This window comes from Equus przewalskii, chromosome 28 (assembly GCF_037783145.1).
Source record: "Equus przewalskii isolate Varuska chromosome 28, EquPr2, whole genome shotgun sequence".
In the NCBI taxonomy this organism is placed as follows: Eukaryota; Metazoa; Chordata; class Mammalia; order Perissodactyla; family Equidae; genus Equus; species Equus przewalskii.
Genome location: NC_091858.1, coordinates 22,218,431 through 22,290,519, shown reverse-complemented (window position 1 = coordinate 22,290,519; position 72,089 = coordinate 22,218,431). Strand labels below are relative to the sequence as shown.

General features: G+C 38.3%; 1 long non-coding RNA gene across 1 annotated transcript; it reads right to left on the bottom strand.

The window, feature by feature from the left end:
- Nucleotides 1-43,691: 43,691 nt before the first annotated feature.
- On the bottom strand, nucleotides 43,692-45,652 carry LOC139080066 (uncharacterized). Its single transcript, XR_011534214.1, has 2 exons — nucleotides 45,523-45,652; nucleotides 43,692-44,848 (listed from the first exon to the last, which is right to left on the bottom strand). It is a non-coding gene; the product is annotated as an uncharacterized lncRNA (long non-coding RNA).
- Nucleotides 45,653-72,089: the final 26,437 nt, after the last annotated feature.

Below are 72,089 nucleotides of genomic sequence, written 5' to 3'. Positions count from 1 at the left end.
TTATTGCTATCCATTCTTTCCTTAGATCTCTATAGTTTCCTTTGTGGTATCTTAAGACTTACCTGGGTACACAGTTTCTGTGCCCATACAAAAGGCATATGAGTGCCAAGCCCAACATCCAGTGACCAGATGCCTGTCAACTCTTGGCACCTTCCATCTAGCACACTGGGCAGATTTCACAGCCCCTGGGATTCCAGATGAGCAAGGGGCAGCCCTGTTTTCTCTTTGCTCTTGGGTGTGAGTCGGTTGTGGCCATAGTCATCCTCACTGGGGTCACTTTTCCCCATCAGAACCAGATCCCTAGTTTTCCCCTTTCCCTCTTAGAAGTAGATTCCTCTGGGTTACTTCCTGATTTAGAGTGTTTTGAAACAGAAGACATCGGCCTTGACTCAAAGCACTGTGCATGCTGGCCTCTTCTTGAAACCAGCTCAACACAAGGTTGACATAAGGGAAGCCATATTGTAGAAAAGAGATCATGTTGCAACTTTGAATGACCTCTGACTAACTAACCTAGCTAGGTTTGCACCCTCCAGGAGATCCACCTGTTCTGTAGATCTTATGACCCCTGCCAGTGCATATACCTCCTAGCAGTGGTAAGACGATAACTTCATTCTTTTGAGTTCCTTAGGAATGTGATGAACCCCCAAACAGAGAGTCTATGCTGATAGCCATCATCAATGTAAACTGAAAGATCTTGTGTGGCAACTCTCGGTCTGTAACATCAGACATTCCTAACCCCTTCCCCTAAAACCCACTGGCCTGTATAACTGCTTCAAGATTCTGTGCCCCCCTTAAGATGGTTCTTTCAGACATTAGTTGGCCATCTTCCCTCTTGCTACCAAACAGTAATAAAATGCCCTTTCTCTGCCACCATTTTGCCTCTTGAGATTGGCTTTTGTCTCGTGGTGAGCAGATCGTGCCCTTCGTGCTGCAACATTCTTTTCCATCCACCTCTGTACTGTCCACTGGCTGATGTCTCCCATTCCCAGCATGCTGCTTTTCCTCTTTAGAGACACCAAATAGATGACTTATAAATAAGTAAAATGACTAACAAGTATGCTAATGTCTTTCAGGTGCGATGGCAAATACAGGGGAGATAAGGGTTAAATATTTACCTTATACAGAACTTGACTTTGGAGTTTTCGTACATTTATTTATATATCAGCTCCTGTCCGTGTGGGCGAAGGTGAGGGAGAGGAAGAGAGGGAGAGGAGGCAAAGAGAACAAAGTGAGCAATTCCTGCAGAGCCGCTTTCTGCTGGCGCTCAGAGGCCCCATCTGGGCTGAGCTGGGCAACAAGCTTGCTCTTCACTCAAGCAGACAAGCTTCCTCTTGGTTGTTCTTCACTCTGGTCCTTACACACCCGATATTCATGCAGTAAGCTTTTTCTCTCACTGCCAGAGAGCATTTAGCAATCTGGCTCATTCTGCACACTCCCTTACCCTCCTATTTGTTTGTTTGTTTTTTTAATCACAAACTGAAGTGAGAGGAAATATTCATTTTTTACAAGTTTGTTCTTTTCACAAGGTCAGTTTGTGTCCATTGCCCACTGAGAGGAAGACGGTTTGAGAAAATGATCACATTTAATTAGAAAAAGAAAGAATGAGGCTTAGCTCATCATGACAATGGGCAATTTGAGTAATTAAAATTATTTTAGAAAAGCATTGATTTCTTTTAACTTAAAATATGCCTGGAAGCTTACTTATATTTTATATATATTCAGATAGCTTTTCTGTTATTCTGAATGTCTCTCTCATTTTAAACCACTTGTGAGCTGACTTTTCCATTTATGCTGGAGGATGTTCTATATCTCAGAATAGTAATTGAGAATGTCCTATAAATACTTTAAATTTATGAGACTATCTCTCACTAGCTAAACCACAATTCCTCTAGTGTAATAACTGGGAAAAAGCGTAGTAGAGTTCTAGAGACAACAGTTCTTGGCTTTAACTTCTTTATGTTCCTCAGCTTTATTATTGTTGAAATGTCCCAAATTAAAATGCAAAACTCAGCTTCCTGGCTGGGCTCGCTTGCTTAACCTTAATAAAATATAAGCGTCTGTTTCATTAATCAGAAACACATCAGACACAGTGTATGAATTTTATCTTCCACTTTGTCCTTTGTATTTCAGAATGATAATAATAACAATGAAAAAGCAATCTTTAGATTTGGCAGCCAGACAATCATGTTCTCTTTGTTTCTATCATGTTCCTATGTAAAATGAATTTCTCAGACAGACTAAATGCCTTAAGGGGCAAAAATTCCTCTGATCCTCTCTCTTGGAAATCTTTAAAAATAGAATAAACTTTCATTTGTCTGGGTGTGGTTTAAACACAGTCTGTCTTTGGTCGAAGGATGGTTTAGTTGACCAATTGATGCTGCATTAAGCTGCGTGATTATTTCAGGCAAGAGCTCTCCCTTAATCCTTGCCAGATTTAACTTATTACAACAGTACATGTTCTTATGGATGTAGTAAAACAAAAACGGGGTGCCACCTTCTTTTCCATTGTCAAGTCATGAAACAGTTTATTTCTCAAATTTGAGACAGTAAGATCAAATCAGGAAAATGTCTGGTGATTTTCCCCTCTTCAAACTTCTACTGAAAGGTAGTGAAAGATGAGAAACAGCACACTATTTAAGACAATACGTTTTCAAACAACTGGACCAAATCAGCCAAATGGAACCACGTGCTCCATCAGGACCACCGTCACCTTCCTCACGTGAATCGGAAGCTGGGACTCTGGACAGAGCTGGGGACTGACCATGCCAAGGTGTGCTGGTGGCACTGACAGAATTGGTAGCGAGAAAGGGCTGGGGAAAGTGATTTCACAGATATGGTTACAACCTGTGTTGACCTGGCTCCCCTTATGCATACATCATCAGTCCTCCTGCTGACCTCTCAGAGGCTGTAGGTAGCCACAAGTTTTCCCGTGACCAATCCCCCTTGCCTGGAGTGAGTATGTTAAGAAAGTTTTCACTTCCCTAAGAAAGCCAAAAAAAAAGAACAGTGTTGTCATTTCAATACCTTGACCATCAATACACACAGAAAAGCATACGTCTCGGTCATTTTTTAAAAACTGATATTTTATCTATAGTCAAATTCCAAATCATATTTATTTAGATATTTACCAATTCCTTTTTTTCTCTCTCTCTTTCAAGAGGGAATCCAAAGTTTGTTTTTAACAGTCAAGCTTTATTGAGGCATTATTTACTTACCTGAAAATGCAGGCATGCATGCAAATCAATGTTTTTTAGTAAATTTATATAACTGTGTAATCATCACCACGGCCCAGTTTTAGAATGTTTCCGTCACCCATCACCCATCGGTTTCCTGTGCCCATTTGCAGTCAATCCTCTCTCCCATCCCAACCCCAGACGAGTATTGTCTGCTTTCTAGTCTATAGATTTGCTTTTTCTAAAAATTTTATGTAAATCAAATAACACAATACGGGTCATTTTTGAATGTTTCTTTCACTTAGCATAATGTTTTTGATATTCATTTATGTTATAGCATGTACCACTAGTGTGTCTTTTTATTGCTGAATAGTATTCCAATGTATGGTATAACACATTGTTTTTTAATGAATTTACTAGTTCACAGACATTGAGATTATTTCCAATTTTTGGCTGTCATGAATACGCTGCTGTAATATTCTTTGTGCAAGTGTCAGTTTTCATTTCTCTTGGGTAGATAGCCAAGAATGGAATTTCTATATTGTATGCTAAGTTTATGTTTAACTTGTTTTAAGAAACACGAGTAGTTTTCTAAAGTGACTATATCATTTTCCATTCCCTTCAGCAATGTATGAGAGTTCCAATTTCTTCTTGCAAGTATTTGTTTTTGTCTGGAGTTTGGATTACAGCCATCCTAGAGGACATGAAATTGTATCTCATTGTGGTTTTGACTTGTATTTACCTAATGACTTATGATATTGAGCATCTTTTCATGTGCTTATTGGATACTGGTATATCTTCTTTGGACAAATGTCTATTCAAATCCTTTATCCATTTTTAAATTGGATTGTTCATTTTTTTTATTATTGAGTTGTAGAAGATTTTTATATATTCCGGATACTAGTCCTTTATGATATATATGATTTGAAAATATTTCCTATCAGTCTGTGGCTTGTCTTTTCATTTTAATTGTGTCTTTTGTAAAACAAAAGTTTTAAAATTTTTAAGAATTTGATTTATCAATTTTTCTTTTATAGCTTATGATTTTAGTATCACATTTAAGAAATCTTTTCTTAACCGGATTTCAAAAATATTTTTCTCATGTTTCCACTGGGATCTTTATAGTTTTATCTTTTACATTTAGGTCTATGATCCACTTTGAGTTGATTTTTGTGTATGATGTTGTATAAAGATCTAAGATTATTATTATTATTACTACTTTTTGCATATAGATATCCAATTATTCCAGCACCATTTGTTGAGAAAATTAGCTTTTCCTCACTGAATTTCTTTAGCTCTTTGTCAAAAATCAATTGACCATAAATATAAAGATTTATTTTTGAACTTTCTATTCTGTTCCATTGATCTATATGTCGATCTTTATGCTAATCAGACTGGCTTGATTACTGTAGCTTTACAGTAAGTTTTGAAATTGGGTAGCGAAAATTCTCCTACTTTGTTCTTTTTTGTAGGTGAAGCCAAATCATTTTCCTAGTACTACTTTGACTACAGACAATGGTTTAATTTCCATTCCAGAAAAAAAAAAAATGGAAAAGGGGATCCTCTTTGTCTTTATACCTCTCTAAATGTGTTAGGATCTTTTTATTGGCTCTTGCATAAGTTAGCTTTTGCAATATAACAGACCACCCCAAAACTAGTGGCTTAAAAGAACAACCATTTATTCTATGAGTCAGTAATTCTGGATGTGCTTAGCTGAGCATTTTCTTTCTGCTGTTCTCAGTTTTTCTCCTGCTCTACCATGTGTCTGTGATAGCTGCCAGTCACCTTGGCAGTCTGCTGCTGGGTATTGACTGGATGTCAGCTGGAGCAATGGGAGTAACTGGGCCATGTGTTTCTCGTCATCCATTAGACCAGCCTAAGCTTGTTCCCATGGCAACAGGGTACCAACAACAGCAAAAGGGAAGGCTTTTCAAGTCTCTGCTTGTGTGTCCTTGCTAATGTCCCACTGGTCAACGCAAGCGACAAAGCCAAGACCAGACTCAACTTGGGAGGGCTCTACCAATGGTGAATACAGGGATGTACAAATTAATTGAAGGCATTCCTGGGGTCAGTCCACCACAGTTTTTAGTAAACTGGAGGAATTAACTGTTTTGAATGTGAGGAGAACCAAGTTCCTGGGTATGAGTCAAACCAAAGTTTAACAAACCAGTTACTTCAAAGCAACAGGTTTCGGTCATTGCGACTTACTCTTCCACAGATTCCCAAGTCGTGGAACCCTACATCTCATCCAGTAGCTAACCCTAGAGACTAAGGATATAGAGAAATACAATGGTTCCTTATAATTTTCTTTAGGATCAGGAAACTTTGGGGGAACAAAAAGAACCAAAAATATTTATTCAATAAGAACAAGTAGGGATTGCCCATTCTATCCCTTCCTAACTTAACATGTCTACTTTTAGAACACAGTAATCTTAGCGAGCTTAGTACTTCATATAGACCAAATCTTAAGGTTGTACCTTACATTGGACGCATTGTACACATTGAAGGGGATGGTGCTTTTTACATGACTGAGTCCAAGCATCGGAAGATCCTGATGTTAGGATGCACTACTCCTGTATAAAGAACCAAATCGCACAAGTGTTTTCTTGTATTTTTCTGGGGAAAAAAGAAAGCAGCTACCAGGTTGTGGGGGGGGGGGGGGGAGAGAAAGCTTTATTTTCAAATTCATAATGATCAAAATTAATTCATTATTGTCTTTTTCTCCATGTGATGTGGGTCACCATCTGTATCAGAGTCCCTGCTGTCACTGCTCTTATGAAAGGACTTGGAATATTTTAGCAAATGGGTGGGCTTGGAAGTAGATGAGAGGAAAAAAGCTGAGTCGTCTGGAGACAACGTCATAAATAGAGTTGATCTGTTCCCAAGCTATAGGGCTTTGGGGAGTAGTTTTAGTATGTTAGTTATAGATTAACAATACTCTTTGGGCCAACCAGGGAGACCAACCACTGATGAAGTTATATTGGAAAAAAATAATTTAACAAATAGTTTTACGAATACAATCCATTCGTAAATTGGGGTTAATCTGAGTTGTGTTTATTTCAGAATGTATTGATAAAAGTTAGATTTATACGAGAACTTGGATAGACTTCTTAGGTAACCTAACCCATTAATTCAATTCCATGCAGGCAATGCAAACAAACTCCTTGATTTTCTCCTTATTTGACAAGTTTGTTGGTTAAAATGATTATTTTAGTATACTATGTTGGGATCATGGATGTCGAATTTGACCTGACAAATTTAAGTTATTGCAAGTCAGATCACTTCAGGTGCTAAGTAAGAGTCTAGTTTCTTAGTGTTGATTGTCATGGCTGTCATTCTATAAAGAATCTTCGGAGGAAATGAAGGCTTGTCCTTGGCCAGAGACAGGCGTAGTTGCTGCCTTCTTGAATGGCGATTTAGCTGAATCACCCGCAGGCTTCAGGCTCTGTTTAAATATGCAGATGAAGCAAGAAAGATGATGACTGACAAAGATGAGTGGCTTTGTTAATTAAATTAGCAGTGGAAATTTTCCTAGCTTTAATTAGTGTAAAATAAGCCAGAGAAATAAAGATAGTGATTAAAGCATGCTAATCTGATTAGAATCACAATATGTGTTGTTATGGGCTCCTTGATAATAGAGAATCACCAGACTCAGGCTGGAAAGATGTAGGGCTCTGTTTGAATGAGTAAGGTAGCTGCACATGGAACCCAAACCAGGAGATGCCGTTGGATTGCCAAATCGTTTGCAGGCATTCTGCCTGATGAACACTGAAAATCACAGGGCATCGTTGAATTGATGGAAGCCTTCTTTCTAGGAGGAAGGCTTTGAAAATGCATGACCATCTGCCGTAAAGGGAGGTAAAACTAACTTCAGTGCTTTCACTAGATGAGTAAGATTTTAGCCAGTAGACGCCCAGCCTCTCCATGTTTCAACTTATGGAAAGTCTGGAGAGTTGAAAGATGGTAAGATGTCTGTCCTTTCTTTCTCCAGATCCACGCAATGAAAGCTGTGTCCGTTTGAGGTATTTAGACAAAGGCTATCCAAGTATCTTGTGTACTGAGAGAAATGCTGTTTTGTTAAATTCAATGGAATAAAAATCATGCCATGAAATTATCATGTAAATCGTCTCTGATGTTCAGTTCCTTGGTCTAACTGAGCATAGAGCTGATTTTAGTTTATGAGTATAGATAGATGGAAACTCTCTATTTTCTTTTCACCAATTCCTGGTCCTCCCTTCATTTTCTGGTTCGTAAAGGTTCCAATTGCCTCCAAGGCTGAATGCTAAAACAGGTCCTCTGTCTCCATTACTTTCTATCTGCATTGAACATTGTTTATGAAGCTTTCATAATATTTACATAGTCATAAGCCAACAGAGACCATAACAAAACTTCATTATTAAAACAAATCATAACCAAAGTTTTTAAAAGATATTCACTTATAAATTAAATAAAAATGGTACGGTTTATATTGACTTAGGCTTCTAATGTTTGGCATTGACTATTTTAAAATTTTATTCCTTCAGTATGGGCTTATTATAAGAATAGATTTTCCTTCCGTTTTGCAAATGTTGAGACATAGGAAGAAATTCATTTTAAATGGCCGGTATTACGACAGAAGGTTATGGCCGTTTCAAATCAAATCATTGAAAAAAAAATAGACATTTTTATTGTCAATTGGATGGCATAGATTTTGGCCACAATTGTGTCACCCTGCCTATTGAAATGATTCAGTTCAAAATAAAGCAACATTATTCACTATAGATTTTTCATTAAAAGCATCTTCTAAGAGAAAAGAATTTTCTTTGGAGCTTATGGCTAGAATACAAAAAGGTGGCGTGAACAATTGCTGAAATATATTTGGATTAAGTTTATTAACTCAATTCCTTATATGTATCTAATTCATTAATTATAATTCACAATACATAATTTATGGCTCTCACAAAATATGATGTGAAGTTCAATTTCAATTGAACTGCTAAGCATTTGGTAACAAAAATATTTTTTCTCAGCCAATGAATATTCGCTGAGGACCCCAGAAGATGCATTATTCTGTCCTGTATGTTTGGTATCTTTTTCGAGGAATATATGTGATCCAGTGAGTAGATAGGCTGCTTGTCTGTCTTGGATTTTTAATAGAGACATCCTAATAATGTGTGTTCAAAACAGACACTTAAAGATACGAGCGATAACTAGGTAGAACCTTGACTCTTCCTTTAAGCTCAGAGTCTGTTCTTCTCCCTCGTTCCCTTCCTTCTTGGTCTGAAAGGCTTTAGGTGGGGCTGAGCAAGGTGGGCACCTGTAAGTGGGGAGGGCAGTGACATAGCATTGGTGTTACTTCAGCAGGTTGAGGAGGGCATCTGCACTGACTGGTGGTGTGTCAAAGCCCATTCAGACCAGCAGGGTTTCCGCACAGTGGGGGGCGGGGGGTGCTTATGGAAGCCGCAGTGGGAGTTATACTGGGTAAAGAGAGCTTCTTTGAAAGAAGACAGAGGCGTTGGCGGCCCCTTGATGGGCATAGAGGGCTGACTGGAGGAGGAAGAGAAAGTCCATGTTTGGGCCTGGGGAATGCCTGTGGTCTGGTCTGAGGCGTTGGAGCTCCATTGGGTGCAGAAGGTATGTGCATGGGCTGGCAAAGAGTATCAGAGCCCAAGAGGGAGGAGGAGGCTGCCTGTGTGCGGGCACCAGTGATGTGACCCACCATGGGTTCTGAAGCCTGAGAACAGGGTGAGGAGAGCATCTTGGTGGGAGACAAAGTCCATGGCAGTAGAATTTCTGCATGGGTATTGGAGCCCAAGCTGTGTGTGGAGGGCACCCGTGGGGGGAGTGTGGCAGCAGTGGCTGGAAGTGGCGAAGAGAGAGATTGGTGGGGGGATGGTTTAGTGGGGAATTGGTTACCCTCTGGGGGACTCAATGAATAAATAAGTATAAGGAGGATAAAGAAGGCCTGGTTTACAGGGAACAGCGAAAGGGAGAAAACTGGAATAAACCCTGTGGTGCTAGGTTGGAATTGAAGGTATTGGTTTGAACTCATGGCTTTCAATATATAGACATAGATATATACATTTGTAAATAAATATTGATAGGGATGCATGTGTGTGTACACATATATGTATAGCATGTGCATGCATATACATGCATATATTTACTAGCTCTGTCCAATGAGAGGGAGTGATAGCAATGACACCGTGGTGTCATCTCAATGTTGGTATCTAAAATCCATGCTCCCATTAAAGAACCAGTACTCCTAGGGGAATGGCTGTTTCTTGGGATGGATGAGGGAAGTTACAAAATAAATGTGAGGATCTTGTTATGCTCGAAAATAAGAAAGTACTAAAAGAATGATGAAGACATTTCAAAAGGACATAGAAACCAGGTGGCCCAATAAGGGACAATTTTAGCACCAAAACAAATGATGGAAAAGAGTAGACCTGATTAATGTAAAAGGAAGAAGAGATCATTTGGCAGCCATCATATTAATAATTCAGGCGAGAAACATCAATGGATGATAAAATTAGTGGTGGAATATTTGATGAGGAATCAGATGTTGTCTTAAAATACTTTCACACAGGGAAAAAGAGTAACTTGACATGAAGACTGCTGGAGACAACAACTTAATCAAGTGATCAAGGTGAATATTACCAAATGGGACAAATCAAAATTGTATGGTACCCGATAGGGAGCAATGTGAATGCAGCATCACTTTTGTGGTACTCCTGCCAAAAATATGTAAGCTGAATGTAGTCATAAGAAAACATCAGAGAACCAGCATGAAGGACGTCCTTCTAAATACCTGGCCTTTAAATTTCACAAGTATCAATGTCCGTAAAGCCAAGGAAACCCTGAGGCACTGTTTGAGATTGAGGGAGATTCAAGAGACATTGTCGCCAAATTGGGTCCTAGATTGGATCCTTTTGCTAAAACTCATATTCTTGGCCAACTGGGGAAATTTGCATGTGGATTAAGTGGTAGTAATATATTAATACTAAGTTCTTTACGTTGATTATTATCTTGGGGCTTTGTGGGAAAAGATATTATTTATAAATGCATTCCAAAATAATTAAGGGTAATAGGGCATCAAGGCAGCAAAACTGTTTTGAAAGTTTGAAATCATCTCAGAAGAAAAAAGGAAAAATATCAGAAATCTAAAACAATCTATTTTCCAGAGCTGGCTGTGCTGTGACCTGGTTGTGTGAGGGAGGATAAATTACTTCATCCCTTTAGGTCTCTATTTCTCATCTCTTAAGTGAGGGAGTTGGACTCAATTATCTTAAATCCCTTTATAGAGCTAATGCTGTAAGGTTCTCAGGTGTCAGTCAGGAACTTTGTACGCTGGGGTTAGGTGAGAAAGGGATAAGTGGTAAAAAGCTCTGAAGAGGAAACATTGTGGTTGTTTTGTGAGAGTTGAGATTTCCTGTAGTGCCAAGCAGAGGATGAGAGAGGGCGAGGAAGGAAAATGCTACAAGCAAACAACTTGAGGGGAGTTATACAACACGAAGAGACAAGATTTTCTTTTTTATTAGGAGGATTCTTGATTCTACTCCCTCCTTCCTTCTTTCTTTCCTTCCTTCCTTCCTCCCTTCTTCCTTCCTTTCTTCCTGCCTTCCTATCGAGCAGTTTATCGAGCATTCCCATATTCAAGGCCCTGGGAGAAACACTGTGGGGAGCAAAGGTGAAAAAGACAGTGTCTGCCCTTGAATTGCTTGCAGTCCAGTAGAAGGAAAGACACATAGACGAAAAGATAAACTCTGCCTAAACTACAGTGTACTTCAACACTTTAGCGTTCCATCTCTGCCAGTCTGATGTCGGAATTGAATTATCCTCTTGATAACCTTCTTCCTCCCTCTCCTCCCACAGCGCATTCCTTGGCCCTCATTTGCTTCTTTTCTAGACTAGGCCACACGTGCCGCTGTGTTCACTCATGGCTGTCCGTTTGATCAGGGAAGGGACAGGCCTTGGCAAGTGAGAAGCACTCTAGAGACTTCATCTGCCTAATGACTGGAATAAAATGGAATTTATCTCTTTGATTTTTAAATCTGAAAGAAACTCTGCTTTCCCTTTCCTATCACAGGGAAAACTGCAATGTAACAATTTATGTATGAAATGGATAATTTTATTTGGGTAAAATTAAGAAATACAATCTGAATTGAATTCCTGTTAAGAATGTAAACCATCGTTTTAAGCTGGAAAAATGATAATATGGATTAATTTATATGATATTGTTATAACTGTATTATGACATTATATTGTAATGTCAGGGAATTTATATGTATACTAGTGAAAATCAGTAAGGGAGTTAATCCGTAAAATCCGCATTATTTTCTTTATGGGTAGTTTTGGAAGAGACGTGGAAAATTATATTGCTTGAATACAACATATATTTTTTATGAATTTCCAAATAAATTTTTCCCTAATGTTCATTCTTGTTCATTTAAGCCTACATAAAAGGGACTAAAGCAACCATTAAGTAGTGGTTCAATGGCTCTCTGTTGAAAGTGTATGCTACTGTTCCAACCAATAATGTGTCTATTGTCTCCGAAAATGCTAATTGTTAAATTGATTGTGATATTCACGTTCCGACACTCCAGTTGAACACTGCACAATGTCCCATGTGATGATGGAAAATAGCTTGTTGTTTGATGTGCCACGATAGCAGAGCCACATCTCTTTCAATTACGAAAGATTGTTTCAGTGCCATGATTGTTTTTCTAAACAGGAATAGCCCAGACTAGAGAAGGGAAGTGCAAGATATTCAATTATGCTTATTCTTTTCATTAGTGAAGTTGCCCAGATTAATAGACGCTGAGTAAGGAAATTACATTATACTTATTTGTAATAGGTTCTGAGGGCAGCAGAGAAAGCCAGCGCGGCATGACAGAGGTCTGATGCCCTAGGAGTTGGGTATGTGGTTTTGGTCTTGTTCTGGCTCTCTCTGGCTTTGTGATATTGGCAAGCTACTCTTGGGATCTCATCTAAGAAATAAGAATTTGGACAAAATAATTTCTGTGCCCCTTCCAGCTTTTTAATATGAAATATCACTATGTCAAATTTCTTGCTTGGTACTTAAGTTAATATGGGAAATACTAACAAACAACTGCCAGCCAGTCTTTCATCAAAAAGTTACCAAGTCCCTTTTATGTGCAAAGAACTGTGTTTATCCCAAAAGTACAGGGATTAATAAAATACAGTACGTGTCATCAGGAGTTTATAATCTAGCTAATACTGGGAGACTGGCTAATGATAAAATTAGTAAAGAGTGTTATAATAAGTCCTGTAATATAACTAAATATAATGCAAGATCCTGGATTTGATGCTGAATAGAAAAAAATCCTACTCTAACGAATATTGTTGGAAAAATTGTATTGAATTAATGCTTACTGAGTGTGATAATTATATAGTGGTTATTAAGAGAATATCCCTGTTTTTAGGAGACATGCTGACGTATTTGGGGTTATGATATCTGCAAAGTAATCTCAAATGATTCAGCAAAACACACATATATACAAATATACATATGCATATAAATTTGCATATGAGAGAGAAAGAAGGCACACACAGCAAAATGTTTACAATTGGTGAAAGTAGTATATGGGTGTTCCTTTATGATTTTTACATCTTTTCTGAAGGTTTGGAATTTTTCAGATTAAAATAGTTAGAAAAAATAATGTGCGTTACAATGCCACATGAATGCAAGATAATTGCATTGAAGATAATCACAACAGCTAGTCCAATGAAACGGGATGTTAAATTATTTCATTTTATAAGTCGGAGGCCCCAAAGACGAGGCGCATTGGTGACAAGTGTCCAACAATTCTGAAGAGTAGCACTAGTCCTGCAGCCCCACAGAACCAGGTAAGGGTGGCCCAGACCATGTCTAGCTCATCATCCTCTCCCAGCTCATAGGAGAGAAGAGGGCAGATTACTCTGAGGCACAGCATGGTTAAGTGACTAGCCCAAGGTCACAAAGTAGGTAGCAGAGCCAAGGAGTCAAAATCATGCTTGTGCCAACCAGTCTCCTCCTTCTCCAGCGCTCCTCCACAGGCTTTAAGAATCTTGTGTTGAACTCAGTTTGGACGTTTCACATTAGACCGTTTTTCTTATTTTTTTTCTGTCGACTTTCTAAAGTTTAGTTTGAAATAAACATGTCTGAAGGAGCCCAAATGATGGTTGCATGATGATTAGTGAATTAGTGAAATTGAAACTTTGCTGATCTGATTACTTCCAGACTCCTCATTATTGTGATGTCCTGTCATAATGATTATAAATGATTATAAATGGTTTGTGTGGGCATTGATTTTGAAGACTTTCAGAGCAACCAGATCTACTATGCTGCAACTTGGATTGTTAAAAATATTGTATATTTTAATTCATATATTTTAAAGGAGACAATATCCATCTAATTAATCTTTAGGAGGACTGAGATTAAAATATGAAGAGTGATACGGAGCAAACTTCTCCAGGCCTTCATCCCAGCTGCCCTTCTCACGGGCACAATGTCATAAGAAGATACTAGATCAGCTCAAGGTGTGCCAAGACTGTTTATTTTGAGTGTAGGAGAATATAAGTATTTTAGAAGATATTCAGGAACAAAATCTTGAAGATTTTAAGGTTCGTAAAAAAGAAAAGGCAAGGCTGGCCCACTGGCGTAGTGGTTAAGTTCACATGCTCCGCTTTGACCACCTGGGGTTTGTGGGTTCGGATCCCAGGTGCTGATGTACACACTGCTCATCAAACAACGCTGTGGCAGCATCCTGCATATAAAATAGAGGAAGATTGGCACGGATGCTGGCTCAGGGATAATCTTCCTCAAGCAAAAAGAGGAAGATTGGCAACAGAGGTTAGCTCAGGGACAATCTTCCTCACCAAAAAAAAAAGATAAGGCACAGTCACCCAGTTAGACAAAGATACTTTGGGGAGAAAATTGTGAACAATGAAGTACCTTTAGGAAAATTCTCTAAATGAGTGCTTTCCTATTAGAAGAAAGAAGATGTACAAGAGGAAAGACCAGGCTTTAGACTTAAAGTAATGGTAATCTTTGGATTCTGCAATTTTGGGTAAACCAGTCTCACATTTCAGTCCTCTGATGTTTGTTTCTTTTCACTGTGAAGATTCAGCCTTCAAAACAGAGCCTGACAGTTAGCGCTCTGTTAATCTAGCCTTCTGGGAACTGTCTTCAGTTCAATAATAGCAACAAATCAGTAAGCTCGCTCCAGCCCTCGATGCTCGTTCATCTCAACCCAGTGGCAGCAGAGAAGGTAAACGAGCCGTACAAAGCACACCTCACAGATAACTTTGACTTCGAGTTTTGAATCACGTTACTTTCAGATTTTCTTTTTCAAGTTTTATTATGTTCATCATCAAGTCTAATCGAAGGTATTTGCACTTTGAGAGGAGGAATTATAATGTGAAAATTTTCCAGAATCTAAATTATTTAAACAATAATCCAAGGATGTTCCTTCTCAGAAGTAGTAGTATTTTATGCATACCGTAGAGGAGGAGCCTTTGTGCACCATCCCAATCAGAAATCTTGAACCAGCGTATAAAATGAAGGGTTTTGTAATTAATTCTTTGTATGTCATATGTTCCTTTTGACACTCTCCTGTGACATACGTAGGCTATACCATATGAATTAGCCCCTGGTTGTATTTAATTGATCATTTATTATGTAATATTTGCTTTACTTTGTAATACTTTCATGTATACAAGTATTGTGTCTCCTCAGCTGTGAGACATGCTGGGCTCTCAACAGAGAGGAAGGGGAAAAAACCATACAGACAGAATCAGGCTAATGGGATTCTCCTTGTGGTTTCCGCATGGGGAAGGCTGGTATTTTATGTACTTACTTATTTATTTATCGTTATTTTATTGAGGTCATATTGGCTTATAACACGTGAATTTCAAGTGTACATTGTTATATTTCAGCTTCTGTATAGACTGTATCGTGTTCACTACCAATAGTCCAGTTTGTATCCGTCACCATATAAATGTGCCCCTTTACCCTTTCCACCCTTCCCCCACCCCCACCCCTCTGGTAACCACTAATCTGTTCTCTTTGTCCACGTGTGTGTTTGTCTTCCACATGTGAGTGAAATCGTACTGTTACCGCACAAAGGGCACTATCTGCTTTCTGCGAGACAAAAGCCAATCGTCAAGAGGCAAGATGGTGGCAGAGAAAGGGCATTTTATTACAGCTTGCTAGCAAAAGGGAAGATGGGGGACTAATGTCCAAAAGAACCGTCTTCAGGGGGGCACAGAATCTTGAAGCAGTTACATAGGCCAGTGGGTTACAGGGGAGGGGCTTAGGAATTTTGACACTCTGGTGTTACAGACTGGGAGTTGCCTCACCAGATCTTTCAGTTTTCACTGATGATGGCTATCAGCATAGACTCTCTGTTTGGGGGGTCATCACATTCCTAAGGAACTCAAAAGAATGAAGTTATCGACCTATCGCAGCTGGGAGGTATATGCACTAGCACGGGCTACAGAACAGGTGGATCTCCTTGAGGGTGCAAACCCAGCTGGGTTAGTTAGTCAGAGGTCATTGAAAGTTACCACATGGTCTCTTTTCTACAACATGGCTTCCCTTATGTCAACATTGTGTTGCGTCAGTTTCAATACGGTGTTTGTCTTTCTCTGTCTGACTTATTTCACTTAGCATAATACCCTCAAGGTGGAAGGCTACTGTTTTATGTAACAGTTACCGGGGAACAGCGGTGACCTGGGTGACAGCCAGGTTAGGCTTGCTGTCTCAGAGGTCTAATCTGTTGAGAAGGACCTGGAAGCATGAAGTCACCAGGCAGGGGCAAGAATGCAGTTAGAGGAATGCTATCTATCACCTCTGTTTCAGGGAGATCTAGCTTTAAGTGAGACCCCAGCTGGCATTTTAAGGGTGGAAGGAGTGTCTAGCTCCTGACATGCGTGGGTTGTTGATAAAAGCTTCATGGGGTCACGGTCCAGCCAAAAGGGCTAAATTTCAGGGCGGAACTCCAGCCCCAGTGGTAGGAATAGTAGATTCTCTTAGGAAGGCAAATGGCCAGGCTTTGGGACAAACACAGAGGGTGACCAGGCCTAGTGGACATTGGATTAGGGACACTGGGTTTGGGGCAGAAAAATAAATTCCATTCTCCTCTGCTGACTGTCCTGGGGTACATTGTGAATTAGGATTTCTTCAGGTGTCTGGTGAAGCTAATTTTTCAGATAAGAGATCATTGATATTGGGCAGCACTTCAGCAGGCGGGAGACAAACGATTATAAGATTTTAAGGATGGGACCAGCCTCGTGAGTTGTGGTTAAGTTTGTGGGCTCCTCTTCAGAGGCCCCAGGGGTTCGCTGGTTCAGATCCTGGGAGCAGACCTACACACCGCTCATCAAGCCATGCTGCAGCAGCATCCTACATACAAAATAGAGGAAGATTGGCACAGATGTTAGCTCAGTGACAATCTTCCACACCAAAAAAAAAAAAAGTTTTTAAAGATAAATGTGTCTCTTTCTATCTCCATTCACAGAGACTAGCATGGCATTAGCACTAGGCAGATGCTCAGAGCAGGCACTGAGTTGATATTTGTGAAAGGTACAATGCAGCTCCCTCAGTTTACCCAAATAAACAGTAGAAATCCACGTCTAGAATGCCCATCTCCTCAGCTTAGGATGGTTTTAGGATAGATTTAGACTAAAGACGTAGTTTTTTTTCCTAATTTTGAAAATGGTCTTTAAAAATATTTCCTTTTAGTATTCCATTTCCTGCTCTCAAATAATATTAACCTCTTTTAAAATGGAGTTAAACCCCCTACTCATTTCTCTAAACCTGTGGGTTGATGATCAAGTAAACAATTGTGGTGAGGTTTGCCACATTGAAAAATTAACATTACTGAGACTGTATTTCCGCCAAGTTCCGTGTTAAGACACTGTTGTTATTAAATTGAGATATTATTTAAATGAGCTATGTTTCATATATACAAAGGATGCTACTAAAAACTATTGGAAGAAGTGCCCCTTGACCATGAGCAGGGGTGATTTGTCCTATGTCATTCACATTCCCTCAACTCGTCAATCTTGCCAATGTCACACGGACTTACAGCTATCAGTGAATTTTGTCATTCTGAGTAGCATGTTCCTTTCCACTTGCACACATACAGAACTTCACAATTCAGTGTAACCGAGCATATGTATTTTCCATTGTATTCCTTTTTTTTTTCCTACATTGGGGTTCTGTTAGCCAGGGCTTCCTTTATAAAATTTGTGCTTTCTGAAAATTCCTTAGTATTTACTAAGTTTAACCTGCTCTTTTTACATATATGAAACCAAAACTCAGAGAGTTGAAAGAACTTTTGCCTGAGGTTCAACAGTTGCTATTTCCTGGATCCAGATATCCTGTTTTCCAAATTAGTTTTTTTCTTTTATATGACATATCTCTGATTTGCAAACCATTGAAGAAGTAAGTACTTGTTTGAAATTGATTTTACCACCATCTCTAACCAATAGATTTGTATCCCCACTGTGAGTTTCTCACTCCTTAACTGTTTATGGTTATCTAGGTCCATTGTCAATCTATATAATAACATCTAGATGTCTGAAATACTCTGCAACAAGTTATGTTTTTACGAAATTAAATACTCAAGTGAAAAATAAAAAAATATTAGCCAAATATCCAGATATCTTCTAACTTCCCATATTTATGGCATTCTTTGGAGAAATGCTTCAGATAAATGTTTAAAATTTTTAAACTACATATGAAGGTGCCTCCTTGTAGATACTTCCTAAAGTCTTTCCTTTGTTATTCTGTATAAGAACCTGAAAGACTAATGCTGTCTCTCTAGAAATAATGATTTAATTAATGTTTTTAAATCCATCTTTCTCATTGCTTCATCTCTTACAATGTAACTATATTTACCTTTACATAAGCATTGTGTTCTCAATTGTATCTTTGGATCCCTATCGTCAATTACTTAACACAACCATTAAGCCCATTATTAATTTAATACAGCAAATAGAAGATGAATAATTACCAAACATTATCAAATAGTATGTACCTAGGGCTGCAAAGCTATCAATTTGTATATCTCTGCCTATCTGTCATTTTTCTTTGTAGATGATATTGTACTAACATACACAAATATCCTGAAAACTCAAGTTAACTTTACTTAAAGTCATATTTTGTGCAGTAACACAGCCAGTACTTGGCCTTGTTTAGGCATCTCTTTGAAAGGGATAAGATTGTCATTTGAGTTGAATTCAAGTTTATATCTTTAATAACGCTTAAAGGACATATATTGCTTTCTGGGTTTTTTTTTTTTTGAGGAAGATTAGCCCTGAGCTAACATCTGCTACCAATCCTCCTTTTTTTGCTGAGGAAGACTGGCCCTGAGCTAATATCCGTGCCCATCTTCCTCTGCTTTATATGTGGGACACCTACCACAGCATGGCTTGACAAGTGGTGCCATGTCTGCACCGGGGATCCAAACCGGTGAACCCTGGGCTGCTGAAGCAGAACGTGTGAACTTAACTGCTGTGCCACTGGGCTGGCCCCACTTTCGGGTCTTATAAATTACTCTTATAAAGATAAGAAACAATTAGTTGAAAATAATTGAACTTATACTATGGCATACTAAACAATATTTAGTTTATTAAGTAGTTAACTCATATTAACTACTCATATGTATAAACTACTCATGTATGTAAGATTAATTTACGAGTATCACATATGTAATTAATTTAACTATGTATATATATAGCCATTCATTTACAGATACATACTCTTGTTCATATATTCAACACATTTATTGAACATGTACTCTATTTCAGGCACGTTGCTGAGATAGGAAACACAGCATGAACAAGACAAACATGACATTTGCCCTTATAGATGCTGACCAGCACAAGGAGTGTCCCTAATTTCTACTCCTGCTCCCTCGGCAGGCATCACTAATCAACAAAGACAGTGTTTCCCCTGAGCTTGGATCTCCTCAACTCAGTGTTCTTTGGCAGTTACTGAGATTGGATCAGAATTGGCATGGGAATTAAACATACATGGCTGTATATTACATGCATATGTAGCAGGCTACGATATTGGATTTTCAACCTAGAGACCCAGGCACAATAGATAACAAGAACCGAAGTAAAGTTTGACACAGAGCACCAAGATGAAAATTATTAAGTCAAGTTTGAAGTTTTTATTTGGGAACTGTTTACAAGATGTTGGGTCTCTTTCCAGGGGCCCTTCACCAAGATAAAAAAATTGACATCACTCTACATTTCTATGTAGAAATGACATTAAGAGCCACACTTCTCTTAAGGAGTCCTATCCCCTTCAGCCAAGGCTATTGAGGAGTGTTTTCAGGGACAACTTGGCAAGTTTGCAGGTAAAAGGCCACAGAGCACTGGTACCACAATCATGCGTGAGAAAGCTGAAATGGCTTGTATGGAAGAGAAGAAACCAGCAGCTGGGAAGAAAACGCATTCCTCACCAACTCAAGTCAAGAGGGGTGTGAATTCTGGGTCAGAGGGCATCATATTGATGATGTTTTAAAATGAATCTTGCCCAAAGCTTTTCCTTACAGGGTAAGGGGATGCAAAGTGGTAACAGGCTGAAAGGTATACCACCAGGGACAGAAACTGAAGTGGGATTGGAGACTAAAGACTCAAGGAAAGACACTCCCCATGTCACAGGAGTTGCAACTGTTGGGGCCTAGCAGAGGAAACTTCAAAGCACTCACAAAAGCACCTGCACGAGAAAGGCAGCTTTAAAACATCTGCAAGGTCTAGAAAGCCTGACATCTACCTATGACAGTGATGGTCTTGTAAGAAGTATCATCATTCTTGTCACTTTTATATCCAACCTCCCCGAACCCCAGCTGGTGGAAGAAGGAAGAAAACTTCCCTGCTGCTTGCTATAGGCTTCAGCTGAGGGAGGAAGTAAGATTTAACTTTAAGTCAAGATAGGACTTTTTAATATTATCTGGGAAAAGAAATTTACATCACTTGAGATCATATTTGTTACTTAAAGTTATCATAGGTCTTTCTATTACCTAAGAGTGACCAAAAAGGTTGTAGAAATGTCTTCATTGTCACTCAAGGGCAGAGGATGGCCTGCAAGTACTGAATGGGTTTAATGGAACACTGGAAAACAAAAATAATACTGCTTATTTAAGTTATTTATGCATTCATTCGTCTGTTCCCCCATCATGTATTTGTTGAACACCTACTATGTGCCAGAAACTCTTCTAGGTACTGTATATATGTCAGTGAAGACAATATATTAAAAAAAAATCTCTTGCTTCACAGAGATTTATAGTAGGGAGTGTATGTTCAATGTCCTGGAGATGTGTACACGTAAGCATACATAGATGGATAGATGAGGCATGATAGAGTGAGTTACCCAGACTTTCTATTTATTTTCTATCATTTCTTTAAAGTTTCAGTGAAACCCTAAGATCGTATAGCTAGGGAAAATGTTGTGATTCTGGTCCTCTATTGCGTTAATTATACGTGAAGTTGTCTTCTTATGTTCTATGCTCATCTTTCATTCAAATTGTCATATTCTTGTATCGCAGTTGCTAAATGAATTATAGAGCTTTTCTAGTCTGTCTGTCAAATTTAAGTATGGCTTTTCTTCAATTATATATATAACTCAACTTAATTTGTTTTGAATATTTTTTGTAATGCTACAAGTTTCTGCTTAAAATTACTTCTGCATAATCTGTTACATAAAAATGGGCTATTTTCTTGCTTTTTAGTACACACAAACATTGGGAAGAAATTTGGACTCTGGTGACAATTTTTTTGTTGGTTTCCCAGCAGGGAAGAATTAGCAAAATTTGTGTTATATGCAGTATAGTCAGGTTCTAGGCTGGTAATTTACTTTGACCATTCCTCTATCCTTGCCTCAGCCCCCCACCCCTCCAACACACAGCCTGTCTTTTAGGTCCTATTAGTACAGGACTGGAGAAAAGACCACTTTGACTTATGATGGGAAGAGAAAAATGTTCATGTTGAATACTCTACTACTGTGTAAAATCTCTTTATTCTATTCTGTAGCTTCTGTCTGAAAAATTTACTGTATAATTCTTTCATGTTCATTTATGTATGGTGGAACAAATGCAAAACTGATGAAGTCCAACTTTTGAGATTGCAACGTTTTGATTGTTTAGCAGAAGGAAAATGATGACACTTTTTATTAAAATATTAAAATAATTATTAATTGGTATTTAAAACAATAAATTTATAAAACATTTAAAACTTTAAATTCTGCGAGGTATTTACTTATTAAAAAACCTTTTTATGAAAATATCATCCCTATTCTCTACTCGTAACATTGTAGCTATTGCCAAGTTTCAATTCCATAAGCTCTTTTTAAACACGGTATTGATGTTGTTTATACTGTCATTTGAAATTTTTTAGAGTGTTAGTTCTTATTTGTAAAGTAAGAGTCTTTCACTGTTTTTTGCTAATGTAATTTAGCCATTATTACAAATCAATTTGGCTGAGCAATGTTTATCATATATTGGACCACTTCTACTTGAGAATATTGATAAATAACCTCTTACTATCTGTTTAAGTTGCTTCAACAAAAACATTCTTGCTTTCTTACTATGTGGACACAGAAACTAGTTCTGTGTCAGCTACAATATAGGACCTGTCTTAGAGGAACTTATCATCCAATGTGCTGTGAAGAAAGAGTTATGTAAATTTGTAATTTATACTTTTATAATGCATAGAATGTAAATTTATAATTTCAATAAAATGTGCTAAGAGCTGTGGTAAAAATACGTGTGGATTATTACCTATTTCTAATCTCTGCCTAACTCCTATTAATAACAAGGTGAGCACTTTGACATGAGACAAGAGGTTAATCAGAAAAGGTTACACATAAAACTAACAGTGGGGTATGAGAAAGATTGTAAACGCTGATGTTGTATGTGTGAATGGTGAAGTATGGATGTTAATCCTTGAGAAATATGTGTTAATAAACAACATACGTCAAATATACTGATTAAAACTGTCTGATTAATTCAACAGTAAATGCTCTAGAGGCATTAAATTGAACTTTTAAATAATTATATCTACTTGAATCTTTTTAATTTCTCAAATGCTTCTAATATATTATTTACCACTTGCTAGTTTTTGAGATCACAAGAGTGATATTATTTGGACACTTTAAAAAATACATACCTAGAGATAGACTAATAAAATAATAAACCTTTCTTCCAACAATTTAGCCTCCCTTTCTGACCTTACTTCATAGGTAGCTGTTATGCACAAATAAGTCTCTGGAGATATTGTAATAGTATAGTGTCTGGTTTCAAAGTGTGCATTCATACAAAATTCCCTTTGTTTACCATTTGGAGCTAGAATTCTGAGAATCATACACATGAGAAATGTATTTCCGGAAAAGAGAGGATGTCAGCCTGAAGGGAGTCCACACACTCAAAGTTGGAGCATTCAGGAAAATAGAAACCTATTTGTTATGGGGCCAGGAGATTTAAGAACGTAAAATACCCATAGAATTTGGCTTTATCTAAACACTAATATTTTATAAAGTACAATAATACATGTTATCAATTTCATGGGTAAAGTTAAGAGATTTTTGGATGGAATGAGCCCATAGCAATTGAAATTAACGGAATCCACAGACTTTTGAAGGCCAAGATGATTCTCTATCCACAGAGCATACGTAAAATGGAAATTTGCAGTTGCATGTGTGGGTGAGAGTTTGAATAGAAATATTATTAAATTAGATGCGGCCATTCTGCTGCATATCGCCATATGTTTGTCTCACTTCCCTAGGGAAATAAGATAGAACCAGAGAATCTGAACTGTATGTTTGTGCATGGGGTGGGGGACACGGACAGAGAAGGAAGTGAAGTGTGAGAGTCAGCATAGGAGAGAATAGGAGTCCAGTATAAATCATAAGAAGGTAGGATCATACTCTTTTTAGACATCATATTTCAAGGTTGTTGTTGAGTTCCATTTTTTAGGAACTTTTGTGGTATTTCTTTGATCTGACCATATTTTGGTCCTTTGAATAAATAGGGCAAATGTTTTGAAGGATGTTCTATGTGTCACTTTTTTGGGTGAATTTTTATTCTTATACAGAGATTTCTAAAATCACTAAGTGGTTGACTCTCTGTGGATCTCTCAGTCATTGTTGTCATTTTCCCAATGATGGAGGAAAATATGATGCCTTTTGATGCCCTGTCATCTGGACCTTCATGTATCCTTTCTATATGAGAGATTTCCTAATATAGTTTATTAATCTAAAGCTGAGCAAACATTATTAAGCAGCTTCTAAATAGTTTTTAGGCTAAGTGTATCATAAAGGTTCAATAACTCTTCTCCTCACCTGACCCTAAAACGCATTCTTTTAATCTGTTGTTGTCAACAATCCCTTATTTTATACAATTTTTAGGAAAAGGACTATAGGAAGGAAATGTGGAATCAGTTGTAGAGATAAAGACATCTTAGTGGGTTGGGAAGTTGGGTATTGTGGGCAAATTCTATAGATAGAATTCTGTTAGATGGAATCAAATATCTCACAAATAAGAACCTATCCCTAGAAATATGCCAACTTTATAGAGAAAAGTGGCTAATTTTTGTGGAGATTCTGTCTCTAATTTCAGTGCATTTAGACAGAGAATCTTTTGTAAACATCATCTGAGCACCATTCTAAAAGTAAGACTGTGGAAATACCCTTGGAATATATAAACATTGTTCTTTTTAGAGGAAGTGTTCATTTTCCATTTCTATTTAAATTATTCTTTTGAAAAGCATTTTGTAGACTTTCTGAGTATACAGGATGTTAGATAGAAATCTCAATTATATTCTAGTGTCTTTGGAATGTGCTTGCCTTTAATACACCACAATACTTCAAAAGAGGTAGTCCTTGCTGCCTTATTTGTAATTCCGCGATGTAAATTCTGAAGTTTTGCAAACTGGCTGTCATAGTTATTAAGTGTTCACATCACTATACCTCTCTTTGGTTAGTTTACCTTCTTAATTAATCATGTTTCATTTTCTTTCTGGTTTTCATGTGAGTTTCTCTTATTTTTAAATTAAATGATTTTTGAAAGAGAATGTCCTCTGAGGACTCATTAATTCTCCCCATTCGTTAAGAAATTCCAGCTCAAAAGAGGCAAATTAGCTCAACATTGAAGCCAAGACAAGGAAAAGTGGCGTTGCATGTGGAAAGTGAATGCTGACCGGGACTTCATGATCCAGACTTTTGAAGTATGTTTCCGCCACTTACTGTGTGGCCTTTGGGATTGTACTTCATCCTTCTTTGCTTCATTTCACCTGCCAGTTACAAAGGGCATAATATTTGTATCCACAGTGTATTGTGAATCATTCATTTTTTGATTTTTATAATGAACTCTTTGTTCATAATGAAGTAAGCCTGTATTATTAACAAATGACACAGTCACAGTGAAAAAACTCCCTTCCGATGCAGAGATCCCGAGGGACAGCTTCATCTCCTGTTACTCAGCTTTACACCTTTGCAAATGGATGAGCCTTACTCTACTGCCTAAAGGTCAGTACACAAAGGATTTGTGGACTCAGCCGGAAAGAATAACGTCTTGCACTTTGAATCCAGTCTACCTATTTAAAACACCTACTCTCTAGTCCTTAGTAGAAACGAAACCTGGGAACCCTCAGGAAAAAATCAAAGAGCCAAGAGTTTTATGCATAATATCTGTTTTCTAGGACACTATTGTTCAATAGACACACCAGAGAAATAAGAGTTCAGACACAATCCACCTGGTTCTCAAATATTCTTAGAACCATAGTCTTCACCACTGTGAACAACTCAAGAAACCAGTCTTTCTCCTGTGGCTGTTTGTTCAAATAGAATGAAGTGATACAAATAAATTCTTGATTAATTAGACTTATAGCATCTAATTTTTGAAAATATCTGGTCCTTTTGTTCCTCTTCTTATCTCCTATCTCGAGTTCCCGCTGTAATGGAAAATACTACAAATAAAGATCTGAAAACCAAATCAGTCAGTTCTAATTACCATTCACGGACCAAACATTTTTTAGGGAGGCAGTAACTGTAACGAACACTGAAATTAGATTTGGGGTCTATCTCACTTATAATTGTAAATTTTCTTCACATTATTACTAGCCTACTTTCTTTAGTAATAATCAGTATTACTATGACTATTGCTGTTAATTCTGTCACTTAAAATTTATTTACTGCTTCCCGTGTAGCGCCAAGCATGAAACTGAGAATTTCACACGCTGAACTCAGTATTTCACTCAACAATCCCATCTGGTGACCACTGTTGTTACACTCATTTTATAGAGGAGATATAGGGGTTAAAAAACGAGGTCTCATCACCAGTCACTGGTAGAAACAGCATTCAAACCCGGCTTTGACTAGCTTCAAAACTGCATTGTCTCTTAATTACTATGCAACATCCCGTCTGCGAAGCAACGTGATGCAGGATTTGTTAAACCTTGCATATGATTGTAGATTTAGGATTAAAATCATTCCATAAAATGGATTTTTCATACAATCAAAGTGCATTGTGTGAATTTTCTTGCCTAAAGAGTAAAAGAAACCTCTCCTCTTCTACAGGAGCATGAGTCAGAGTTGCTCTGCTCTCCACAGTCCTCCTCTTGGGCCAGCTTCCCCCAAATCTGCAGCCTCTGTGTGTAACACTCCACAGAATTCTCTAGTCTCCTGCAAGGGCAGGAGGAAGGGCTGGGAAGAAAGGCCAGCAGTGATTATGTGAGAAAGGGGATTGAAATGATAGACACAACCTGTCAAAATTTTCTCTTATTAATTAGGAATACCCAAACTTCAGTCGCATGCTCTTTTGTGTGTTTTTCAAAAGTGTGTTGACTAATTTTATTTTAAAACGAATTTTTGTTTTCATTTCAGTAATATATGCATATGGTAAAAACTTAAATAGCAAAAACAAAAGGATCTATAATAGGAAATGTCTGTCTTCCCTCTGCTCCGTCTCTCCCCACTGTCTGGTATTGGTGTCTAGAATGAAAGACAATCAATTTCTTTCGCTCATTCCACTGGTAGTAAACCTCCATATCTCTAAATATTATGCTTATTAGGCTACTACTTGACTTTTTATCTACTGACGTTATCTATTTCCATCCTATTATAAGAAGCATGATATGAACACAATTATTTCAGAATTTTGGCTAAGTCAACATAATATAACATTGGTCACTGTTGAACTAATTAGTGTCATAGAAAATTAGCAAATAGTTTCATATTCTTTTAAATACATAATTTTCTTCTCCATTTTCTCTGTTTTCTGTCTCTGGAATGCCTATTTTTCAGATTTAATCTCTAACTTTCTAAACTGTTTCTCAATTTCTTTTTATCATTTTGTCTTTTTATTATGCCTTCTTAGAACTATCCTTTTCTTTATCTTCCAAGCTTTTCTATTTATTGATTGTTATGTGTGAATTTTCAAATATTATTCCTTGATCTCTAATTATGCCCATTTAAAAGCACCTGATTTTGTAATTTAATAGAAGCAACATCTTCTCTAACCTCTCTGAGGTTGTTGATTGCAGAGTATTTTTCCCTTTGTGCTTGTACATGTGTCTCTATAATTGTATGTTTGTTATTTTTTGGCTTTTGTATCTCTCAGATTTTACATTTTCTTTCATTGTCTCCTGATTTTTGACTATAAACATTTTTTAAAAGCCAGGTATGAAAAAATTGTTGAGCATCTCTATTTATGAGGGGAACACTTGTCAGTTGGTGGAATTGCTATGGCACCATTGGGTTCAATTTAGCTTTTCCACTGGGTGCATCTGAACATCCGTATCTAGAGGTCTTTCAGAGCATGATCTTCTGAGACGTAGCTCTCCTTCTCCTGCTGAGGGCAGGGCAGGGTGTGTGGCTGCCTGAGAAGAGATGCAAGCTTGGCTTCTAGCATTCTGAAGCAGACCAAGAGAAAAGAGTTGAGAATCCCACAGATCTCTATTTGCATTTCACTTCATCCCATCTTTTATAGCCATTTATTCCCCCCAATTCTCTACTGTGTTTTTTGTCCCAAAGTCTAGAACATCTGTTTATTTGTTTAAATTATCCACAAGATAACCTCCAGCCTCTTTGGGGAGAAGGTGTTGTGGTTGAGGAGAAAATCATCAGTTTTGCAGATGGACAGCCCAGGGGTTGACCATTCTAAGCACAGACTTTCAAGCAAGCCTTGTGGATGAAGTCCTGCATCTCGCCTCCGCCGCCTGCCATTTCCAGCAGCTGCAGCTCCTGAGCATCTTGGGGGTTTTATGGGCAACATGGCTTATGTTTCATTGGGTTCCTTACTCCAGGGGATTGGGTTGCAACAAACTCTGCTCTGTTAGTCATTTCTCAATCTTTCTCTGCTCTCTGTCTTCCAAATATTTGTCTGAACTTCCCATCTGCTATTTTCTCTTTTCTCACTGTCTTTATTCTGGAAGACAATAATACTTTTATTCCATTATTTTCATTTAAAGGAGTTTGAGGATGGAGAGAAGAGAAACATGCGTGGGAGAGCAGACTTTTTTTTTTTTAACAAGAAGTGTAATTTATTTGCTTATTTATTATTTAGTTAGTTATTTGGTTAGAAGACTTTCATATACCTCTCAACTCATTACAGATCATCACATTAGATAAAAATATTTGTAACAATACAGAGGATTTTTAATGACACAATTAATGTGATAATTCAAATACATATGTGCAAGGCCCTGTAATTATATGGCTTTCTGAGAAGCCATGATATATTTACAAAATTTTGTCATATACTGGAACACAAAGAAAATTTTAATAATTTACTCCAAAAGAATAGCATAAACTACCTTTTTGATCATAGTGAAAACAAATAAAATCTATAACTGAAAGAAAAAAATAAGTAAATAAGTAAATAAGTAATAAGTAAATCTCTGAACTCATCTCTTCCCATGAACACAACCAGGTTACAAATACTTTTGGGAAAAATTACCCTGGATAGAAAACTGAAAACTGGGTAAAAAGAACCCCCACAACAAGGGACAGTCCTGACTAAGGTGGAAGAGGCAGAAATTCCTTCTGGAGAGGAAAAAAGCCACCTATAGGAGCAGCGGAGTTTCTCAGCCGGCCAGGCAGGAGCCACCCGAAGTTATGCAGCCCTCCCTGGAGAAGTGAGGTCCTGAGCAGGGGCCGATACTGATATAAGCATCCTTCAGACTCAGCACAGCTGAGACGGGGATCTTACTATCTGGCTTAACTGGCTATTAATTGCAGTGAGGATACCCCCAGAAAAGCTATTGGCCGAAAGCCAAAAAGACCCAGGTCTTAAAGGGCCCATGCACAAACTCACCCATCTCAACAACCTGAAATCACCAGAAAGAAGGCTGACAGTCCTTTGGTGAAAAGAGACCCACCTGGTAGGCTCTGAGTGCATCTCAGTGAGAGGAGAGACCTCTCTGGAGACTGAGACATTGGTGGTGGCCATTGTTGTCACCTAGTCCAGGTGTGCTGACACAGACAGGCAGACGTCATTGAAGTTCTTCCTCTGGCCTGTTAGCCAGGGGGTCTGCCACATCCACTAGAGTGCAGATTTAATCTAGTACAGCCAGGACAGGCAGCCTGCCCTAAGGACTGGCCCTGCCCAAAAATAAGCCCTCAGGTTATTTGCTGGCCTGCATTGACTGGGTGCCTTGATCCTGTGCAGGCAGGGGAATGTATCCACTTCTGTGGGACAGGGACTATGTGAGGACCAGGTGAACTTTGGGGGGCATTGGTGGACAGGTGGGGGCCATTGCAGTGGGGCATCAGGGTATGCTCCAGGCAGTTGGGAAGTGTGCACAGACCAAGACTGTGTTGATGGTGTGTGTGGTCCTGTGGAGGGTGAGGCTTATCAGTGGCAGAAGACTTGTGCTTCACAAATAGCCATAAAAAGGATCAGCCGCACCTTCCAAAGCCTGAAACAGTTGAATGTTCCTGTGCCTAGGGCCAGCCCCACTCAGCTGCACTCCTAAGACAACTGACAACCCTGTCACAGCAGAAGGACCCAAGTTGCCCACAAAAGGTTCACTCCTGGATCATTCGGACTGGTGATGAGAGGGAAGCACACTGCTGAGCCTCAAAAGGCATCTCTTACATAAGGCCACTTCTCCAAGATCAGGAGACATAGCTGACTCACCTAATACATAGAAATAAGCACAGAGAAAGAAGCATAATGAAGAGACAAAGGAATACATTCCAAGCAAGGGAACAGACAAAACCCTGAAAAAGGACTAAATGAAACAGAAATAAGTAACCTACCTGACAAAGAGTTCAAACAAAAACTCATAATGATGCTCACAGACATTGGGAGAAGACTGGATGAATATAGTGAGCTCATCAACAAAGAACTGGAAAATATAAACAGGAACCAATCAGAAATGAAGAATACAATACTGGAAATGAAAAATTCACTAGAGGGACTCAATAGCAGAGTAGATGACACAGAAGAACGGATCAGCGAGCTAGACGAAAGATTAGAGGAAATCACCCAAGCAGAACAGAAAAGAGACAAAAGAATTAGACAGAATGTGAACAGTCTAAGGGAACTCTGGGACAATATCAAGCACACTAACATTCATATCATAGGTGTCCCAGAAGGAGAAGAAAGAGACAAGGGGACAGAAAATCTATTTGAAGAAATAATAGCTGAAAAGTTTCCTCACCTAAGGAAGGAAACAGACATCCAAGTACAGGAAGCACAGAGAGCTCCAAAAAATATAAGCCCAAAGAGGCCCACACCAAGACATGTTATAATTAAAATGTCCCAAATTAAAGACAAAGAAAGAATCCTAAAAGCAGCAAGAGAAAGACAACAAGTAACATACAAAGGAAAGCCCATCAGGCTATTAGCAGACTTCTCAGGCGAGAAGAGAATGGCATGATATCTTTAAAGTGCTAAAAGGAAAAAAACCTACAGCCAAGAATACTATATGCATCAAGGCTGTCATTCAGAACAGCAGGAGAGATAAAGAACTTCCCAGACAAGCAAAAATTTAAGGAGTTTCTCACCAAGAAACCAGTTCTACAAGAAATGCTAAAGGAACTTATTTAAGTGCGAAAGCGATGACCACAAATAGGGATAAAGAAATTGTCAAAAAAACCATCCAAAAAAACCAGACAATAAAATCACTTGTAATGGTAAAAATATAATAAAAGTTGCAGATCAACCAAGTGTGAAGATAAATATTAAGGTTAAAAGACAAAAGTACTAAAATTACCTATTTCAATGATAAGAGGGTAATGGATAGACACACACAAAACAAGAGATTAGATACGATTTCAAAAACATAAAATGTGCAGGAGGGGAGTGAAAAAGTAGAGTTTTTAGAAAGAGGTCAAGCTAAAGAGTCTATCAACTCAGTACAGACTGCTATATACGTAGAATATTATATAGGATCCTCACGGTAATCACAAATCAGAAACCTATAGGGGCTGGCCTGGTGGCACAGTGGTTAAATGCACATGTTCTGCTTCAGTGGCCAGGGGTTTGCTGGTTCAGATCCCAGGTGTGGACATGGCACTTCTTGGTAGGCCATGCTGTGGTAGGCATCCACATATAAAGTGGAGGAAGATGGGCACTGGTGTTAGCTCAAGGCCAGTCTTCCTCAGCAAAAAGAGGAGGATTGGCAGCAGATGTTATCTCAGGGCTAATCTTCCTCAAAAATAAAAGAGAAACATATAATAAGTAAGCAAATAAGTAAGACAAAAGAAATCAAACATATTACTAAAGAAAGCCATCAAACCACAAGGGAGGAGAGCAAGAGAAAAAAAAAGGAACAGAGAAGAACTACTAAAACACCCAGAAAAAAAGTAACAAAATGGCAATAAATGCATATTTATCAATAACTACTTTAAATGTCAATGGACTAAATGCTCCAGTTAAAAGGCATAGGCTGGCCAATTGGATAAAAAAGCAAGACCCATATATATGCTGCATAGAAGACGCATGCTTCAGACCTAAAGACATTCACAAACTGAAAGTGAAAGGATGGAAAAAGATACTCCATGCAAATGGCAAAGAAAAGAAAGCTGGGGTAGCAATACTTATACCAGACAAAATAGACTTAAAACAAAAACTGTAACAAGAGACAAAGAAGGGCACTACATAATTATAAAGGGAACAATCCAACAAGAAGATATAACACTTGTAATTATCTATGCACCAACATAGAAGCACCTAAATATATAAAACAATTATTAGCAGACATAAAAAGAGAAACAGATAGCAACACAATAATAGTAGGGGACTTTAACGTTCCACTTACACCAATGGATAGATCACCCAAATAGAAGATCAATAAGCAAATACTGGCCTTAAGCAACACATTTGACCAGATGGACTTAGTGAATATATATAGAACATTCCATCCAAAAACCACAGAATACACATTCTTTTCAAATGCACATGGAACATTCTCCAGGACTGATCACATATTAGGCCACAAAACAAGTCTCAATAAATTCAAGAAGATTGAAATAATACCATACATCTTTTCTGACCACAAAAGTATGAAACTAGAAATCAACTACAGGAAGAAGATCAGAAAAGCCAAAAAACGGTGGAGATTAAACAAAATGTTACTGAACAACGATTGAGTCAATGAAGAAATCAAAAGAGAAATAAAAAAATTCCTGGTGACAAATGAAAATGAAAATATGACATGCCAAAATTTGTGGGATACAGCAAAAGCAGTTCTAAGAGGAAGTTTATAGCAATTCAAGCCTACCTCAACAAAGAATAAAAATCCCAAATAAAAAATGTAACAGCACATCTAAAGGCACTGGAAAAAGAAGAACAAACCAGGCCCAAAATCAGCAGAAGGAAGGAAATAATAAAAATCAGAGCAGAATTAAATGAAATAGAGGCTAACAATAGAAAAATTAATGAAACCAAGAGCTGGTTCTTTGAAAAGATAAACAAAATCAACAAACTCTTAGCTAGACTCACCAAGAAAAAAAGAGAGAAGGCTCAAATAATTAAAACCAGCAATGAAAGAAGAGAAATTACAACGGACACCTCAGAAATACAAAAGATAATAAGAGAATGCTATGAAAAGCTATATGCCAACAAATTGGACAATCTAGAAGAAATGGATAAGTTCTTAGTAACATACAACCTTCCATAACTGGACCAAGAAGAAGTAGAGAATTTGAATAGACCAATCACCTGTAAGGAGATCAAAACAGCAATCTAAGACCTCTCAAAAAATAAAAGTCCAGGACCAGCTGACTTCCCTGGTAAATTCTACCAAACATTCAAAGAAGACTTAATACCTATCCTTCTCAAACTCTTCCAAAAAATCGAATAGCAGGGGAGGCTTCCTAACTCATTCTACAAAGCCAACATTATCCTGATACCAAAACCAGACAAGGACAACACAAAAAAAGAAAATTACAGGCCAATATGACTGATGAACATCAATGCAAAAATCCTCAAAAAGGTACTAGCAAATTGAATACAGCAATACATTAAAAAGATCATACATCATGATCAAGTGGGTTTCATTCCAAGGATGCAGGGATGGTTCAACATTCACAAATCAATCAGCACAATAACCCACATTAACAAAATGAAGAAGAAAAATCACATGATCATCTCCATAGATGGAGAGAAAGCATTTGACAAGATACAGCATCCACTTATGATAAAAACTCTAAATAAAATGGGTATAGAAGGAAAATACCTCAACATAATAAAGGTCATAAATGACAAGTCCACAGCAAATATCATTGTCAACAGAGAAAAACTAAAAGCTATTCCTCTAAGAACAGGAACCAGACAAGGATGCCCACTGTCACCACTCTTATTTAACAAGTATTGGAAGTCCTAGCCAGAGCAATCAGGCAAGAAAAAGAAACAAAAGGGATCCATATTGGAAAAGAAGTGAAACTGTCACTCTTTGCAGACAACATGATTTTATATCTAGAAAACCCTAAAGAATCCACTAAAAAACTTTTAGAAATAATAAATGAATACAGTCAAGTCACAGGATATAAAATCAACATACAAAAATCAGTTGCATTTCTATATACTAACAATGAAATAACGGAAAGAGAAATTAAGAATACAATCCCATTTACAATTGCAACAAAAAGAATAAAATACCTAGGAATAAACTTAACCAAGGAGGTGAAATATCTGTACACTGAAAACTATAAAACATTGTTGAAAGAAATGGAAGAAGACACAAAGAAATGGAAAGATATTCCATGCTCTTGGATTGGAAGAATTAACAGTCAAAATGTCCATACTTCATAAAGCAATCTATAGATTCAATACAATCCCACAACATTTTTCACAGAAGTAGAACAAAGAATCCTAAAATTTATATGGAGCAACAAAAGACCCTGAACAGTCAAAGGACTCCTGAGAAAAAAGAACAAAGCTGGAGGTATCACACACCCTAATTTCAAAATATACTACAAAGCTATAGTAACCAAAACAGCATGGGACTGGCACAAAAACAGACACACAGATCAATGGAACAGAATCAAGAGCCAAGAAATAAACCCACACATTTATGGACAGCTAATATTTGAGAGGGGAGCCAAGAGCATACAACGGAGAAAGGGGAGTCTCTTCAATAAATGGTGTTGGGAAAACTGGACAGCCACATGCAAAAGAATGAAAGTAGACCATTACCTTATACCATGCACAAAAATCAACTCAAAATGGATTAAAGACTTGAATGTAAGACCCGAAACCATGAAACTTCTAGAAGAAAACATAGGCAGTGCGGTCTTTGACATCAGTCTTAGCAACATATTTTCAAGTACCATGTCTGACTGGGCAAGCAAAACAAAAGAAAAAATGAACAAATGGGGCTACATCAAACTAAAAAGCTTCTGCACGGCAAAGGAAACCATCAACAAAATGAAAAGATGACCTAACAATTGGGAGAAGATATTTGCAAACCATATATCAGATAAGGGGTTAATATCCAAAATATACAAAGAACTCATACATCTCAACAACCAAAAAACCAACAACCCAATTAAAAAATAAGCAAAAGATCTAAACAGAGGTTTCTCCAAAGAAGATATACGGATGGCCAACAGGCATATGAAAAGATGTTCAACATCATTAGCTATTAGGGAAATGCAAATCAAAACTACAACAAGGTGTCACCTCACTCCAGTCAAAATGGCTATAATTAACAAGACAGGAAACAACAAGTGTTGGAGAGGGTGTGGAGAGAAGGGAACCGTCGTACACTGCTGGTGGGAGTGCAAACTGGTGCATCCACTATGGAAAGCAGTATGGAGTATCCGCAGAAAATTAAGAATAGATCTACCATATGATCCAGCTATCCCAGTGCTGGGTATTTATTCAAAGAACTTGAAAACACAATTGCATAAAGATACCTGCACCTCTATGTTCATTGCAGCATTATACACAATAGCCAAGACTTGGAAGCAACCTAGGTGCTCATCAAGGGACGAATGGATAAAGAAGATGTGGCATACATACATAATGGAATACTACTCAGCCATAAGAAATGATGAAATCCGGCCATTTGTGACAACATAGATGGACCTTGAGGATATTACGCCAAGTGAAATAAGTCAGAGGGAGAAAGTCAAACACGGTATGATCTCACTCATAAGCAGAAGATAAGAACAATGACAAAAAAACACATAGCAACAGAGATTCGATTGGTGGTTACCATAGGGGAAGGGGGAGGGGGGGAAGGCAAAAGGGGTGATTAGGCTCACATGTGGGGTGATGGACTATAATTAGTTTTTGGGTGGTGAACGTGATGTAATCTACACAGAATTCAAAATATATTACGATATACCTCTGAAAGCTATAGAATGTTATAATCCAACATTACTGCAATTAAAAAAATGCAACTACAACTAATAATAATAAAGTATTACTAATTTAGTGTGCTCTTCAATGATTTATAGAACATATGTAACAAATTTGATTCTTAACATTTTTGTAATAACTGATGATTCGTGTTTCTTTAGTGTGGTGGTTCTCCACGTGTGGTCCCTTGATCAGCAGGCTCTGCACCACACGGGAGGAGAAATGCTCCTCTTGGACTCCACCCCATATCTACTACTGAATCAGAAACTGGGAGTGGGAATCAGCAATCTGATGCACTCTGAATTTCAAGAACCACTGACCTTGAGTGTTTACAGGGAAGGCGGTGAAAAAATAGTATGAAAATTATTATTTTATGTGTTATAAAGTACAGTACAGGGAAGGACATTAGAAGCAACAGAAGTTGTGACTAGTTGTATGCATATTAGATACCAGTAATTTATTCAGGTGCTTAATAAGTTATATTAAAAGTGGTGACTGGAATGATTATTTTTGTTTCCAAGTGGCTATGGCAAACTTTTATTCTTGACCATAATTCCAAACGGCCAGAGTGTTAGTTAGATAATGTTGACAGAATGTGATGCTTACCATCTCCTGGAAAATTAGAAAAGTGAATACCTTTCATTACAGATCAATGAATAAAGATAAATGCTGAATTGAGACCTTAGACAGTTTAATCCTGGTCTTTTTGGGGGTTCAGGGAAGAGGAAATACTTAGACTCCTCTCTGCCTCCTGCCCTCCTCTCGGGAAGTAGCAGGAGCAGGAATGGCATCACAGTGACACCATTTTTGAGTGCTTAGTACGTACTGGACAGATGCCAACATTTTTCTTCACAATCTCTTACCATTAATAGGATAAAATTACCTTTCTGGCTGCTTCTGTTCTAGTTACTCACAAAATTATATTTCCCTTTATGTGCTGGTAAAACCCTCAGGCTAAGAATTTAGAGACTCGGAAGCTTGTAGAGACTATGCTGCTTCTGAAGCAGCTGTGTGCCACTGGGAAAATTACTTATGTTCTCTGGTCCTTAATTTTCTGATCAGCAAAACAGAGATTGGATGGTATGAACCTCTGGCATTTAAGATCCTGAACATTAGTGATCAAATGTAGATGGAACTTTAAAAGAAGAAAATGCCTCCAGGAAATTGGTCCCCCGCAAGTCAGGGAAACTCCAGAGCCTGCAGCATTCTCCGTCCCATCTCACCTTGGAGGACCTCGTGACTCACGACTTGTCTTGTCTTTTCTTCCTTCTTCGACAGCCTCTGGCCAGGCCACATCTCTTGGTCTGCATGCATCTGAACAGACCTTGCGAAGGAAACACATGGCAGAGAAGCAGCTGGCTGAGTGGCCGTCACCAGTGGGGGAGTGACTGGATTACCAGAGGGGCTCTGCTCTGCCTCCTGATTAGTGAGGAGTGGTGCAGATGGGCGGTCTTGGCCGGCCAAAAGAATGTTCTTTCGCATCTAGCCAATTCTCCGCGTTCTCCACAGAATGTGCCATGCTGGCTGCAACGATGACAGTAGATAACAAAGCCTCCAGCACACCCCTATCTCCTAATTGGAAAATTCCAGGGTTGTGGAGGGGAAACATGGTGCCGGGGTATATTCTCATCAGGCGACAGGCAGCTGAACATTCACAATTTGATGGAGAAAAATGGAATTATTTTATAGTCCAGTGGCCTCAAATTGTTATTCTACTCAGATCCTTATTGCTTGGCGCTCGTTAATTTAATAAGCAATCTGTATCAGTAGGACAGAAGACAAATAGGTTTTATAAGTGAAGATCTGAAAACCGAAGTGGTAATAACATAACTGAGCGCAGAGTTTTATTTATTTTTCTCAGTGTCAGACTGTAAATCTCTAACTTCTGTGCAAACGGACCGATACAGTCTTCTTCTGAAGGCCGTAATTGGAATGACAGAACTGTGCAGTCTCCATTGACTGGACTATTACGGAAACAGATTGGGGGCCGCAGTAATTTCATTTTTCCAAGAGTTCCTATTGGAACAGGTAAGCACAAACCTCAGGAAACTTCTGCAATACATCTCCTCACACTCTCTGCCTCCAACCATTGCTTCGGCTTCGGAAAAATCACTTTCCTAAAATAGCATTTAATTAAACAACGTCCATTGAACAACTTTGTCTTGAGCAATAACTACATTAATAAGAGTAAAACCTCAAAGAAGAACTCTTTGGCATCCTTTTCTTTGCAAAGGGCTCTGGGAGCCATGCCAGGAAAGTACAGTAAAATTTACTAGCCTAAAAGTTGTGTCCTTCCTTCCCCTCTTCGTGTATCTATCATCTAAGCCATTCTTTTTTAAAAATTTTTATTATTTTATTAGAAATTTGAGAGTCTAGCTTCAGTTTATTGGAAAACCGCCCTATGTTTTCAGGGTATGGTTCTGTTTCAATGGTGTAAGATTATAATCTCTTTGTAAAACCATCATCTCTCTTTGAAGTTGATTCCACACGTTTTCAGTGATCTATGTTTTCCAGATACTGATGCAAACCATCGCTACACTTCACAGGCCTCTCATCCCTGTCTTGCTACACTTCATTTGGTTTCTTCCTCTCTCTGAATCATAAGTCACAAGGAGGCAGGGCCATTTCCAAAATCAATTCCTGGCAGAAGAGAAAGGGCCTCCATGCATCAGGAAACCGTTTCAAAGGTTAACAGTTTATCCAAGGGCATTAATTAAACTTTCTTTCATAAATAAAGGCTCAGGGCTGTCAAAAGGTGGAGCGCATGAAGAGACGATTCCAAGGGTACAGCTTCCTTCACAAAAAAGAAATGAAGCTCTTCACAGACAAAGCCTATTAAGTACATTCACTTCCAGATTGTTAGATGTAACAAATGAGAGGGAGAGACAGACAACGGGAGAGCCCTTAATTCAAGGAACAAAGACGCCTTCTAAATTCTCTGGTGTTCCAGTTTGTCTCTGAGAAATTCAAAGAGCACTGAAGATGGGCGTAATTAAGCAAATGATTGATACCAAACCAAAAATGGCTTTTTAGGTTCATTTGATATCCATTTCCTTTAGGGAGAGTATCTGTTTATTCCTTTTAGCATTGATGCCTGCATATGAGATTAAAAATGACACAGCCTTTGTTAAACAGTTTAAAAGAATTGGAGAATTTTCTCTCCTAGGCTTTGACAGATGAGATCCTTTGCCAATTTATAAAAGGAGAAAAATGGAAAAATTATAGAAGAAACTATGTCACTGTAGTTAGGGAATTTTCATATTTAGGTCTGCTATCAGCATTTGACAAAATAATGTGAAAGGCAGGGAAATCAACAACCTGACTTTTGTTGTCACATGGGTGCTAAGCCATATCAAGATGAAGTGCAGGCATTGGAAAATTGTGAGGGAATGTTGGGCACATAGAGCCCTGAGCAGCTTATTCACCCCCGAGACTGTACAGTATCACATATTTCTTAGAGATGAATGAGAAACATGTCATAGATTAGATAGAAAGTACATGATGCAGAAAGAAAAATCAGCTTAAAATATATTTAATAAAAATTCAAAAGGTTGTTTAATTCAAGAGGTCTGTTTTTTTGTATTGAAATTATTTAACCTCATTTGAAGTGGAGACATGATAGCTGCTGAATCTTCCAAAGGGGAATTGACATGAGGGATAAGGGGCAGTCAATCCCTGAACCTCAGCTCCAGACTTTTCTTTTCAGTCAGGAGAACTCTTTCTAGGCATCTATTGCCAGGAGCTATCCATTTTCCCCTTTTTCTCGGACCTCTCCTATCTGTCTCAGTGGCTCGCAGCCCCCTGAAGATACAAATAATTGGGGGCCAAACAGAGGAAGCAAAAGGAGCGGATTATTTTCAGGGCGGATAGTGGCAGGGATGGCCAGGCCTGGATACTGGCAAAGTGGATGAAGGCCAGGGAGAAGCATGGAAGGGTCTGAACACTGGCCAGGTGCAAGTAACAGCATCACCCAGAATCCAAAGCTCCAGAGGCAAGGGTAGGCCTTGAGGTGCATCGGAATTAGAAGGAAATGAGAAGCAGCTTCTGGGACCCAGAGACTTGCTTCATTCCATCCTGAGGAGACAGGATTGGCTTAAAAACCCAGAACTAAGATGGATGAAGATTCTGTTACATGTAATCACATCATTTCCGAATCTTCTCCTCAGCGTAAGAGGAGGTAAGCATTATATGTAGGGCGCAATGCTACAATAGGGAGAAGTGTCTCATCCAAAACTAACCAGGGAAATGTAAACCTAGGGAGAAAGTGGGACTGAGGGCCATGTCAGACACTGGATTTCACAAACCAGAGGAGAGACTAGAATTGCGGAATCGATTGTGGAGACACACAAGTTAGATGAGGAATCCAAGAACCCAGAATTGCAATACATGAAGATAAAATTTCGACAAAATAGATGAGTCCCTGAAAATTTTGATCAAGAGAAGAAACACAGAAACATACAACATTACGAATGAAAAGGGGCCCATACTATAAACAAAAATTAAGAAGATAATAAGAATACTACCAAAAACTATATTCCTACAATTTTGTAATCTGAGATGAAACAAATTCCCAGAAAAATATAATTTGTGGAAATGATTTAAAGAGGGTTAAAAACTTGAATAATCCTGTAAGTATTAAAGGAATTAAATTAATCTTCAAATATTTAAATAAAATGAACAAGTAAAAATAAAAAATAGAAATCTTCAAATAAAACAGCAGAATCAGATTGTTTTACAGGTTAGTTTTACCAAATGTTCACATTGCAGAGTATCTTTTTTTTTAAATTTAACAAACGCTTCCTAATGGTTAGAAAAGAGGGAATATCCAACTCATTCTACAAGAGAAACATAATGTTTATATTAAAAGCCAAAAAATACATGTAAAAAGAAAAAACAGGTCAATTTTACTCATTAATATAGATACAAAAATCCTAAAAAAATTACATATATTAAAAAACTAGAAAATCAAACCAATGTGTATTAAAAAAGAGAATATACAAAGATAAGATTGGGTTTATCCTAAGTATGCAAAAGAGGATTTATATTGAAAAATGTAGTTCACATTAATAAGCATTTAGATAGTAAGTAAAATTAACATGGGCCATTAACATATTAAGACTCAGAGAAATCTTGCTATAAAAAAACCTACGTAAACTTGTTCAAGCTGGATTTTTCCAAAATTTACTTGAACACTGAATTATTGTTAAAGCTACCATGAAGAATTACTTCAATAAATATTTACTATCAAACATTTAAAAAATCAACATGACACAGAATCTTTGAGTCTTTTTTGTTTTTTTTTTTTTTTGAGGAGGATTAGCCTGGAACTAACTGCTGCCAATCCTCCTCTTTTTGCTGAGGAAGACTGGCCCTGAGCTAACATCCATGCCCATCTTCCTCTACTTTATATGTGGGACGCCTACCAGAGCATGGCACGCCAAGCAGTGCCATGTCCACACCTGGGATCTGAACCCCGGGCCGCCGAAGTGGAACATTCACACTTAACCGCTGCACCGCTGGGCCGTCCCCTTAAGAGTCTTTTAAGGTGGATGCTACATATATAATTTCTCTTTCAGAAAAACGTGGTGTAGTATATTGGAAGTGGCCCTGGGACAGGAGTCACAAGATGGAAACTGGGGCCTTTACATTGCTGCTAATGAGCTAAGAGACCTTTAGATTTATTTGCATCATAACTTTCTAACATACAAATTAAGAGGTTGGATTACATAATCTTTATAATGTGTTTCAACTACTTAGAATTTTGAGTTCTCTAGATTAGGAAAACATAATTTTTTACACTTATGATTTGTGCACCTTTTTGAGTTTGTTTGTTGTACTTTAACGAAACTTGCCAAATGAAAGCTCTTCTACTATTTTGATAAATTGTATAGTATCAGCTGTCTAATAAAAAGATAGTTCTAACAATTTCAGCTGCTAACAACCATGATCCAGAGCCCAAGAGGAGCTGCAGGGCATACCATTCTGAGTGCATGGCACTTGGGCATGGTCATTCTCTCGTGCCTACTTGGGCATGGGTGTGCTCACTCTAGGGTTATATGGATACTGCATTTTTTGATGGAGTACACAACTTGATATTCATGCTGATTTCATGATCAAACATAACACATCGTAACACTTTCCATTTAAAAATATCACCAATTTCTGTGTGAAATACATAGGCTCCTCCAATCGCCAATCTCACCTCAAACCTGAGCTCCGACCTCTCCCTGAGTGCCACTCTGGCCTACAGAATCGAATTTCTTCTGGCTTGAAGACTACCTGACAAAGAGTGGATACTAGATCAATGCCTTTAAAGGACTCAAGGGGTGATTATTAGAATCTTACATGCTATACTGGCTCCCTATACCCGTTCTTGAAGGCAGGACTTTTTTCTTCTTTTTTTAAAATTGTGGTGTCCCTAGTGCTCAAAACACATCTATGCCCACAGTGGGTCGATTAATAAAATAGTTACTGCAGCTGTTAAAGTGAATGACAAAGGCTGTTCAATGTAATACACTAGACACATATTAAAAACACATCATGTGTTACCATATGATATACGCATGCATTTTAAGTAAAGTTATGGAATTATGTATAATGCAAAGGATAAAAGTAATTGAAGACTTAGGCAAAGAGCAAGTGTGTGTAAGAAAATAAAAAAGAGTCTCTAAGGTGGCCCCCAACAACCTCACCGTTGATATCCATGCTTTTGTGCAATTCCTTCCCCTTGAGTGTAAGCTGGACCTAGTGACTTCCTTCTAATCAATAGAAGACACCAACAGTGATGGGACATCACCTCAGAGATTAGGTCACAAAAAGACATTGACTTGCATCCTGCTCTTTCTCCATTGTTCTCTCACTTGCTTTTTCAACCTGCTGTGCTCAGAGCTGCCCTATGGAAAGGCCCCCTTGGCAAGGAACTGAGGGAGGACACTGAGGACCCCAATCCAATAAGCTGTGAAGTGCTGGATGCCATCAGCAACCCCGCAGTGAGCTTGGATCCTCCCTTCATCAAGCCTTCAGATGAGAACACTGCCCTGGCCAAAATTGAATCACAAACTTATGAGAAACCTTGAGGCAGAGGCACTCAACCAGACTGCACCCACAGGAGCTGTGAGATAATAAATGTTTGTTGCTTTTAAACCCTAACGTTTTGGGTCATTTGTTATGCAACAATAGACAACTAATATAGTCAGGAATAAAATGAACACATTCAAATATATATTGGTATTGTGTGGTTGATATACAATTGCTAGAAGCAAACCAAAATCTTCTAAGTTAATGGAGAACCAAAGCAAAGAGAGACAACACCATTTATAAGAAACATAGTGTCTGGACAAGAAATACAACTCAATTGTTTAGGAGAATCATAGCTTTTCTTCATTTTGGAGCTGGAAGAAATGTTTCCCATTAGTCCTCTTAAGGTGATCCCTGGGGATGGACCAGGTGATATCTTTAACATCATCACCACAATGAATCAATGATCCATGAGCTCACTCTCAGTTTACATGTAACATCTTTCCATATATGTCAATGGTGCTCAAGCTTTACTTGTGAGTGTTTTTATAAGAGGCTACAAAACCAGTGTAAACACACATTATTCTGATGGTCAGGCTTGACCCTAGTATAAAATTTAGAATATGCAGTTATATGGACGAATGGATGAATTCCAGCTCTATTTTTAATAAGAATTGGAGAGCATAAATTTCAAGGTTGTAACCAAAAGTAAGAACTAAAAGGAAAGATATTTTTTGTTGCAATTTTAAAAGAAATCCATACATTAAAAAAAAATCAATCTGGCAGAGGGTAGAATCAAGGTTCTTTTATTAAAATTAAGTACAATATTTGATGCTTTTGTGATACCAACCTAGGCAAGGTACCACATCAGGAAGTAGTTCTTTTTTGTTGTTTGTTTTTGTTTTGTTTGTTTTTTCATATTTTGTTTATTTTATTGAGGTCACATTGGCTTATAACATGTAAATTTCGGGTGTACGTTATTATGTATCAGTTTCAGTAAAAGCTGTGTGTTCCCCACTAACAGTCTAGTTTTTACCCATCACTATATATGTGTGCCCCTTTACCCCTTTCACCTCGCCCTACCCACTTCTGCCCTGATGACCACTAACTTGTTCTCTTTGTCCATGTGTTTATCTTCCACATATGAGTGAAAGCATACGGTGTTTTTCTTTCTGTGACATTTCTCTTAACATAATACCCTCAAGGCCCATCCATGTTGTCACAAATGGCGTAATTTTATCTTTTTTTTATGGCTGAGTGGTATTCCATTGTATATATATACCACATCTCTTTTTTTTGACACTTTACTTTTCCTTTTTCTTCCCCCAAAGCCCCTCAGTACATAGTTGTGTGTTTTTAGTTGTGGGTCCTTCTAGTTGTGGCATGTGGGACACCGCCTCAGCATGGTCCGATGAACAGTACCATTTCTGCACCCAGGATCCTAACTGGCGAAACCCTGGGCCGCTGAAGCAGAGCGTGCGAACTTAATCACTCGGCCATGGGGCTGGCCCCTATTACAACATCTTCTTTATCCATTCATCCATTGATGGGCACCTGGGTTGCTTCCACGTCTTGGCTATTGGGAATAATGCTGCAACGAATGTAAGGGTGCATAAACTTTTTTGAATTGTTTATTTCATGTTCTTTGGATAAATACCCAGCAGTGGGATGGCTGGGTCATATGGTATTTCTATTTTTAATTTTTTGAGAAACCTCCATACTGTTTCATAGTGGCTGCACCAGTTTGCATTAAGAAGTAGTTCTTGAAAGTGAGGAAAAGTTGAGTAGCCCCTCCTCTGGCAGGTGTTCCAGCCAATGTCAACAACTAGTTATGATACACAGTCTTGTCTGTGAAGTACCATGGGTGCATGGATGGCCACCAAAGCTTTCTCGGCCCCATAGTGTCAGCGCAGTGAGTTCTCCCTGAAACTGCTCATTTTATCCTGACCTGGGACATTTCTATACAAGATGTTCACAAAGGGATACACCTTTCCCCTTTCCTTTCTAGTGGCATAAGTACCCTCAGAAAGACAATTTTTATTTTCTGCAACACCCACAAAAATTTTGAAACTGGAATCCTCATTCCATGTGCTGTTAAGGACTAGGTAATAATTTTTCAATTAAAAAGTTTTATTAAATCTGCTCTCCTTTCCTTTTAATCCCCTTTAGTTTTCTGCAAATATTATTCTTTCTGTCTAACCTATCTCCTTGATATATGTGATCTCCTGGAGTACTTCAAAAACAAACTTTCTGCTTCTGTAGCCTATTAGCAGAGCAAAACCTCATTTTCTACTCTGCCTTTTCCCCAATCTAACCAAAGGGGACAGAAAATCGTGGGGATTTATGGAGAGAGATTTGTCAGTCTTTTCTTATTTACTTGGACTGTGAGATAGAAATTGAATCTGGGGCACTCTCTTCAGGAGTGAGTTATTTGTTATCAAATAGGTTCGAGTTAGTGGATCAGACATGGATAAGGTGTTTCTGTTATAACCTTGTTAGGTGTGTTAGAGGGCTCTGAGTTCTAGAATAAGGATTTACTTTCTTGCCCAAATTTGGCTTTTATTTCTGAATACCTCATTTGAACACCCTTCTTCTGCTGGTGGTAAATGTCTTTTCACATAAAACTGAGCAATCATCTGAGACTGTTACTGCTGAATTGCTTATTGCAGCCATTTTAACAGACACAGCAAATGATCACATGATAGCCTCAGCAATTCTGATCATTATTGATTGAAAATGCATTCTACAAGAACCAATTAATAATGTTACGTCTGCTTTGCTGCTTGCCGAACTCACGTGACCCCGTTGAATGGTAATCGTGGCACTCCGGTGATGGAAGAATAATCAAACCTTAAAAGAAAAATGAAAACTATTTTAAACATGAATGTGGCATATGTTAATATAAATCAGTCATCCAAATTCCTTGCTTGACTCATCCAGTATTTAGGTAATGATTCCAGTCAGATATGGAAATGTTGAGGCCACCTGATATGACCCGAAATGTGACGAAGAACATTCATGTACGTGGAATAAAGGATTATCCAAAATAATTAAAATTCAACTGCAGCTACAGAATGAACATATTGCCTCCTATATTTCAGCACTGTTATATTTCTTCTTTTTATGGACTTGTTATTTAGTGACTAATCTGGATATTCAGTAATTTGTGGTAGAGCTCCTCATCATTAGTATGAGTTAACAAAACAGTTCTGTTGTCCTTAATAATTAGTTTGAATAGAAAATGAGGGAAAGACAACACATTTTGAAGGCCGCCCAACACTGCCTTTATATTTCTTTAATGTTTGTTAGCTAAATATGGAATTTTAATTTCCTCCCTAATTATCGAAGAATCTTTTGCTAAATGGGCATTTCCCCCAGGCACAATTGCTTATTTTCACCTCACTTTTTCTGAAATGTGTTATTTATGAACTTTCACAGTAGTTCACAAGCATTTCTGTGGCAAAGAAGTAAAAATTAACCAATATTAAACAGCAACGGAGGGTATTAAGTTTTCCACTGGGTACCTTCAATGATTTTATCTCGTTTGGTCCTCTCGATAGCCCTTCAAAAATGGGTCTAAGGGACCGTGTTTTGCAAGGAGAAAACAGCCTCGTTGAAGTTGTGACTTCTTCAGCATCCCATGTCTAGATGGATAAACTGAGATTCCAACTTAGGTCACATTCTAACGCCCACGATCATTGTGACAGAGCAGCACATTGTTTTGTTTATCCTGAATTGGCTTAGATTTGGCCATCTCAGCATTTCTTCTCAGTTTCCAGTTGGTGTGGGATAACTAATATTTCTTCTACCTTTACCTTATCATGGAGATGAGAGATATTTAAGCTCATATGCCTTTATCTCCCCTAGACTTTGCATTCTCTGGAAACCAGTTCCGTAGTAACCAAAATTCTTCTTATGTTAATATCAATGAGCATTTTTAACCCAAGTAGAACATCTGAAATTTGACTTAAAACTGTCTCTACAGTGTGTGTCTACAATCCAAATGGTTCTAACAAGCAAAGACTTCTCATTTTGGTCAAATTCTGCATTGCCAGCACAACAATGATGACTGTAATAATGGCAGCTACACCTTACTGATCATGAATGTATTCTACTCTTTCGTCTACTCAAAAGCATTGCTGGGTAGGTTGTGATTATCTAGATTTTTCAAATGAGAAAAATGTGATATGTCCTGGTTAAGTGGCCAGTGTTAATCTAATATTTTAAAACTTGCCCATCATTGCTTAACGTTTTCTGTTTTCCTGTATTATTATATGTAGTACTCTCTCCTAAGATTGGCCTTTGGTGTTGTATTTATTGTGTTAAGAATTGTTTGTTTGTTCTACTAATAATTCTACCAAGAATTATTATAGTGACTGCTGAAATGATTTTGAAATCAGTAGTAATTCTTTACACGAAAAGAATTTTGAAAATCCACAATCCTTCATCAACATCCTACTAAGAAATTGAGATAAGGAAGATCTCAGTCTTGCTAGTCACGCAAAGGGAAACAGACCCTTAGGCTTCATAATCTATCGTTCCCTTTGCGGTTCCTGCTGCATACCTTGAGAGGGTCCTTTCTGGATTCCCTGACAAGTATTGCTCAGAAAATGTTTTCCGGGTAGTTCTGTGTCCTCCACAAATCCCACACACTAGCCAGCACACTATGGTGCCGCTCACATGGATAACCAACTCTGAGGAGAATGATGTGTGAACTTAGATGAAAACAAATGAAAATGCCATCTGCTTTGTGGTTAGATTAATCTCACTATGATCAACCATCACGTATGGGGATCTATCTATAGCTTTAAAAGGTGACCTCGATTCAGCCCAAGTATTGATGATGACAAGTCTATAAACAGACAAAGCTTACTCCAAATTGCCATTTACCATTGAAAAATCTTGAAAATGGAATGTTATCTGAAGACTTATTTGAGATGGCTAAACATAATACTTTAGATACAGAAGGTACTCATAGCCAGTGATCTTCCAAGACTTCAATTGCACAATGCCAATTTCTACACAAATTTATCCATTTTACCCATGCATGAATTTTAAGTAAATTATTAAACATATACAACAAAAGAAAGTAAAAATTATGGAGTAAAATACATTCTTCCCATGCTCTATTGGAGCAGGTTTTGGGACCTCTCTTCCTTTCCAGTAGAGAGACCGTTGCCTAATCTGAACTTTTGCCTCCACAAATTAACTTATAGAGCTTACATAGAGCTTAAATATAAAAGCCATAATTCGGTATTTTTAGTTCTAATCTTACCATGTTAGGTAAACTGTCGGTTTTCCCTATGAAAGTAAGGAGATAAGCCTTTTATTTTAGATTCCCCAAACTGTGATATAAATTTGATTGAAGCAAAAATGTCCTTATTAATACCATGCATCACCCATACAAGTTCTGTTGAATGTGTACTATGCCCTTCTCAAAGAGATGAACCAGCCAGAAGTTGGGAAAAAGAAAGGTACATGAATGATATTTCTTTGCCAGTTCATATTGCCCACTTCTAAATCGTATCCTCTTGTCTTCTGCTGCAAGAACGAAAGGGGAGAGAGAAATTCAGGAAGCAAGGAAACTGCAAAAATTGGAAGGAAAAGAACAGAGAAAGAGGAGAAGAGAGAGGAATGAAAACAGATGAGGACACTTGTGAGGACACTGTAAGGACATTATTTATTCTCAGGTAGGGCAAAGTGGAAGCCAATTAGGCCACCAGAGACCCAGAATGCCTCTTCCTTACCTTTAGCAACGTTTAATGAGCTGATGGCTTTTTCTTAGCTCAGTGGGGAAGCCAGTTGTGTCAGTTGCCCAAACTGCTATTGAAAACTATTTCCCGGAGGAATCTGGAACACGTCTCTATTTGAAGAGCTTCATAACTGCGACAGTGACAAATATTCCTTGCAGGACATTGAGAGACGGTGGAAAACTGAAAATTCAGGGTTTTGTGGTTCACCCACTGCAGAATATACACCTATTGATTTTTCTTTTCTTCTAAGAAAATGTCCCTATGATACGTTCTGCCTGCAAAATTGGAAAGTGTGGCTCTTTTAGTTTACTTTAGTTTTTGATTTGATTTGATTTAGTTTCCCAAGGAAGACTGATCCATGGATTCCACTGGAGATTAATAGTTTTCACACCAAGTGTAAAGTTCCTATAAATTATCTTGGATTTAAGACTATTGGCATTTCTGACACATGAATGATATAAACATTCCAAGGAGGATTTATGCTTTTCTTCCTCCCAAGTTTCAGAGAGAAAACAATTACCAAGAGCTAGGAAATGGTAATAATAAACTTTACTATATATACATATTTTGGGATATTTTACATATGCCTTTTGCTGAGGAAGATTGGCCCTGAGCTCACATCTGTTGCCAATCTTCCTCCTTTGTTTTTCTTCCTCCCCAAAGCCCCAGTACCTAGTTGCATATCCTAGTTGTAGGTCATTCTAGTTCCTCTATGTGGGATGCCACCACAGCATAGCTTGATAAGTGGTGTGTAGGTCTGCGCCCAGGATCTGAACTGGCGAACCCCAGGCCATTGAAGCAGAGCACACAAATTTAACCACATAGCCATGAGGCTGGCCCCCCGCTATGTTTTTAATGACAATTTTTTTCTCATTTTCATTAAAGGAGAATAAACCTCATGAAAATGATCCATATATTGATGCTATTCACATCTTTATCATCATCATTATCACGAGTTATTTTGTGAGGCAAATTTAACTATTTATCTATCATCTTTCCATATCTATAGCTACATATATATAGATATATAGAGAGAGATGCCTATGTTATTCTTAGTCCCTTTTTTGGTGGTTGAAAAAAATCAACAAAAATTAATTTTCTTGTATTTTAAGTACAGTTTTTAATGTATCACAAATATATTTGATAAATATTAATTTTAAACATGTGATTTCTGGCCTATGAAAATCATCTTTTGATAGCTGTTTTTAAATGTCTATTCTCTTGATGCCAATTGAGATCTAAATGAGAAAATAAACCAAAAAAAATCTAGAATAGTTATCTCAAGACAAGTATTTACAGCCCTTTAAATCATTATCTACATGAAGAATTGCCCAGAAAGGAGCAGCAGCCACTGAATGTAAAGTAAGGGGTTTCTGCAGTGGTTACATTTTACAATTCCCCTTTGACGCCTGTCTAACTCCTAGTGTGAAATAACTTTTGGCTCTTTATTAGCTAACTTGAGTATATTTTGTGATCTAATGAAGTAAATTCTCCTAGGAGTTTAGGATCCAGAAACTATTCTTGGTACTTTGAAATCTCTTTGGAGCGATATATGGTTATTTCATCCAGGATTACACTTTTTAAAAGGGGAATGCTACCAAGTTAACTTTTCTAAGTGTGCCAGAGAGAATGAAAGCTAACTCAGGAAAGTGACAAGAAGCTTGGAAAAAGTGATTTTATTTTAATCCTAGGTCTTCTTAAATAATTTTTAGAACAACCTTGGAAAAATCATTTAACATCTTTTCCCTTATTCATGAAACAGAGTAGCATTGTACTTATTTTACAGCACAAGAATTTTTGTGAGACTCAAAAATGTTGATACTATAAATCAGGATGAAAATAAAAACTGTCTCATGTTTTATACCTTAAAAAGTTAGAATTTGTTGAAAATTAAGTAGTTTTTAGTTTCTTCTCCTTTGTATTACATGGGGATTTGTGGTTACAAAAAAAATCATAAACTTTTAGAACTGGAAAGACCTTAGAAATAATCTATTTTACAAAGAGGAAATTAGGAGCAAAATAAGCAAAATGTCATTCCCCAATCCATACGGAGAGTTGAAATGTAGTCTGTATAAGGTTGTTGACTTCCAACTGAATTTACCCTTTTTAGTTGAAATAAGATTGAAAATCATAAGCACGCACCACATGCCTTTTCTGAGCACATGCTACCCCTACCTTATGATTTGGAGTTTGGCATGATAGAATCTTCCATGTTCCTAGGTGATGATGCCTTCCTGGCAGTAGTCTGTTGGTCTAAGAATATAGATGATGGTGATGATGATGATAAAAATAGCCATCACTTCTTCAGTGCTTACCACAAGCCATACACTCTTTGAAGCCCTTCAGATGCGTAAGTTTGTTTAATCCTCACAACGCTTTGGCATACCTACTACATTATCTCCATTTTCCGAATGGAGAGACTGAAATAGAGAGGTTAAGAACTTTATCAAAGATCACACATTTGGTAAGGGGCAGAGCTGTCATTCAGATGGCTCCAGAGTCTGTGCACTCTATAGGAAGACACTAAGTTAGGGCAGTCACGGTCCAAACTCCTTACACGGTGGACCTCAAAGCAGTATTGGAAAGAAACATATGTAATATTCAGAAGTGCTTAGTGCTTTCTTATTTTTTCTCTTGTTTTCATTCATTTAACCTGTATTCACGACCACCTCCTCTGGGCCTGGCTCCAGGTTCTGAGGCTCACAGGTAGTGAACAAAAACTAAACATGAACCCCAACCCAACAGAACTTACATTCTCACAGAGAGAAGCAGAAAATAAAGAAACGAACGAACAAGTGCTTATACAACAGAGCGCTATAAGTGCTCTGAAGGAAAGCGTGGGATGCAGTGCCCGAGATCCCTCCTTTGGGAGGAGACGTGGAGGCTGAAGACTGAATGATGAGACAAGCCAGCCATGTAAAGATTTAGGGCAGGAGTGTTCTTGGCCCAAGGAGCAGCTATGGTGAAGGCATGTGGCAAAAAGACACTTGTTGCGCTGGAGGAACAGAAAGCTGGCCTCTGTGGCTGTGCATGAAGGAGCCGGCTGGAAGGAGAATAGGGAGATGAATATGGAGAGGTAGGCTGGGCCAACAAATTTGGATTGTCCTGTGACTGGAAGTCGCTGGAGGGTTTGAAGTAGGAGAAACGTGATTTGATCCTATGTTCTAAAACAGAGATCGGCAAACCTTTTCTGTAAAGGACCAGATGGTAGCTATTTTAGGCTCTGTGAATTCTATTGTGTGGACTCCATGGTGACTACTCAGCTCTGTAGCTGTGGTGTGAAAGTAGCCAGGGGTGATACATAAACGACTGGGTATGGCTGTGTTCCAGTAAAATGTCACGTACAAAATAGTTTGCTTCCCTCTACTAAGAGCTCACCCTGACTGTCATATGGGTATGATGAAGATTTGATAATTATAAAGAATCAGAATCCCCTCTGTAGTTCACACAGGCATTCCCTCAGGGTGGGGTCATGTTCAAAGAAATGCCAATCCCACCGCAAAACGTACTTGTAAATGTTTGCAGAGGTGCCTCAAAAAATGCCAGGAAGATTTTCATTTATGATCAACAAGCTGTCCTGAAAATCCTCGTTTATCGTTGTTTTTCACTCAGATTTTTCTTCCTTTCTCCAAATTTCTTCAAACTCACCACATCCAGCCCTCACTCACTCTGCTCTTTTCTCCCATTAATTCTTCGGAATCTACTATTTCTTTTTGTGCCAAGAGTTTTCAGTGTTCATTGACCCTCCCACTTTTTAAATTTTCCGTAATCTTCAACATGTCTACTTTTCCTCCTTTCCTATTTTAATTTACATTGACTATAACTCTCATTAATCCCTTGTAAACAACCTTAACTTCCTTGCTACTCTTCACCAATGTTGTTTTCACTAGCCAAATTCCAAACTTGGTTAAACCCAACTATTTGTGTATTAAAAGTCACAAGAAAATGACGTGCAAACTGGCTTCCTGAGCTCAGTCTAAACCCACGCCGACGCCTCTCACCCGATGGTCTACGTCCCCCTGACGCTGGCACCTTTCCCTTTGTGGTTTGCTTGTTCACTTTAGAAACAGCAATTTTATGCCCTTTCATCTCTCTTCTACCTCCAATATCCCCTCATAGTTAAAAATTCTAGCTAATGACATTGTCACATATTTTATTGAGAAAATAGAAATTCTCAGAAGGAAGCTTTCTCTTTTTCCCACCAGCAAATCCACCTGGACACTTCTATCTCTATACACACGCTCTACCTTCCCTTCCCTCCTGTGACTGTGGGTGAAGGGCTCCAGCTCCCACAAAGGCGATGCCTTCGCTGGCCTTCTGGATCCCATCCTCCTTCACTTCTTAGAATTTTAGCTGACAAATGATGCCCCTTTTTTTGCACTTCAATTTCTCTTCTAGATTATTATCCTCTTGCATTAATATTTCACATCTTAAGAAAACCCTCTCTTAAGCACACTGACACACATCTTCCTACGGCTAGTGTTCTATTTCTCCTATTCTTCATTCTATGTTTTCTTTACAACCCACTCCCTTTGGGCTTCCATTACCATCAATCTACTGAAACTCTCCTTGTTGAGTCCACCAATGACCTTCCCGTTATTCAATCCAATGGTAGCTTCTCTGATGTTGTCAAACTTTATCTCTCAGAAGTATTTAACATCATTCGTCACTCCCTTCTTGAAAATGTTCTTTTCTATGACATCACAGTTTCACGGTTTCCTGTTTCTTCACTGACAACTGTGTTCTTCGATGTCTAAACTGTTGTCTTTTCCTTCTATGCTTGGCACCTTAATATTTGGGTCTCAGAGTTTAGTGCTAGGCCCTCTACATATCAGTATCCAAAATTTCTCCCTGGCATATCCCATCCATCACTGAGGTTTCAATACTAACTATATGTTCATGACTCCAACATCTAAATCTTCAGCCCAACCTTTCCAGACTCATGTGATCACCTACCTATTTGACATTGCTCCCTAGATGTCTAATAGAGAGCTCAAATTTAGCATCACCAAAAGGAAACTCCTGTTGATTCTTTTATCCTTAATTTGTTTACCTCCTATCTTTCCATCCACTCTGTTGCTCAAGAATAAAGTCTAGAAACTATCTATGATGCTTCTTTTACCTTCAGTTTCCATATCCAACCCAACAGAGTCAGTTTTATCTCCAAAATAGACCTGATATTGGTCCACTTTTCTTTTCACCTCTACTGCGGTCTTCATACTCCACATCACCATCCTCCCACATCACCATCATCATAGCATGGAATGTTACAAACTTCCTGATTGGTGTTCTTGTTTCCACTTTCACCCCAATTAATCATTTAAAAAAATAAGGTAGGATGCCTTTTTGGTAACCTAAAGCAGATCACATTTTATTCCTGCTCAAAATCTTTCCATGGCTTCTATTATCTTTAGATTCAAATGAATCAAATTGAAATCCTTCATCATAACCCGTAATGCCCCTCTTTTCGCTCCATCTTCATCTCATTTGTTCTCCCTCTCACCCACTACATTCCAGTTAATAGGTACTGTGTGTCTCGTATCATTGTCTTGTCACCTTCTGGCCAAGGCTTCTTCAGACCACCCAATCTAAAGTAGTTAATTCTTAGGTAATTTTTAATATCATTACTTTTCTAGGAACTTTTGATCATGTCTGAAATTATTTTTTTTAAACAAGCACAGCAGAGTGGGGACCACATCTGTTTAGTTTCACCACTGTCTCCTAGTACCTGGAACTGTCTAGCACAAAGTAAGGATTCAATAAATATCTGTTCAGTATATGATCCCTGTCACTCTCTTCAATTCTTTAATGCTGCATCTCTTATCTTTATCTTTAACCTGCACAATAAAGGCCCAGGAATTGGTCAGGCAGAGACACACTTCTCCTCTGTAGTCAGAAGGTAAGAACAGTCCATGATTACATTAATATATATATATATATATTTTTTAAAGATTTTATTTTTCCTTTTTCTCCCAAAGTCCCCTGTTACATGGTTGTGTATTTTTAGTTGTAGGTCCTAGCTGTGGCATGTGGGATGCTGCCTCAGCATGGCCTGACAATTGGTGCCATGTCCGCGCCCGGATCTGAACCGGTAAAACCCTGGGCCACCGAAGCAGAGCACTCAAACTTAACCACTCGGCCATGGGGCCAGCCCCTGATTACATTAATATTTTATAGCAATAATTAATAATAAAGCCGCTTTTATTGAGTTTTCCAATGCCTTTTATTTTTTTCATGTATTGTCTAATTTACCCTTCCGACCACCTTGGAAAGTATATTATTATAAAGGAACACTGTTTTTTGCCTGTCTGTTATCCCTTCCTTAAGGGAGCACCCCATCCTTATTCTGCAGTAATTCTGCTGGAAACTTGTGGTCAAGTGGAATTGATCTTGCTTCCCTGGACCGAATGCTGGACCCATGACCTGGACAATCAGAGTTCTCCCTCTCCCTGGAAACCAAGATTGGCTCAGGGCTGGTCACATAATTGAAGCATGACTAATTACTCCTCTCTGGGAGTTTAAGAGTAGGAAAGTTGCTGTAATTTTCTCTGACAGTTCCAGAATTATATAGGACATTACAGCTCATGGTACCAAAAAAAAGAGCTAGCAACTTTCCCACCATGTGTATAGGGCCTGGCTTCTGGCTGGGAATGAAGCCAACGTGGAGAAACACTCGTGACTGATGGAGAGAGAGAGAAAGAGCCATTGTTTGAGCACAAGGGTACTGCGTGAATAAGTTACCACTGACAATCTTTAGCACTTTGCAATAACCCACCTCGTAAGTTCCTTTTTATGCTTAAACTAATTTGAATTGCATTTCTGAAACTTGCATCCTATACGATCTTAACTAATTCAATTATTTTTCTCATTTTACAACTGGAGAAAATGAAGCTCAGACAAGTTAAGAAACTTTCCAGAAAGGAAATATTTGAGCATAAATTTCTGACTTCTGGTCCTGAGCTCTTACTTATTATGCTGTATTTCAATATATGAGCACACTCAGGAAATCTTCATGAATTACACCCTGAACTTTCATCTTCATGGAATACTCCTTTCAAATTTTGATTCTAATGGTAAATAGAATAGATCTAATGTGGATTAGCATTTCAATTGTTTTGATGATTTTTGAGATTTTTTTCAACTTTAAATAAAATGTTTTAATGGAATTTTTTCCTCTGGTGTATATCCAAATTTCTGCATAGGAAAAAATATATTATCTTAGCATAATGCTCTGAATTTTATTTTTGTTTTTTATTCTCATTTTTTCAAATCCATTATTTAGTCACTGGAATGAAGTTCAACTAAATGATGAAATTGAAAGCAATTGAAAATTATGTAGAATTATATAGATGTCAAGATGTTCATAAAATTTGAAAATCAATACTCACAATTTAAGTAAATGTGCAAAATGGATTATGAAGAGAGTGTACTATCTTTTAGGAAAGTAAAATATAAAAAGCTACCCTCTCCTAATATTGGTTGCATTCCAAATTACATAGAATGAACATGAAAGACTAATGGACTCATAGGTAGAAAAAATGAAAAGTACTTAAATTCTCATTTCACACTACTGATAAGTATTCCAGAACACACAAATAAGCAAAATCAACATTAGCTAATGCAAGAATGATAATGAACAAACTAAAATATTCTTTGACTTATAGGAGAGGAGAATTTAAAGGTCATGAGTACTAAGGGCCAGCCCAGTGGTGCAGTGGTTAAGTGGCCCAGGGTTTGCTCATTCAGATCCCGGGTGTGGACTTACACACCCCTTTTCAGGCCGTACTGTGGCAGGCGTTCCACATATAAAGTAGAGGAAGATGGGCACGGATGTTAGCTCAGGGCCAATCTTCCTCAAAAAAAAAAGGTTACGAGTTCTAAATTGCACGACAGGTGCAGCCTCATCCTATATCATTTTGCTTTTTATAGATGGTTATACTGTCCACTCAGTTAATCAGATCAGAAAACGTGGCCATTTTAGATTCCTCCCTATTTTTGGTTCACCTTCCCTGAAATATGAGAAGAAAAGAACACATGCGAAGTTGGAGAGGAGAGTCCCATTGCAAAGGCCTTGAGGTAGAAAAGAGCTTGGCTTCTTTGAAGAACTGAAAGAAGACCAAAATGGCTATAGCAAGCAAGGATGGAGGAGTGGCTAAAAATGAGGTTGGTGAGATAGGAGAGAACCTCCCTTGTAAGGTCTTGTGGGTCTTGGTGAATTATATGGAGTTTCCTTTGAGTCCAGTGGGAAACCTTTGGATAGTCTTAAACAAGCAAGCACACACTATGAGATGGAGTTTTGTTGTACCTCTTGAGTAATGGGGAACCAAGAATCGGTTTTAATTAAGGATGCACTCTCGTGGTTGGATGAAGAGTGGAATACATGCGAAATGGGACTGGAGGCAAAGACATCGATTGGGAGGATATTGTAGTTGTGCAAGCAACAGATGATGAGGCTGGTATTTGTATGGAAGGAGGAATAAGAAATATCTAGGGGTGAAAGCACTTGAAATTTTGTGATTAATTTTCTGAAGGAGGGTGTAATAACGGAGATGAAGCAGTATAGCATAATGATAGGTTTTATTATGACATGGTGAATGGTACTGCCATGAGTTGATATTAGAGAATTAAAATGGTACAGCAGGTTTGGAGGAGGTCATTATATTATTTCCTGGATTATTGAAGTTTGAGATATTGTAGGATATCCAAATGGATATGTATAGATGGAAGTTGGGTAGAGAAATGTAAAACTCAGAGAAGACCAAGCTAGAGTGGCAGATTTCAGAGTCATCATCCTATATATGCGTCACTTCAAATCATGAGTGAATATGAAGTTATTTGTAAAAGTGTGTAGAATGAGAAGAAAAGCAGAACAAGGGCTGAATCCTGAAGAGCATCAGCATTAATTGGTGGATAGAGAAGTATCCTGCATTTGAGGCTGAGAATGAATGGTAAAAGAAGATAAGTAAACTTGAGTGATGCCAAGATAGAAGAAAGTGAAAGGAATATTTGTGTGATAGTACTTCTAGCAAATGCCACAGAAGACCCCATCGAGATCATTTAAGTGTTCCGTAGAGTTGGTAGCAACAGGAACAATCATGATATTTTTCTGAACAGAGATGCTGTAACAGTGGAGCAGAATCTTGATTGCAGTGGAATTAGGAGTGAAGAGAGGAAAGGAAGCAAGTATACTAAACAAGGATCAATCTTCATGAAGTGAAGGATAAGAAAGAGAGAGCATGGTGGTTGACAACGGTGACACAAATGTTTTATCTTTTTAATTATGGAAGATATTTGAGGCTGTGTAAACACAAAAGAGAAAACATAAGAAAAAAGGAGAGACTGACGATAAAGGAGATAATCTATTAAGCATGATCCAAGAGAAGTAGCAAATGGTTGGGACCAAGGTCCCTGGGGAGAATGGCAAAGAACATTGATGTGGAAGTAGAAGTTAATCATAGAGTAACGTCGAAGGGCTAGCAGTCCGAACTCCTCACCATGGCATCTAAGAATTTACAATGTGTCCCCAGACCACCTTAAAGTCTCACTTTCCATCACTCTGTCCTCCACAAATTTTCACCTCTTTCCTTATCTGCACAATCTGCTTTAACCACCAGAGAACCAAGCCTCCAGAAACATCACACACTTCCATGTTTCCTATGCTGACTTCTTTATCTTGTTTCTCCTTAACTGCCTACCCCATTTCTACCCTTACCCCAGCTTTGCTTAATACCCATCCCCTCGCTGGAGGAGGGGTCGCATGGAGCAATATCCTGGTCATCCTTCAGTCCCATAAAAATGTTCTTTCCAGTGGCTCATCTAGATGCATATGAAAAACGAATACTTCCTTTCCCACATTCCCCTAGATTTGCAGACTATTCTTTCTGATGTTTGCATACCTTGCTAGAATGGGATTTCCATGAGGTCAAGAGGCATGCTTTCTTCATCTCTGAACCTTTGTGTTTAGTACAATGCCTGGAACTCTTTACATTTATAGCAGTTTTTACATTTTGTTGAATGACTGGGTGAAAAGCTGCAGCATCTGTGTTCAAGATGGAAGCCTTGATGTCTCCTCTTAAAATTATTCCTCTAACTATTTAGACATATTCTACAGCTTGGAAACAAAAAAAAATCTTACTAATATTTAGATCCCCTTGGAATTCTACATGATGGATGATCCTCTCTTGCGTCTTCTCATATTACTTCATGACATTGAGTTGAATAACAGCAGCGTATGTTTAATTAATAAAATATGCAAATAGTTTGTGTCATCTTTCAGCTTACAAATCAGAATGAATAATTGTTATGTTTAAAGTATTTGGTTGTGTATCTTTCTTCAAATGACTCTTGCCTCAAAAATTAGCTATATATCTGACAGCTCTGTCTACTGCTCAAAAGTTCATCGCCAGGCATACAGGTACCAGTAAGAATAGACCTTCCTTGCCATACGTTAGATCCTCAGACCTTATTCATCTTACAGCTGAAAGCTTATACCCTTCCCCAACCTCTCCCTATTTTCTCCACCCCCAGCCCCCAGCAACTAGTTTTCTAATCTCTTTTCTATGAGTTTGACTTCTTTTTTAAGATTCTGCACATAAATGATACCACACAATGTTTGTCTTTCTCCATCTGGCTTATTTCGCTTAGCATAATGCCCTCAAAATTCATCCATGTTGTTGCAAATGGCAGGATTTCCTTCTTTCTCATGGCTGAATAATATTCCATTGTGTGTATATACCTCATCTTCTCCATCCATCATCCATTGACAGACACATGGTGACTGTAGTTGATAGCACCATACTCTATAGTTGAAGTTTGCTAAGTGAACAGAACTTAAATGTTCTCACTAAAAAAAGAGAGAGGTAAGTATGTGAGGTGATGGATGAGATAATTACTTCGATGGAGGGAGTCCTTTCATAATGTATACATATATCAAATCTTCATAGTGTACACTTTAAGTATCTTGTAATCTTTTTGTCAATTATACCTCAATAAAGCTGGGAAAAATCTGAAAAAAAGAATAAACTTTCCATCTAAGGAAATTGCAGTCCAGTACATAACACTAGGAAATAACGTGGAAGTGTTCTATTTAGTACAAATTTTGCTACAGAGCAAAGGGTTCCAATTCTAGATTGTTGCCCTGGAGTTTCTTTGTTGGGGAGCTTCCTCAGATGGTTGGGAGTCCTTGTTGGACTTTTCTGATTCCCCATTTAGTTGTTGAGGAGAAGACATATGAAATGTGGGTTGTGACAGGACATCCTGGAGGGGAGTTGGCACCTCCATCTGCCTTTGCGTAGTATCTTGCATGCAGGGCAAGAGAAGAGGCCAGAATACTCCAACACTCTGTGGTCTTGCAAGGGACAAGGTAAGGTTCCTGCTCTTCTGTCCGCTACTTTCTTTGTTCTTTGACAAGTGGTTGGAATACTAACTCGATTGGCTCAGACTTAGGACACATCTTATTGGCCACATTTACCTATTAAATAAGTATGTCTCATTGGCTTCCTACTCCATAGAGCTGGCTAGACAAGAAAGCCAGCAGTTATCTATCTTCGCTCACTTCTTTTCTTTGCATGTCAACATTGATTACTTTAGTTTCTTGTGGCCATGTGGTGGTAAGATTCATTCCTGGAGGAATAATAGATTCCTCCTGGGTCCAGTTTAGCCCACCTGCACAGTTCAGTTTACCAAATAACTGGGTTTTGTGGTTTACCCTACTTAATAATTAAGTGGCATTTGACTTCCCTTTCATTTGTGCCATTTGACTTCCCTTTCATTTGTGCCACTTAGGTATCCCCTCACAGAAGGGACGGCTGGGTCATGACAAGATCCAGGTGTCCCTTGGAACTCTAGACAAAATCACATTGTCTTGAAACCACCCTCTATAGCTTTAAATGCTCCCCTATCAATGGGAAGCAAAAAAACAGATATTTGGTTATAGGTCTACGAATACTGATGTCATTGCATAATCACAACAGCTAGACTGATACACAGTCCATTTTTTCATCTGTCAGATTTTTTCACGTTACATATGACTGATTTGATCATGATCAGCAACTTATATGGGATTCTTCTCCCATACCCATTGCAATAGATTAACAAATATGACCCAATTGAACTGAGTCCCTACACGGAAGTCAGGTCACACTTGCAGACTGTCCTCACACTTGTCATGGGACAGAAGCAGTTACCTGAAAGCCTTTTACAGCGAAGGGAATGGGAATTGATTATCTCTCTTCTGGGAGCAACTGGTAAAAATTGGAGTAATTATTTTATCACATATAACAAAAGCTCTTGAACAGAGCTTTTATTACACTTTAGAGATAATTATCAAGGAAATGCTAAGCTTTCTTCACTAAAGACTTGTAGAAATTATCTTGCTTAGACAGAGCTCTTGCAGAAATAAACAGCATTGCCTTTATGAAATTCTATGTTTCCTTTCAACACTGTAATACTATGCCACATTAATACTTTTATGATTACATTTGATATTACATTTACCATGAAAAATTATAACTTCAAAAACCTATTTTGGGGCCAGCCCTTGTGGCCAAGTGGTTAATTTTGACGGGCTCTGCTTTGGTGGCCTTTGGTTCCTTTGGCACAGACCTACACCACTTATCGGTGGCCATGCTGTGGCAGCAGCCTACATACTAAATAGAGGAAGATTGGCACAGATGTTAGCTCAGGGCTAATCTTCTCAGCAAAAAAAAACAAACAAAAAATCCCCATATTTTCCCCAAATATTTGCAGTAATGGGGATCTGAAATCTGTGTAATCCTTCCCTGATGGTTCCATTACCTGAAGTGCTCAATAAACCAACTGTCTCATTATGCTGATGACTTGATCAACAAAACCACTAACTTTACAAAATGTACAGGTTTATATGTAAATGGAGAGAGACTGTGGATCCAAGATGTTTTAGCCTCTTCATGTGTGTGTGTGTGTGTGTGTGTGTGTGTGTGTGTTGGGAGGTGGGAGGATGATGATCATAAACTTCCACAAGCCATTTATACTGTATCTAAAATAAGAGGTCTGTTTGATTGACACAAATATGTAAAACACACTTCAGGTTTATCTTTGTTTTCTTGGAAAAGAACATACCTGCCTTAGTTTTTGCAATCTTTGAAGTATTTCTTTTCAGAGAGTTAATCACATTTTATGATTGTGTGGTGGCTTTGCAAATTTGCAAGTGGTTGTTACAAATTGTACATTTCACTTCAATTCCAAACCTCAAATCATACATAATCTCTTGGGTTATTCTTATTCTGCAACTTAGCATTTTCTAAAGATTTCCTGCTTTACAAATGCATGGGTGCTTAATATCATGAGAAAAAGTTTTCAGTAAGTTAGATAAGAAGATGAGTAGCATTAACACAACCTTTTGCCATTTGAACCTCTGTTGATTTTATGAAGTCCTTTTGTGCTCATAAACAAAACACTATTGTACTTATCAAATATTCACTTGACTTTTTTCATATCCTCTTCAGCAAAATTTGAAACAATATTCCTTGAGGTTATATAACTTTTTCATACTTAACGTGATATAGTCCAAATATAAAGTTTTTAAACTTCCAAATATTATATTACAACAATCGGTATGACTGAGAAACAAATATAAATAATTCATATGCATGCATATGTATGTATACATGCGATAGATTTATAAAATGATATGAAAATATAGAGATTCTTTGTGCCAATCTGGTGAGTAGGTATACAGTCAGAGAAATGATTTAAATCAATATTATCTTTCCTAACACAAAATCTTACCCAAATCCAGATGATATATTTGGAATGCTGGAAGAAAAAAATGACTATTTGTTTTCTTACATTTGTACACTATCCAGTTCAAGATTGGAAGCAAAAATTATAAACTACTGAGAAATTGCTATGTTGGGTCACAGAGTCTAACCCAAATTACAGACTATCGTTATCTTGATCATCATCCCCTATTTACTAACTAAATTACTTCCAGAAGCCGAATCATTCTTCAGCAGGAAATTAGGCACTTAGAAAGACACATCCATTGTTTAAAATTCCTGAAAGAATTCCACGCCCTGTGGGGGGTGGGGGTGGTATTTTACATGGTGGACATTCAAAGCAAATCCTTGAAGATTCCTCTCTGCTCTGCTCTGCTCTGTTGTGCTCCAGCTCCTCACCAGACATCCTGGATGTATCGAGCCTCTTGGAGAGCTGAACTCATGCCATGCCTCACGAATATGATATATGCAATAATGTGGTCTCTGCAGTTTTCAGTCCTACAGTATTGGGAGAACCTTAGTAATCTTGGGGTACAGTCTCCACATTGTGCTTTGTGCCAGACCTGGATGTAACAACAAAGCTATCTCTTGATGAGTTTTTCCACATCATGGTCATAAACCAGTTCTGCAGCCTGAGTCTCTGAAAATAAAGAACAAGAGAACATATCCACCAAAGAAGAAATGTGGTTTCTGTGCTGCAGAGTTTTGTCAATATTCACTTTTAGATGACTGCACAATGCTGTGTATTTAGAGTAAAATAAGAAATATTCATTTAATTAACAGATGCTGGATATTTGTATATTTGCTGTTATGTAGACCTCTCCAAAAGAGAGGTTTTGATAAGAAGAGTAGTTCTTAGAGAGCACCTTCCTTTTTTCTACATTACTTTTCTCTATAAATTAAAGTTTCATGGGTTTGGGGATAGAGACATGCAGAGAGCTCCACAAAGGTTTTGACTGTGGTGTCATATGATAACATATTTTAGCTTTCAAATATTATGTTTTACTTTGATTGAAAAATTACAGTCTAACATCCTCATGGTCTTCGCTTTTCATCTTCCTTCCTTCTACCTCCCACTCTCCCTCAACCTGGGACCTCCCTGAAGTAGAATAAATTGACATTAAGGATTTTATTTGGTGCCAAGAATGCCTTTCTTTTTTTCCCTTCCTCCTTCCCTCCCATTCTCCCTCTCTCACATTTTTTTCCTGTTTCTTTATTTTAATGTTCACAAGGAGTGGAAAACAAATTTTCTTAACTGTGTATGAATTCAAAGTTTCAAATATTGCCTTTGGAAAAGAAAATGAACTTCTAAGGGTTACACAAAGTTCAATTTGAGCATTTAAAAAGTGTGAAAATGAAGAGTACTGGTTCGCTTTATTCAGATTTGTGTGTGTGTAAAACATCATTTTAGCATCCAATGCAAGCCTATTTGCTGTTTTTTTGCTTGCTTTTTTCTTGCATATCAAGATGATGGGTTCAATAACTCTTGCACCCATCAGTAACAGGCCACAACAGTCAAATAAGTCTTTGGTCTGCCTGCTCTCTCTCTGCTCCATTTGCCCCACCTCAGATACCGTCAATACGAAGACTGAAACACCGCCAACCCTAGATCCAAACGCACTGGATCATTCCTGCAACAGAGAGAAACATCTCAGTGCCCAGTGCGGTCCCTCTGACTTCTGACTTCTCTGGATCCACTGTTGCCTTTTCTAGTGATAAAAAGCAGCTCTTAGGTTCTTATCACGGGTTCCTGCAGAGTTAAGAGGAGAGCACAAGACCTGCATTTTGTCTGCCTCCTGAGTCCTGCAGTCTTGGAAAAAGGTCGTAGATCACCAAAAGCCGGAGTTCCACATCTCCTTTTATTCTTCTCGAAAAATGCTTTCTTTATGTAGCATAACTGCTTGGCCCTCAGGGCAGCCAGCTGTTGCACACTGGTTGAGCAGAGGTCATGAAGGGGTGAGTGGAGCATAGGGAAACCTTTTAATACATATTTTATATACTTCAGATCACTAATGGGAGCTACACAAACATATCAATTTGACTATCTACCCCTGGGGCTATGTTTCTGTTATGAGTTTTCTGGTAAGAATGGATCAAAAACAAAGTCTCTGTTCTTTTAAATACACCTGACTGACTGAAAAAATGCATGTCAGTTTTCTGCACTAGTTTTGCATATTTTAAATTAGACCAAAAAAAAAAAATCAACCTTGGTTTTAGGTACGTCATCAAAAGAGTAAAAAAAGAAAAAATCATTTAAGCAACAGAGAAAAGAAATTTTCTAAGAAGGAAGTAAATGCCATTTATAAAGACAACCTGCCATTAACTTTATTTTTATAGAAGATGTGTCTTATGGCATTATTTTGAAACTGTTCAGATCATGTCAAAGCTGCTGTATTTAAATTAAAAATAAAAAATTCTTAATGTGGGCACATTGAAAAAGCCTAATAATATCCTAATATTTCAATAATATCCCAGTACTTTAACATGTCCCTCAAATTTTACATGTGTTATTTTGTGCTGGGGGATCCTTGTCGCTCTCCATTTTACATGAGAGAAAGCTGTGGCTCAGACACGTGTTAGCATTTAGTCCTGGTCACAGTGTTGGTAAATAGTGGCCCCAAGACTGAGGGAGGGAGGTCTTTTCATGTCGGTGAAACTCTTTTGTGTGTTTGAAATTTATTGATAATCTAAAGTGTTCTTTTTCTCCTTGGTGGAACATTACCACAGGGTCCACAAAAGAAACAGATTAACTCAGAATGGTTTCTTCTAAGACCTTCTCCCTGGACTTGACTGGACTTACCTGCTGGTCTCTGAGCTCTCTCACAGCAAGACTGAATGAGCCCCAGCGGCTCATGAAATTGAAAGGATTATGAAGTGCTGCATCAGAAAAGGAGCAAGAAATCTGAGAAGCATCTCTTAGCTGCAACACGCCAATAAATAGGAATCCAGTGCTTTTCTGACTCTGCTAGCAGCCGCAGGCTCTCATGAGTATAAAGCTTTGTTAGACACACTGAATTTGGTTCAGCCCTGCTGCTCAGTTGGATGCAAATCGTAAGAGAAACATACAAAGTGTAAGAAGTATGACCCTCTACAGCAAGACGGTAACCATAAAAGGAGAGGACGCTAAGCAGCTCGTGCTTTTCAAAAGAATGCAAACTTCAAATGAGAAAGAAGATGCCAATATGTGGTAGCTTTTTTGAAAATGGGAGTGTGCAGGTATGTGACAATAAAAGAAAATAACACAACACAAAACACAAGAAATCTTGGTGATTCTTCAATTCAAATTTACCCAATGGCTCTGGTAAAAATATGGTGCCATGTTGAATTGGTAATGCAATTGGAATGAAAACTCATGACTAGTGTTTTATGTATTTTGTTGAGTTCACTAAACGTCAGTGACTGTCGATCAAATCGTTTTTATCACTTCTGCTGCAAATTCTCAATTTATACAAATTCTTGCATTTCTTCTTCTCTGTCTTTCTGTCTTTTTTAGTACCCTATAGCCATACTAAAAATAGTAAAAGGCAAAATGAAAGAAAATGAAAATAATTTCAAATCCAAATGTATTGTTATTTTCAAGGGAAATTCCAAAAAGTAGAAGCAAGAGAGAAATTTCTCTCCATTGTGTGTATATTTGTTCATAATATTCTGATCAAAACATACTAAAACTGACATATACTATTTTTAAAAAGAATAATACAGAAACTGTTACCAAAACCAAAGTGGATTCGCCTCCTGGTGAGTTAAATCAGACTCTCCACCAGAAGTAGTCATCTCACAAAGTAAAGTATATTCACAGCCAATAGGAGACCATGAGGAATCATTTCCAGAGTCACAGAGTCCCAATTCACAAAGTAAAGTATATTCACAGCAAATAGGAGACCATGAGGAATCATTTCCAAAGTCATGGCGTCCCCATGCAAAGGGGAGCAGGGACCTTATGTTTCGGATGGGGAATGAATATTCTACAGGGAGAGGTGGGTATTCACCTGCGCAGGCTCAGTTGGAAAACATGCGTCCACATACACTGCAGGTTATGGTAATAAGCCCTAAACTCCTCCTGGAGAGATCTCAGAGTTAAAAATAAGGCAAAGGTCATAGGCAGAGCTCTCGTGGGGAGGCTTGGTCTGGTTCAGGGTGGTTGGCAATTGCATCTCCTTAAAGTAAGGGAAAAAAAAACAATTTGTAAAAACAAATGCTTCCAAACCTGCCCCTGAGTTCCTCAGGGCAGTTAGCTGGTGACAAAACAAGAAGGTGAGTTGTTTAAAGGAAATGGACAAACTTGTCTTCCAGGAAAACCACACTTAAGAGGTGAAGTGTTATAAGGCAAGCGGCATGACTCGTACAGTCTGAGCTGCAGAATCTATTAGCTCTGCCTGCTCCTGTCTCAGGGACTTGGGGCAATCACTAAATCCCTTTGAGCCTTGTTTACAATATCCCTTAAAAAGGGGGAGTTAGTCCATACAATAGTGTTGACTGTGAGGCTACGCTGATGTGTGATTCTATTATTACTGATTATCAAGAGATATCTGAACTCCCATATGCCAATGGCCAGAAAATCTAAAGAAAATAAGTCACCAGCCTCATGGTTATTGGTATTTTAGAAGCACTAGTTACAGCATTCTTGCCTCTTAACAACACAACTTCTTGCTCCATTCCCATAGTTTGGTGACAGAGGTTGTGAGTTATTCCTGGCACCTTCTTGGAGGTATTTCCAAAAAGTCAATGGGTGGAAAGTGCTCTGAGGAAGCCCACCCTCACCTCATAACCCTTCTCCAGAAAAGTAACAAGTGCTCACAGCTCTGTCCTACTCACGCCCGCTCTCAAAACCCATGTCTACTTCACCTGTGATCACTAGAGAAGGTTTTGCTTCCTGGACCTTCTGAGATCCCCTGTCACTTATTCCCTTCGCTATCTGGCACACTGTGAGATTTCGATGGAGCTCCCTTTCCATGATCCAGACTCTAGATAGTAGAGGTTTTCCAGGGGCCACTCTGCTTAGCTCCTACTGCTGTGCATGTTCCAAATGGCCAAATCATTTCAGTGCAAATATGAGACACTGTTTTCCTGTGTGGGTGTGGGTGTAGGCCATTAGAAATAGAAAAAGCGAGGGGTCATTTTTTTAAAAAGCAACTGAAATGAGAAAATAGTATTGAAATCTGGTTGGAATTATGAAATAGACCTACAGAGGAAATTCTAATTTAAAGGGCCATCTGTCCCATTTTTAGAGCCTTGGAAACGCACGCGTTTCATAAGGCCTCTGAATGTACCTCTCTCCCTGTCTGATGGAGCTTGACTGGCAGCTGCTGACTCCCTCCTACACGAGTTGCACATAGTTAGAGGAATGTTAATTATTGCCTGTAATCTGTGCAGTATCCTGGAGAAAATAACCAGGGTAACTACCCTCGTTTAGGAAACATAGACATTTAGAGATTTAAGTGCCACACTCAAGGGTATGGTCGTTTTGTGGGCACCTGTATGGGCAAGAATGTGGACCCTCCTGTCTTCCCCTCCCCCGTAAGCTCCTGAGACATAGATTCAGGGAGTTAGAGAATGTCACTGCTGATGCTTTAGTGCTCTTAGCTAGCATCTATTCTTTTCACAGATAAGGAATCTGAGGCTTGGAGAAGCTTGAGTCATTTGCCTGGTTTAACCCAGATAGTAAACATGTAAAGGAGACGCAGAAGAAAAAAATTCAGAATTTTTACCTTAAGAAGAGTTCTTCCTTAAAATTTTTAATTAGTTTTAGTATTTCCTGTTGACATTAAAATTTACTCATCCTTTCCGCCTATCTCGTTGGAATCTACAACACGGATAAAATTGATTCCCTGTATCTTGTAGATACTGAAACCCAGTTCCCTACGTACATTCTCCACTCTGAGGGGGATAGCTGTTTCTATCCTTGTCATCCTGAACTTTTTTAGCGTTCTTTAAGACATGATAAATTAGGGAACAAAAGGAACTCCTTCTATATGACAGCAGCAGTTTTGAGAGGCCGGACATGCACCTCCGACTCGAGGCTGAGTTATTGTAAGAAAAACAGAAAAGGAAGGAAGAAGGTTTTAATTTCCCACTGTTGAAGACAGTTTGTCAGGACAAGAGACAGACACACAGAACGTGCACAGACTTGTACTTCTATTCAGCAAGGAATAGGGCAAGGGTTTCACCATGTTGTCTTCAAAGCATTGCCTGGAATACAAAATGACATGCTGTTTCTGGAATACAATTTTGTTTGAAAGCCAAGAAAAGGTGATAGGTTTTTAATGCACATTTGGGTGTCTTCAAGCTCTCCTTCTGTAACCAGAATGGAGATGTTCCTGAAAAGCTGTCTACAGAGAAAAAACCAATCTGGTTAAAATTCCATTATGTTTTTCTTTGGCCTGCATTGTATAATTGAAGATGTCTCCAAAACAGAAACAGATCGTTGCTTCTGGTAGGGGAAGAAAGAAAGCATACATCAGACTACAGAGAAATCGAGAAAAAAAGAACTCATTGCCACTGCATAGTTTTTACCCACAAAGTTTCTGCTTTCTGTGCCTCCTTCAGTCAACCTTTCTGTCTTTCTGCCACGAGAGACATCTTCCTAAATTGATCGGATGTAGTTTTTAGTCTCAAAATCCTTTGGTTTCCTTCTTTTTAATAGAAAATTCAAACTCAGTCCTACTTTTTCTCCATCTCTCTTCCTTCTCTGATTGTCAAATCACTTTGACCCAATAAGTCTTGCTTAAGTTTACTTTTAATTCCATGGGTGTTTGACGCAAGTTTTCTCCTTTACCTGGGCTGCTCCATCTGTTCTTTCAAAGTTCTTTCCATCCTTCAAAGTGTAGCTCAGGTCCTAGATCTTCCAGCAGTATGTCTCTAATTTTCTTGCATGAAATTGATATGGCCACCTAGTCAAAACCAGCCACATGGGTATGTGACATAGGCAGTCACACGGGGCCCTGTGCTGAAACACAGCCCGCGCTTGGTTTAATGCTCTGCTGTTGCCATCTTGAATATGAACAAGGGGCTCTGCGTTTTCATTTTGCGCTGGGTCTGCAAATTATACTGCTGACCTTCTTCCATTACTCCTAAAGTTTGCAATTTTATGCCTCTGCTCCAACAATTATCATCCACACTGTTGCTTTGAAGTTATTTTTGTGCGTATCTACTCCCACTAGAGAGAGCACTCCAGGAATTAGACATCTCATTTGTCGGGTTTCCACAAGTACCTGGAAGAGCAGTTTGCACAGAGTAAAGGTGTTGACAAGAAGGCGAGAATACCGCTCAGAGTTCTTCAAGAAAGAACTGAATAAAACCAACATCTATTGAGAATAATGATAAAAAAGCTAAAAAGTTGTGTGTACTTAGTACGCACGAATCATTGTGCTTTCTCATTGTACAAGCAAATCTAACCTGGTACTCAAAACATCGGAAATACGTACTATTACGACTTCGTTTTCCAGATGAGGAAATTGGGGTTTATGGAGGGAAGAGGTCAGAGGTCACACAGTAACTGGCAGAACCAAGATCAGAGTCAGGCCTGGCTTGTATAAAGCTGATGAGTCTATGTTCTTAACTCATAGGGAATTGCATAATTTTCAAGCAATAAAAACCTAAGTATGTTCTTACTAGAACCAAGGCCAGGTCAAAAAAGTTGGCCTCCCTAGCTGTCCTGCCTACGCACAGCCAGACTTTAAAGTTGTCAAACCAGTTTCTAATAAGAAAACAGTTTTCTTATTAATTCTAATTAAGAAAACAATAGTTTATGCAAACATTTTGCTAAGTCTGCCTCCAGCCCCCCAGCCCTTCCTTCAACAAACATACTATCTTTGTACATAAAAGTTATTTTTTAGTCATAAAATTTTATAAGTAGAGAAAAATTGTTTCAGACCATGAACGACAGAAAATCTAAGGAGAGTGGAATGTTGTGGAATCAGCTGAGCGAGCAAATCCAGTGGGAAGGCAATCCATGCCAGCCGTCCACACAAGGGAGCTCAGATCCATAACGAAGGCTGTGGTTTTCCATCCTCTTTGAAGGATTCATAACTACACCAAATTCAGGGAGACCCATTACCAAGGATTAGTGTAAAAAGACATTTTACTGAGTTGAGCGCATTAGCAGTTTTTACTCACTTATTGTTAAAATTATATGTTTCGTATAATTAACAAAGCAGGCCTTCTGTTTGACGGCTTCATCCAAATGTATACCATGGACGGGATGCAGACAATGCTTTGAAGATGTTTCTTTAAGAATTTGCATTAAACACGTCAAGATATTTCCAAACACAATATCCATATGCTATATCCCTGAATATGTGTTATTTTCTTTAACACAAGAGAGATTTTTCCATAAAAACCTCATTGGGTCTGTCTTTAATGTTTTTAAGCTAATTAAGTGTTCGGAAGTTTGAGTCATTTTGCAACTGTTATCCACTTCAGTTGTTTTCAGTACAAGATGCAGCTTTTGCTCCTTCATTCTGGAAGGTCCATTATTACCACATCCTGGAGCTTCCTGGAGCCCTGAGTTGTTTTCGACAGGATTTTTAAAAGTTTTAAATGAATTGCATCTCCTCTTCCCACCCCTAAAAGAGCATAATTATCAAGAAATGAGAGGTTTGGTGTTCTACTTGGGCAAAAAGGTGTACTGACACAGCATATGTCCCCTTTCACAAAGTTGTTCTACCTAGATGCATGCTTCTCAATCCATGAAAATCAAAGTTCCCTTTAGATATTGATTCCTAAGTAACTCAAATGACAAGCTACCCTAGAGTGTCATGTTTCCCTTTTGGCCTTGTTGAGTATCTCTTTAATCCTAATTTTGGAAACTTAAAATCATGCATATAGGGGCCGGCCCAGTGGCGCAGAGGTTAAGTTCGCACGTTCCGCTTCTTGGCGGCCCGGGGTTTGCCAGTTTGGATCCCGGGTGCGGACATGGCACCGCTTGGCAAAAGCCGTGCTTTGGTAGGCATCACATGTATAAAATAGAGGAAGATGCGCATGGATGTTGGCTCAGGGCTGGTCTTCCTCAGCAAAAAGAGGAGGATTGGCAGTAGTTAGCTCAGGGCTAATCTTCCTCAAAAAAAAAAAAAAAAAAAATCATGCTTATAATGACTGATGATGGGTAACCGTTATCAAGATATGATTCTTATACTGTATAAATGTTGACTTTGTTTTCAATGAAGAATTATAAAAAGCATCAAATCTCTTTCTTACCCAAGACTTGTTCTAGGAGGTTTGTAGTTTTTCTAGTTGACTAATCATTTTGGAAATACAGACTTTTTTACTACAAAAATGAAATTTATTGGACTTCCAGTTGAGATTGTAAACAGGTCATAAGGCACTAGTAAAAACTGCCATATAAAGAACAGCTATAATTGAATATATTTTTGTTAATGCCAAACCAGTTGTAATCCAATTTATATCTACATTTTAAGATGACAATATGAAGTTCAAAGATCTATTTCCCAACTAGACGTTGAGTAACTCATGTGTCACCTTGACAACGCATTATTTGAGGGAAATCTGTTGTAACAAATGAGAACAAAACCCGGATTCTTTAGACCCAGAAATGAAAAACACTTAAAATCTGTAAGTATGTTGTAAGAATCATCCAGAGACAGAGAGAAGAGAACTTGCATCTTATTCAACATCCATCTGGTATTCTTCAAGGCACTACAGATGTTAATTAACTTAACCTTCACAGAACGAAAGGGCAGGAATCTTCATTCTCTTTGCAGGTAGAGAAACTGAAGCTGAAACTGCTACTTGCCCAAGATAGGACAGTAAATCTGGTTTATCTAATTCCAAAACTTACGTTCTTCTCACCACACAATGGCAAGAATCATTTTGACCTTAAAATTGCTTCGAGTTTTTCAGCACATTGATCTTTACCTTCACGAGTCAATGAGAAATGTGATATTCTCTACGTGTTAATTCTTACATGGCAGATAATAATTTTTATTTATTTATCTATGAATTCTTTAATGGCAAAATTTACGATAATAATCTGGACATAATGAGGGATGACTCCTTTTAGCTGTCCTTGCAAAAATTCAGACACAATTTCTCTTTAATGTCTACATTCTTCTTCTATAGGTGATATTTAAATGGAAGTTATCTGCAGGTAATACTGGGGATCAGTTTGTGCCACAAGGCAAAAGAAATCGAGCGTATTAGGAGAAAGGTTAACCGTCACGTTCGTTAACCCCAACTTTTGCACCAGGTTTATTATCACCTTGGAAATGGAACCTGCAGAATCAATTTCAAATATCAGAGCAGAACACACACTCTGCAGGGAACTCATAAAAGAAAGCGGAGAAGGCAGTAGCTTTACAGTTAGGAAAAACCACAATTTTGATCGTGCGTGGAGAACATCAAATTAAACCTGGTCCTTGGTATTGACTCAGCAGCGTTACAGCTTCTCCCAACATTCCGGCTGAAGTTTAATCTTCTGTGAACTCCCTGGAGGGAGGCCTTTCCTCCTGTGGCACCCTCGCTGGCAATGCAGAATTGAACAGGTGCCGGCTTCAGGGGAAGCTTATGATTACTTTCTTCAAATGTGCAAAATAATGCTTAGAGGAAAGTGCCTCATAGAGAGCT